The sequence below is a fragment of the Chenopodium quinoa genome, unplaced genomic scaffold, assembly GCF_001683475.1.
Source record: "Chenopodium quinoa cultivar QQ74 unplaced genomic scaffold, ASM168347v1, whole genome shotgun sequence".
NCBI classification, from domain to species: domain Eukaryota; kingdom Viridiplantae; phylum Streptophyta; class Magnoliopsida; order Caryophyllales; family Amaranthaceae; genus Chenopodium; species Chenopodium quinoa.
The window spans coordinates 753,547-825,635 of record NW_018742211.1 but is presented as its reverse complement, the minus strand read 5'-3'; the positions used below and the strand labels follow the sequence as shown (position 1 = coordinate 825,635).

At 39.6% G+C, this 72,089-nt stretch overlaps 1 protein-coding gene and 2 long non-coding RNA genes across 6 annotated transcripts; 2 read left to right on the top strand and 1 right to left on the bottom strand.

Annotated features, from left to right (window-relative positions):
- Positions 1 to 28,012: 28,012 nt before the first annotated feature.
- On the top strand, positions 28,013 to 41,756 carry LOC110733906 (bifunctional D-cysteine desulfhydrase/1-aminocyclopropane-1-carboxylate deaminase, mitochondrial-like). The gene is made up of 10 exons (XM_021913985.1): positions 28,013 to 28,263; positions 28,382 to 28,447; positions 30,479 to 30,673; positions 30,761 to 30,871; positions 33,224 to 33,315; positions 35,480 to 35,572; positions 39,522 to 39,579; positions 39,669 to 39,782; positions 40,509 to 40,606; positions 41,406 to 41,756. Exons 1-10 carry the CDS (start codon positions 28,045 to 28,047, stop codon positions 41,608 to 41,610), a joined length of 1,251 nt encoding a protein of 416 aa, XP_021769677.1. The 5' UTR covers positions 28,013 to 28,044; the 3' UTR covers positions 41,611 to 41,756.
- A 2,636-nt stretch (positions 41,757 to 44,392) lies between these two features.
- Positions 44,393 to 45,048, top strand: LOC110733900. The gene is made up of 2 exons (XR_002513708.1): positions 44,393 to 44,475; positions 44,554 to 45,048. It is a non-coding gene; the product is annotated as an uncharacterized LOC110733900 (long non-coding RNA).
- Positions 45,049 to 45,643: 595 nt separating this feature from the next.
- Positions 45,644 to 56,733, bottom strand: LOC110733883. 4 transcript variants are annotated; one of them, XR_002513705.1, is made up of 9 exons: positions 56,303 to 56,730; positions 55,597 to 55,665; positions 48,511 to 53,764; positions 48,010 to 48,403; positions 47,327 to 47,568; positions 47,089 to 47,208; positions 46,827 to 46,919; positions 46,447 to 46,565; positions 45,644 to 46,365 (listed from the first exon to the last, which is right to left on the bottom strand). It is a non-coding gene; the product is annotated as an uncharacterized LOC110733883 (long non-coding RNA). The 4 variants fall into 4 exon arrangements; XR_002513707.1 differs by having other exon boundaries at positions 48,511 to 48,754; positions 56,303 to 56,711; XR_002513704.1 differs by having other exon boundaries at positions 48,511 to 55,665; positions 56,303 to 56,732.
- Positions 56,734 to 72,089: the final 15,356 nt, after the last annotated feature.

Here is a 72,089-nt window from a genome sequence, read left to right as displayed (position 1 = left end):
AGTCTATTAGGACTAACACATCATCTTTCTGACATGATGTCCATTCTAGATTTTATGGCCTCAAGCCATTTTCTAAGTTAGTGCTTGCCAAAGCTTGCTTGTAGGCTGTGGGTTCCACACATTCCAATAAGAAAATTTTTGGAATCCTCAGTTATCAGAATTTTAACTAACTGTTTGTTTTTATTCTGAAATTTCTACGACTGGTATGAGCAACGATAGAAATTATACCCTTCAACCCTTTGAAGTTTTTCATTCTGGTGGGACGATAGGAGCTTCGCTAGTTGAATTAGCTTGCTTCGACACATGTTTTGTCAAATTAATTAACTCATGCACCCTCGTCTCTGATGTAGTGTTATCCACATCCATTTGTTGCTCGTCTCGAATCTCTTCGTGAGCCACTTTACTCCCACTTGGCTTTGTAGAAAGAGATTTTCTTTCTATAAAGACACCATCGCGAGCAACAAACACATTGTTATCTGCACGATTGTAGAAGTGATACTCTCTTGTTTCTATGGGATAACCCATGAAGAAACATTTATCTTATTTTAGACCTAATGTGTCACTTTGTAAACATTTTACATAGATTTCATAACCTTAAATCCTGAGAAAAGACAACTTTGGAGCATTTCCAGTCCATAACTCATATGGCGTCTTCTCAACTGCTTTGGACGGATTTCTTGTTTAGTATATTCGCAATTGTTATTCTAATGCATATCCTCAAAACTATGTGTGTAAATCATTAAAGCTAATCTTGGATCAAACCATGGCAAGCAAGGTTTGATTCCTCCTTTCTAACACATTTTAATTGTTGTGTTCCTTTGATTGTGAAATCATTAAAGCTAATCTTGGATCAACACTTGTCCATGCCAAGTAAAACCCAATCAGTATTTCAGCAAAAACTGAAATATTGTTTCATCAAAACTGGAAATAAGTCTAAAATCATTATAAACTGATTAGAAATTAAAACTATGAAGCTTTTTCTGGCTAATTGAACACTTCTCGTGCACCCTTAAGCTCCATTTCCACGCTAGCCTCACTTCTTTGCAGTTTGTGCACAACATGAATAATGTTAGCACTGCAACTTGGTATCACATACCTAAGTGAAAGTTAAAATGTTTATAACAAGAATATTAGGTAACTCTTACCTCACACTTCATCATAGTGGGGACATCCTTGTTGAACCACTAGCTCATTCTCCTTTCATGTAATTCTCTGCATGATTTTTGAGTAAATTAATCAACTTGATAGCTGAATCATCATCATCATCATGTGATAGTTTTTCAAGGTCAAAACCATCATGCAGTGAAAGAAGAATTATATCATGAACCTCATGATCCTTGAATGGTTTCCCTAACATACTCATGTAGTTAAATAGTTGAACCATCATATTCACATGAATTTGTACTAACTGTCCTGGCATGAGCTTTAGGGTAATTATTTCACTAGTAGTCTTGAAAGTTTCATGCCTAATATTTGCAGTCCAGGAGTCAACATTTCTAGGAATCATGTTAATGATTTCCTCGACGTTTCCATCCATTTTCCCATCATCATGGGATTCTATTATTCCATTGCAAACATTACGTAACAATTTAATAAGAGATAAGGTTCATATTCCATAAATCTTATAGCCCAATCTTCCAGAATAGAAGATAATATAACAGACACGACTCTCTTAGATTCTGAAATAATTCTTAAATATTTCTCTAGAGTCATGCCTGGACTGAATCTGCCCTCGATTGGTAAGTCTAAACGAAATTAAAACCTTTCGTTCCTTAGAACATTTCTAAGTTCGCTTTCCCAATCATTGAAGTTGAGAAAATTGAGCCTCGTTTTCAATGTTGGTGGTAAAGTAGTGTTATCATTGTTGTTATGGCTACCCATCTATGACAGAATAAGGCAAAGTTTAGTAATTATGTTTAATACAATAAAAGTACCATAAACGAATTAAATAGGTTACTTTAAAGCACTTTATTCAATATTAAATGATCCCAATTGAATTAAGTGATTCCAAGATCCTTTATTTGTGTAATAGTTGACCAGACTGAGGCCCTACCATCAAGCATTACATTTTCAAGGTGAGTAAACTCTTTAATGATTACAACTCTTGTAACTCTTGGTTGAATAATTAACCATCACATATTTAATTATTACCCTTTGCTTCAAGGTTCTAATTAAATGCTTTAGCTAACCTTGTTGAGCATAACCAAGTAAATGCGTAGAACGTGATCTACCCCAAATTAGCTAAGATAACAAGTGACACCCTGCGGAGGCAGTCCCATCACTTACGATCAAAGGGTTGCTGGGTATCTAATTGGAAAAGCAATCTCAATATTACTGGGACCTAGATTAAATATGTTGTGATTATTTAGTGAACTCTAGCGCATCATCACAAAAATCAATAAAATCTAACATGCATGATCTACTAATGCATAAATAAAACATGACATAGTATGGCCCCTTAGTCCTAAGAAAACTAGAATTGAAAAGCTCCCACTTAAACCTTCATGGATCTCCATCCACCTTGCTCCTTTGGGCCTTCACTTCATGGCTTCTTTGGACTAAACTATTTAAATAACTAATCTATTTACTTTAAATAAAAGTTACAAAATTACTTAACGGTACACAGACCGTATTTAGATTACAAAAATACGTCACGATGCGCAGATCGTATTTAGAATCTATGGGTCATACTAGTCTATATATAGCAACACAATATCATATATTATATAAACGTGCCATATAATAAATCAGTAAATATGCTTGTCTAAACTACAACATTAAATGTTCATAATTAAGGCAACGCATTTCCTATCATAATTAGATAATATCATATATTATTCATGACCAATTATAAAATACCATATATTTTAACTTAGGTATGAGATAGAATCAAATCATATTTTAATCTTGGAAGATAAATCAAATTTATTTTCCATGATTATCCTAACTAATTTAGGAGGTTCTATCCGAATTACTAGCCAATCAAATAATTTTAAACACAAATTCTTGAAAAAGGCCGGCTTACACTAACTTAGTGTAAAACCGGCCCACTTCTCTCTTCTGGACTGGACTCACACGTGCCAGTCCAACGGTTATTTTTTTCCCTTTGTTTTTTGTTTTTCATTTTAGCGCGTATACTCTTCTACTCTATTCTTCAATTTATTTCTCTGTTACTGCTCTGCAATTTCTCTCTCCTCTGTTCATATTTCTCTGCAATTTCTCTGTAACTTTCCTTTGTTTTGTTGATTTTTTTTAGTTGACGAATTGAATTTTGGATTCTCATCGGTTTTTGAGGTTAGTTTTTAAATTATATTTGGTTTAAATTGCATAATTTTGATCATTAGTTGTTGTAATTGTTGATTTGTTATGGTTTTTCATTTTGCATGTGTATTATTAACTTGTAATTCTCTACTTTATTTCAATTTTTTAGTAGAATTCTTTGTTTTTGTTGTAATTTGTTGTATTCGTAAGTATATTAGTTTGATTTTTTGGTTTTTTTTGTTTTTTATCGTAGTTTTGTTCATATTTTATGGTTTCCTGGCCTGGTTCATTGTGTTCATATTAGATTGAATGTTTTAAGTGTTACTAGTTTTTTTTTAAGTTTTTTCATGCATTTTCATTCAATTTGTTGTTGATGTCAGTATTTGATTAATTAATCGTTCTTTTTTAAATTTTAGGGTTTAATTTCTTAAATTTGCGATGGTTAAGTTTAGAAGTGGTCTTTCGAATATTCGAAGGAGACGTGGTTTGCAAAGCTCTATTGGTGGATCTGATGATGCTCAAGGATTTACCAATTTCTCTATTAACAGTTACAATTTCTTGATTTTTGTACATTTGTTAAAGTTACAAAATTAGTTGTTATAGTTATATAAATAATTGCTTAAGTTATGCTTTATGTTTTATTATATGTCAGATTATTTTATAAAAATTATTTTTATTATAGTTATAGTTATAATATTTTTAGTTCAGCAATGTCAACTTGTTATAGTTGTTTCGGGGTTTGTTTTGATGTCCTGCGGGAGAGTTAAAATTCCGAGACTGAAACCGGACGCCTGTACCTGCAAAACAAACGGAGACTCCGAGTGATTGGAGTTCTGCGGGAGAGTTACAATTCCGCCTCCAAGAGTGATTAATCAGCGTAATCCCCTTTTAATGAGGATTAATGAAGGTATTTATAACCTTGGGATGCGTGCCAATCCTAGGTTTTCGGTTAACCTAGGGCTGATTGGGCTTCCCTTGAAAGTTGGGCCTAGGTGGCCGATTTTTCCATTAGGCATGGAAGATGGCACGTGTCGTGACATAATAGGTCCTTGATGGAAAAATAGGCGCATGCCACGTGGCAGGCTCTGACAAGTCCAATTAGAGGACACTTGGCAGGACCTGATTGGCCCACATGGCGCATTCTGATTGGTGGGAGCAAAATCACTTAATCAAAGGCCGGGAGTTTTTCCCGCTCATTTTTCGAATTTGAAGAGTGTCCCTTCAACTTCTTCTATTGCCTATATAAGGGCATGTTGACTTCACATTTGTTAACACTTGAGAACTTTTTAAGAGAACACTCGGACCCCTGAACTTGCTCTGACATTTTAGACATTTCCAGCCTATCGCCTGTTCTGACAAGTCGGCTGATATTCAGATTACTTTCCAGATCTTCGTCAACTTCTCAATCGTTCAGGTAACCGTCCGTTCTCTTATTCTTTTACATTTCTTTATTTATTTTTTTTTTTTTTTGAAATGGCACCTCGGAAGCACACGACACGACCTAGGTTAGTGATCAACCGGTCACCGGGGACAGCTGAGTCTAGGACTAGGAGTGTCGCCTGCCCCTTTTTGAACCAATCTTTGCCCTTTATACAAAGTCCGACTGTCTCTGTGTCTATGCAGAACATAATGGCCAGAACAAAAAGAACAGCTAGGATCACCAATTCGGACGGCTCCTCCTTCCAGGTGCAGATTAGTGAAACATCTGACCAAACGCCAGATGTTGAAGTGAACCAAGGCGGCTCGACTGCCGACAGCTCTGAGGGAGGGATCAAGGTGGTCCCTTCCCATTTTACAGTAGACATGTCTACGTATTCTCCCGCTCCTGCTGAAGGAGATGAGGTGGGCCTCTCAGGAAGAGGGGACTCTTCGGACTCTTCGGAAGACGAGTCCGACTCCAGCTCTTCTGGTCACCTTTCTCTCGACTTAGAGGAGGGGCACAACCGCCTACAAGAGGCAAGACTTTCCCATTCAGTAGAGAAGGGGGACAATTGGGCGGAGCCATCCGCCACTCAAAGAGAGCAAAACACCCCTTACTACTGCACCGTTCCAAAAGGCCGAATCAAGGCCATGCAAGAGAAAGTGGGCAGCTTTGTAGCGGACCATGTAATGGGCCCTGGCTTTCTGGTTTTTGTTCCAGATCCGGAAGACACATTCGTCTGGCCGGCTGGGACCAGTTATGATAGCGCCTGCTTTGGCTGCTATGAGGCGGCCATTAGGGCTGGGCTGCGTTTTCCCTTACATCCGGCTGTTCAACGAATCCTTGATGGGTATGAGTTGGGGTTATGGCAGTTAGCCCCAAATTCCTAGTTCAATGTTCTCGGCTATGTAGCCGGTGTGAAATGTATGGGGTGGAGCCAAATTTCGAGGCATTCGCCCATATGAACTATCTCAGCCGGACCCCTAAGGCAGGCGGTACCGGCTGGTACTAATTGACGAGCCACAGAGGCTACCTCATGACAAGAGGTAAGGAGAACAAATGGAAGGATTGGAGAAGCACGTTCCTCATTATTGAGAGTTCAGACAAAGACCTGAACAAACGCTTTAATAGGTGGAACAGAGACCCGCCTCTTCTTGCAGGCGGTCGCAGCATGCCGCCTGTCCCTCTCAAAGCTAAAAAAGAGATCCTGGACCGAGGACTCTTTAAAGTAGAGTCCAGGGTCGACTCTACTACAGGGGTACAAGAGCAAGTGCCCCTGCACTGCGTCCCGAGTTACAAATGGCTCTATGACGAGTACTTCCTGGCCGCTTGTGGCCTTAATAGTCGGTGCTCTAGAGGTAGCCGACTTGTCGAATACGTACCCTTGTAGAAATCATTTTCTGAATTTTTCTAACTTTCGCCTTCCTCTTTGCAGCGGAAGCCATGAGCAAAATACCGCCTCCAAGACGCCGGCTGCTATGCTGCGAGCATCCGTTATGCAGCAACACACATCAGCTGACTCTCCCACCAAGGAGATGCCCTTAGTGAGTTCCCAGCTTTCACCCCCCCCCCTTTTTCTGTTAAAAGGTTGGGTTTATACACATACTAACCATTTTTTTTTTTGCAGGCGGGCACACCAAGAACTTCCTCCTCCCAACAGCCGGACTCCAAAGCCCGGAAGACGACTGTGGCGAGTTCGCCTGGTTCTGCCAGGAAACAAGCGGCTGCTGACAAACAGTCGGCCACTCCTTCTCAAACTCCCAGCAGGCCGCCTAGAAGTATGAAACTGCTCTTCTAGACTTTGACCTACTTTTCTTTCGCCTTGTCTAAAATTCTTGTTCACTCTTGATGCAGTCGGCCCTCAAGAATCGGACCTGGTCAAAGTGGCCAAGTCCATGATCAAAGCCGTCCCTCCAGCAGAGAGAGACGCGGTTCGGGGTGTCGGCACCCTGGACCTAGATGGAATTGCAGGGCTCCTTGCTGAGGTATACTTAGCGTATTTTTGTTGTTTAATTCCAGGACGCCTGTTTTCGTTTGAAATCTGGCGCCTGTTTTCTTTTATTCAGTCCCTGCTCCGAGTAAACGGCCTTCGCAAACCCATTAGTGCGAAGAACAAAGAGGTAAGGGCTGCTAAAGCCATGGCCGCCTCTGACTGTGTTAAGGCAATGTTTCAAATTGCCTAAAATGAAATTTTGACAACTGATATTCTTTATTATCAGGCGCAGGCCACTTCTGCTATTAGGGTTGAGTTGGAGGCGGCCAAGAAGAGAAACAATGAGTTGGAGGCGACCATCTAGAACCTTAAAGCCGAGCTGAAGCCTCTTAGGAAAAAGATGCTCCACTACGACACCTTGGAGAAATCCTTGGAGCGTGTCAAGGAACGCCTTGTAAACCAGGATAAGAGCCTCACTGAAGAGCTCTCGGCCAAGGCTGAGCAAGAGAAGAAGGATTTGGTTTGAGACATGATGGAGGACTCGGCCCAAATCCAGCGTATGACCTGGACTCGCCTCTTTCCAAACGCCGACTTTGCTACTTGGGAAAAACAATTTTGCTAATGCTCTGAAACGTATAACCAAGAAGTCCTGCTGGCGGCTGCTGAGAATGATGCGCTGGAGGAGGAGGAGGAGCCGGTAGTGGCCCTGGTGCCGAAAAAGGGTGCAGCTAATGCCGAGACAAGCAAGCCGACTGCTTCTCAGAAGCAAGCGGGCTCTTGCTGATCAGGCGGCTGTTGTTGTTGAAGATCTGCCCCCATCTTGAAGCTTATGTTTCTTTTTCTCTTCTCTTCGGCCTGCGTGCCGTCTGTTTCTGTATCTCTTTTACCCAGCCAAGGGGTCGGGGTCTTTGAATACTTTGCAGGTCTTTATGGCCGGTTTCATTTTGTCTTTACCCGGCCAGGGGTCTTGAATATTTGTGCCGGTCTTTATGGCCGGCTGTTGATAGAATTTTGGCGACCATCTTTTTAGGTCGCCTTAGCTGCCAAATTTCGAATTGTGCTCTTCTCTTTTATTTTTGCTAAGTGTCGAAACTCTGATATCCGCTTGCATGTCATACCGACTGTTTTGTGTGGCCGATAATTGCGGACAGGTACAATGTAGGAGCTGCCTATGCCCCTGGACGACTGGTTGGCTATTTCCAGGCTAGGTGATCAGTCGGCCATTCATCCAACCGGTTTCTAACGTATTTTGATGACTGGTTCACCTTTAGACAGGCGGTCCCGTCATATCTTTTGAAATCGGCCAAGTATGAGGGAGATTATTTGCTGGTCATGGTTAGTTTGAGTAGGAGAGGCACTAAGCGGCATAGGCCGGTTAGTCCCCCTGACTTACCAAACCTTGCTTGGATTTTTACTCAAGGTGTGATAACTTAGTAAGGACAGGCGGTATGTGAAAACCTTTTTTAATTTCAAACCAAGTTTTAAGGAGTGACTAAGTAAACATGAACGTTACTTAGTCGCCGTCACTATTGTTTGAGTAGTAGAGGTACCAGGAGGCGGAAGCCGATAGGACCCCTTTATTCGCCAATGTTTGTTGGATATTAACTCAAAAGGTACCGGCTGTACTTATCCCAAGTAGTACAGTCGGTTATCTGACGCGGATGCTAACTGCAAACACTTGTTGGGCCTGTGAGAGTTATCCTAGTCTCAGAAACGACTACGTGGTTGTCTTAGTAGACATTCGTATAGGTGCCGTGTAATTAATTTATAGAACAATGTTCCACCCAAAAGGGAGCTGCTCTCTGCGACGAATTTCATCCGGATGGATGCCGCCGGACGCCTGCTATGATGTTGGGACAGGTCGTATTGGCTTTAAAGTTGGATCAACTGGCTTGGCGCCTGGTCTGATCATTTCGGCCATAGGCCTTGGATAGTTCTTGGTGAACTATGTATGGGAGAGTAGCCGGTTGTATAGAACAAGCGGCATGCCCCTCTTAATTAAACGCGTAGATAAAGAGCATGGAGAGTAGCCGATTGTTTTACCTGTAGGCATGCCCCTCTTAGTATAAAATAAATGAAGTGAAATAGTGAACTTTTATTAGGTAGCTCTCGGCTATTTACATTATTCAAAAATAATATTTTTTGAGATTATCTACATTCTAGGTTCGAGGCAAGGGTTGGCCGTCTGGTGTTTCCAGGCGGTAGGTGCCATCCCGGACCTCTTCATAAATTCGGTAGGGTCCTTCCCAGTTGGGAGTTAATTTGCCGGACTCATTAACCCTACCGACTGCTTCCATCTTTCTTAGGACAAAGTCCCCCACTTTGAGTGGACGCTTGTGCACTTTTTTGTTATATGATCTGGTCATTCTCAGGCGGTAAATTTCATGGCGCAAGGCTGCATTGCACTCCTTTCTGGGAGTGAGTCCAAAGCCAGACGCATGGACTCCCAGTTCGCCTCTTCGTCATATAACATTACTCAAAGAGTCGCCTCGTAGCGTTTAATTGGAAGAACAGCTTCCGCACCATAGGTTAGGAGGAATGGAGTCTCTCCAGTCGACCCTTTTTCAGTCGTCCTAATGGCCTAGAGAACATGTGGTAGTTCATCTGCCCATAGGTCGCCTGCTCGTTCAATCTTTTTCTTGAGCCCATCTAAGATGATCTTATTAAAAGCTTCTACTTGGCCGTTTGCTTGTGGACGGCCGACTGATGCAAAGTAATGTGAAATACCTTGGTCTCTCAGCCAGTTTTTGAGAACAGGCGTCTCAAATTGGGGACCATTGTCAAAAACCATAGACATGGGCACCCCAAACCGAGTGATGATGTTTTTCCAAATGAATGAAATCACATCCTTTGTTTTGATTCCTTTGACAGCCTCTGCCTCTACCCATTTAGTAAAGTAGTCGACTGCAACAAGTATGTACTTCCTGCCGCCTGTAGCAGGCGTATAGGGACCTAGAATATCCATGCCCCACTAAGCAAACGGTAGTGGGCTATGGATAGCAGTGAGATCAGTAGCCGGACGGTGAATTAGCTTGCCAAACTTTTGACACTTGTCACATTTTTTCACCATCTCCATTGCATCTACTTCTAAAGTAGGCCAAAAGTAACCCTGCCGCCTTGCCCGTTGGGCAAGCGACCTGCCGCCTACATGGGAGGCGCAGTAACCAGAGTGAAGATCCTCTAGGATCTCTCGTCCTTTTTCTGGAGTAACACACTTCAAGAAGAGTTGGAGGTACCCTCTCTTTTGAAGTTCTCCCTTTATCATTTCAAAACTGGACGCTCGTTTTTTTAGTGTGGCCGCCTGGTGATGGTCATCCGGAAAGGTGACGACAGTCAGATATGCCCTGATTGGATCCATCCAGGTTGAACTTCTATCTGAAATTCCAATAAGGTCTTCCTCAATGCTTCTTTTCTCCATAACCTCCCAGAAAACGGTTCGTGGAATATCACAGGAGGCCGAGGATGCTAACTTTGAAAGAGCATCCGCCTGGTTGTTTTCAGATCTTGGTACTTGAGTTAGATGAAAATCTTTAAGGGATCCGACTGCTTGTCGTGCCGCTTGTAAATACTTGATCATTGCCGTATGGGTTGCTTTGTATTCGCCATTGTACTGACTCACTATCAATTGTGAATCAGAACAGGCGTCTATCTTTCTTGCCACAGCCGCCTTTCACATGCGGATTCCGGCTAGTAAAGTTTCATATTCTGCCTCGTTGTTTGAGGCTTGAAAATTGAAACGTAAAGCATACTCATACCTGTCGCCCTCTGGCGACTGACATATGACGCCTGCTCCGCAACCATTTGAGGTAGAGCTCCCGTCCATATATACCTTCCAGACTTGGTCTGGATCTTGAGAATCAGGGGGCCGAGTCATCTCTACAATAAAATCAGCAAAAGCTTGCCCCTTTACTGATTTCCTAGGCTCGAATGTGATTTCGAGACTCTGAGTTTCTATTGCCCATTTGATCATCCGGCCTGACGACTCCATAGTTGTCAGTAGCCACTTGATTGGTTGATCTGTATACACAACGACTGCATGTGCCAAAAAATAGGGCTTCAATTTTTAATTGCCATGAAGAGAGCAAGACCGAACTTTTCCACTAATGGATACCTCAACTCGACATTTTTCAGCACGTGGCTGACAAAGTAGACCGGGAGCTGGCAGCCGTCTCTTTCAGCAAGGAGGATAGCGCTTAGAGCATGATCAGAAACGGCCAGGTACATGTAAAGCACTTCTTTGGGCAAAGGACTGACCAGCCTCGGCAAGGAATATAAGTGAACTTTTAATTTTTGGAAGGTCGCCTCAGCATCCGGCCCCCATTCAAACCTTGCCTTCTTCTTTATAGCCTGGAAAAAGTAAAGGCACTTGTCGCCTGACCGGCTGAGAAATCTTCCTAGAGCTGCCAGACAGCCTGTTAATTTCTGAACCTCTCGGACGGTGCGAGGCGACTGCATGTCAATGGCCGCCTGCACTTTCTCAGGGTTCGCCTCTATTCCTCTCTGATTGATGAGGAATCCGAGAAATTTCCCAGACTCAACCCCAAATACACATTTCTTGGGATTGAGCATGACATGGTGCCGCCTGAGTGTGGTGAAAGTTTCTCAGAGGTCCGACAGATGGTCCTTCTGAAGCTTGGACTTAACAATCATATCATCAATGTATGCCTCAACGTTTCTCCCAATTAGGTCAAAGAAGACCGTATTTATCATTCTTTGGAAGGTGGCCGGGGCATTCTTCAAACCAAACGGCATGACCGTGTAGCAATATAGCCCTTGATCAGTGACGAAGGTCGTCTTCTCCTGATCTTTCTACCACAATGGAATCTGATGGAAGCCAGAGTAGGCGTCCATGAAGCTCATCAAAGCATGGCCGGCTGTTGAGTCAACCAGACTTTCAATTTTGGGCAGAGGGTAACTATCCTTGGGGCACGCCTTGTTTAGGTTCGTGTAGTCCACACACATTCGCCAGGTACCATTCGGCTTTTTGACAAGCACAACATTTGCGACCCAGTCTGGGAAGTAACATTGCCGAATGAACCCTGCGTCAAGCAGCTTTTTAACTTCGGCGGCTGCCGCCTGACTCCTTTCTTCGCCATGGTTTCGCTTCTTCTACCTTACCGGCTTCATTTTCGGATCCACGACCAGTTTATGTACCGCCAGGTTAGGATTGATGCCTGGCATTTCATGAACTTTGAATGCAAAGATGTCTTTGTATTCTTTCAAAAGTTGGTGAAAATCTTCACCCAGAACTCTAAGAGCAGTCGTCCCAACCTTGACTGTTCGGTCAGGGCGCGAGTCGTCCAGGACTAGGTCCGTATGCTCACCAGCTGGCTGAGGGCGGAATTTGTCTGACCGCTCCTCTGCCAGTGATTGCTATCTTTTTTCTTTTTTTTGGCCCCCAACTGGGCAGCCTTTCTTTTCTTGCCGCTTGCTTCTTGAGCAGGCGCATCCTCCTTGACAATGTCAAGATCTGCTTTTTCACCACTTGGCCCAGCGGTTGCCACAGTGGGTTTGATATCCGAGAGGTAGCACTCCCGGGCCATCTTCTGATCTCCCCTTAGGGAGCCGACTGTTCCATCATCCTTCTCAAATTTGAGCAGCATAAGAGATGGGATAATGACAGCTTTTGAATTATTTAGGGTAGGTCGTCCCAGGATCATGTTGTAGGCCGAGAGTTCCTCAACTACCAGGAACCGGACCACCATGTGACGACCCTTCCCTTTCTCACCCAGGCGGATGGGTTAATCCACTCACCCCACTGGGTGTACGACTCCTCCTCCAAACCCTACTAGAGGGTGGGATACCGGATGTATGCAATCAGTCTTGTATTTAAGCTTTGACAGACACTTGCTACTGATAAGATCGGAGGAACTACCAGTATCTATGAGGATTCGGCCAACTCTTTGGTTGGCCACTTTGCATTCAATAACAATGGGGTCATCATGCGGCCCCTTTACCCCTCCTAGATCTTCTTCTGTGATGACAATCTCTGGGAATGAACTTTTGGAAGGCCGTTCTTGGTGAACGAAATTGACATCTAGCCGCCTGATATTGTCTTTATTGCCCCTGATAGTGGGGCCGCCTCCTGAGAAGCCGCCTGCAATTGTATAGACGACTGCATCATCTGTGTCAGAACTATCGGCCTGTTAGTTCTTTTTGGCCGACTGCTTATTCTTCAAGGAAGTATTCCCCTTAGACTGCATCATCTGTGTCAGAACTATCGGCCTGTTGGTTCTTTTTGGCCGACTGCTTATTCTTCGAGGAAGTATTCCCCTTAGACTTCTTGACATAGGAGTCAAGGTCGCCTTGTTCAGCCAGGCGGTCTAGGTAGCACATGAGACTGATGCATTCGTTGGTTTCATGACCAACGTCTTCATGATAATGGCAGAATTTATCTTAGTTTCGATTGCTCGCGGAACCCTTCATGGGGGCCGGCTTCTCGATTGAGATTCGACCCTTGATTTCTTTGAGGATAGCTTGACTATCCTTACTGAACGCATACTTCGGAGAGTATGGTTTGAATTCTTTCTTCTTTTTCTAGGCCAGCTGTTTAGAGGAATCGGTCGCCCAGACCTCTTTTCTCTTTTTATCATCCTTATTGACCGACTACTTTGGTCGGCCTTCTTTTTTGTTGGACCTCCTTCCGTCCGACGGCTTTCCAGTACTACAAAGATCAGTTGCCTGTATATAGGCTTCTGCTTCAATCAAGGCTTCTTGAAGATTCGCAACCCTCTTTCGAACTAGGTCAAACTTGAAGGTCGACCCATCCTTGAGACCTCTGAAAAAGTCAGTGTAGGCCACCTCATCCGGTAGCCCTTGAGACCTCTGAACCGCCTGATGTATGAACGAAGCCCCTCCTTCTCACCCTGCTGAATCGTCCCTAAATCAAGGGTCGTCTTCTTTGCAGGTATGTTCATGGCAAAGTTGGAGGTGAATAAGTAAGCAAGCGTCCTGAAGTTGTTCACACAACCAGTTGGCAGGTTGCCGAACCATTGCTGTGCGATTCCTTTGAGAGTCGCTGGGAAACACTTGCACCAAGTGGGATCATCCAAACCTTGGAGATACATTAGGTTGGTGAACGCCATCAAATGGTCTTCAGGGTTAGTAGTGCCGTCATAGGCGCCTACTAGCACATTCTTAACTTTGGCCAGCTGGGCGGCCTCTGTAATTTCCTTGGAGAAAGCGGACGGCTGTTCCCCAAGTCTTAGCAACCGTAGTTGCCAGTCTAAAGGCTGGACATTTTTTGCCGCCTATCCTCCAAACAAAGGTGGCTGCAAAAAATATTGTTGTTGAGGTACAAATGTAAATTTGGTACCGCCTGATCGTTATGAAATCCAGACCGACGGGAGGTACCGCCTGTCTGACTCTCATGATTTGATTGAGTATATCTCATAAAATTATTGTGTAGACTATCTTGGAAATCTGAAGTAGAGGCCGACTCTGACAGTCGGTCGTTCTTCTTCAGCTCTAGCAGTAGCCGAGCGTCTGAGTATGTTTTTTTTTAACCCGTCCGCCTGTATATGACGAACGGGCTTCCTCTTCCCTGGTGTGGGAAAACGGTACTTTGTGAAGTCAAGCACAGGCGGCTCCCACTTCCTAGAGTTAGGATGAGGGGTCGCCTCTCGTCCTTGAACAGGCTTCCTTCTTCCTTAATAGGAAGGCCTTTTAGCCGACTGCTCCTTAGACAGAGCAGGCGTCTTCTTGTTGATCAGTTCTTGGATCTCCCCCTTGAAGCCCCTCATGAAGGTCATGAGTTCGTTTCTTGTAATGGGAGCAGACCCTTCAGCCGCCTGCTGCTGATCACGCGGTGTGCCGACTGGATTACTGGGTCCAGTTTTGTGATCTAACCGTTCTTTCCTTTCGGTGTGACGGGTACGTCGGGCCCTTAGGGTCCCGTCTGAGGCTGTGTGTGCTTCAACTTCAACCTCATTTTCAGTATCATGATCTGAGTGAACTTGAGGGTCGTCCAGGGGACGCCTCTCTTCTAGAGTCAGTACAGACGTTGATGCCATCTCAAAAGTACTCTCCCCATAGACGGCGCCAAGATGTTTCGGGGTTTTTTTTTGATGTCCTGCGGGAGAGTTACAATTCCGAGACTGGAACCGGACGCCTGTACCTGCAAAACAAACGAAGACTCCGAGTGATAGGAGTTCCGCCTCCAACGGTCAAGTTAGAACTTGTTTAAGGAGTAATTAATGCGGAAAGGTAAAATGTGTTTCTCTGGGTGAGAGTGATTAATCAGCGTAATCCCCTTTTAATGAGGATTAATGAAGGTATTTATAACCTTGGGATGCGTGCCAATCCTAGGTTTTCGGTTAACCTAGGGCTGATTGGGCTTCCCTTGAAAGTTGGGCCTAGGTGGCCGGTTTTTCCATTAGGCATGGAGGATGCCACGTGTCGTGACATAATAGGTCCTTGATGGACACATAGGCGCGTGCCACGTGGCAGGCTCTGACAAGTCCAATTAGAGGACACTTGGCAGGCCTGATTGGCCCACATGGCGCATTCTGATTGGTGGGAGCAAAATCCCTTAATCAATAGTTATATGAATGTTTGCTTAAGTTATGCTTTATGTTTTATTATATGTCCGAGTGTTTAATAAAAGTTATGTTAATTATAGTTGTATTTATACTTTTTTAGTTAAAGTTATAATTTACAGTTTAATACTATTATTTTCTATAGGTGCTAATGATGTAAGCAATGAAGTTAATGTTAATGTGGAGAAGGATGGAAATAAAGGAGGTAGGGTAGAGGAGGCTGCAGTAAAGGAGGTTGTAGTAAAGAAGGGTGTTGTGAAGGAAGCTGCAGTAAAGGAGGATGCAGTAAAGAAGGGTGCAGTGAAGGAGGCTGTAGTAAAGAAGGGTGCAGTGAAGGAGGCTGCATTAAAGAAGGGTGCAGAAGGAGGTTGCATTAAAGAAGGGTGCAGTGAAGGAGGATAAAAGTGAGAATGAGGGTTATGATGGAGGTGATGAGTATGAGGGTTCTGAGCAGGATGGAGGTGATGAGGATGAGGGTTATGAACAAGATGGAGGTGATGATGAGGAGGGTTCAGAAGAGGGTGGAGGTGATGAGGAGGAGGGTTCAGAAGAGGATGAGGGTGATGATAAGGAGGGAAGTGAGGAGGATTCTGAACAAGAAGTAAGTGAGGAAGAATCTGTTGAGAGAAATAAGAAAAAAAAAAAGAAAATTGAGTGTGAAAGCAAAGAAGCCAGTAAAGATGATCGACGTCCAGCTGAGAAAAATCCAGCAAAGGATTATCGTTGTCCTGAGAAAAAGCTATCTAAGGCATCCAATAATGCTCCTGTTGAGAAAAAATCAAAAAAAAAAGATTATCGTTTGGCCGAGAAGAAGCGAAAAATGGTGAAGGATAATATATGTCCTGCTGAGAAGGAGCCAATAAAGGATGATCGTTGTTCGGCTGAGAAGAAGCAGAGAGTGGTTGATAAGGCTGTCACAATTGAAAATAGAAACAGACCGGATTCTGATGCTGAAGAAGATGAAGCTGTTGCAAGTATATCAGAGAGAGATGATTTTGATTCTGATGTTGAAATGTAAGTACCCTTTTCTGATAGTTATTGTTATTATTTCTAAAGTTATGGACTATGCTCTTAAAGTTATGGATAATGCCCTTAAAGTTATGGACATTGTGTTAGTAAGATAGATGTGATAAGTAACTTATATGCTGATACAATATTTATGATAATTTTATGTAAAGTTATGGATAATGATATTAAAGCTATATTTTAGTACTTATTTATAGTTATAATTTTGTGTTTGCTAAAGTTGCATTTATTATTTCTAAAGTTGTATTTATTCTCTTTAAAGTTATAGTAGTTCATTTTATTTTTCCTTTCTTCTTTTTTTGATTCAGATTAGATAGGTTTTTCAGTACCCATTGCAGACCACACACATTAGTAGATCCCATGAAAGATTTTTCTGATGAGCAAGTTAAATTTGTTGTTGAAATAGGATTTAGTGGTTTGTTGGATTTAAAGTTGACTGTTACAACTTTACTTCCTTGGTTGGTTGATCATTTTGATCCTGTTAGTTGGATGTTTTCTATAAGTCCTGGGAGGGAATTTGTTATTTCTCCCCATGATGTTTATGATGCATTTGAGTTACCTTTGAATTATGGGATGGATGTTGTAGAGAGTACTAGAAGTACTGATCTTCAATTGAAACAAGAATGGAGGAGTTTGTTTGATGTTGTTGGTAGTGCAGGCATACCTTAAATTACAGGCTATGATTGTTCAGTTAAAGGATGGTGGGGAGTTGTTTAAGAGACTATTTGTGATGGTTGCTTTTGCTACCGTTTTCGCACTTATTGCAAATAAAACTGCTGATTTGAGTTTTGTTAAAGCTCTTGAAAATGTTGATGGAATTAAGAATTTCAATTGGTGTAAATATGTTCATGAAAGGTTGTGTAGGGTTATTTTGCAGTATAAGAAAAGTAAGAGTCAAGACAGTGTTGGTGGTTGTATTTTGTTGTCGAAGGTTGTGTATTTTTAGCGTCTGAAGTTCAGGAATGAGGCACAAGATTGTAGTTTGTCTTTTATCAAATACTAAACTGATAAAAAAAATTAGTGATAGGGTGAAAAAAGTAGGTGAAGCTAAGTCCTTTGGTTGTGGTATTTTGGATACTACTACATACCCTATGTCTAAGAATTTTTTGCTCGGAGATCAGCTGCCTCTTCGAATTGCACCTGAAGAAGCTAAGCAAACTGAAGTTTCTCAAGTTGACAATGCTGATGATGCATCACTAGAAAAAAGGATCATTAAGTTTGATGTTCCCGATAGTATAACACCTGATGAAGAAATTCACTCTATTGCTACTAATGTAAGTTAAAAGTTGCACTTATTAATGCTAAAGTTATACTTTTTATGTTAAAAGTTATATTTATTGTAGCTTAAGTTATCTTTCTAATTATTCACTTATTAATGCAAAACTTATACTTTTTATGTTAAAAGTTATACTTATTGTAGCTAAAGTTATCTTTCTAATTATTCACTTATTATTTTTCAAGCTATTCATGAGCAACTTTTGTTGATGAAGAGGAATATGGAAGTTGTTACAAACTATCATTTGAAGAAGGTTGAAAGTTTAAAGAAGCATGATGTGGCTCGTGCTTCTAGTAATTCAACTCCTGTCTTACAAAGTCAGGATTATTATCCAAGAATGTTTAAGATTGTTGATGAAATTGTTGATATTGGGTTATCAGTGAAGAAATTGCTTGGAGGTATTTCAAATATTGCTTGTGATGTGAATGTCGGGGTGGGGAGAATGGTGGAAGGGTGGAAAATGTTCCTAGGAGTGATTTTGTTAATAATATTGTTCATAATGTGATGGAAAAGATTAACCTGGAGTATGGTGAAAGTTCTTTCTCATCTATAATCATGAATGCTTTGGGTAATGGTAAGGCAAAAATATCTGTTGGATGTGGGCAATGTGATGTTGATGTTGAGTTTGTTGGACATGTGATGAAAAGCAATAAGAAGTCTTTGAAAAAATTACCAAAAATGTATCAGGAGATTGCTGATTATTGTTTCTTAGATGATATTCAAGTGCTGAATCAGTAAGTTATTTATATTTTAGTTAAAGTTATATATTTTTGGCTTAAAGTTATGTTTTTATTTCTTAAAGTTATTGTTTTTTTTTTAAATTTTTAACTGGTTTTTGTTTATTTAGGGAGTGTTTGGTGTGGTAATTTGATCATACTCATAGTGTTCCAAGAGAAGATATGGTGTCTTTAGCTGCTAATTTGGAGATTTTCCAATCTATTATTGAGTGTTGGGCAATGTTGTTGAATGAGAATGAAAGAATGCGCGACAGAGGTCCTAAAAAATTTTGTTTTGGTGTTGAATGCAGTGTAAGTTTTATGTAAAGCTATATGTATTTTTCTTTTAATTGATGTTTGTATAGTTAATTCTTATGGATTTCTTTTTGTCTTATTGTTATTTAGGCTAACTTGGTAAAGCGTTGGAATGATGAAAATGATATTAATGTTATGGATCAACTTCAAGTTTGTTGGAAGGAATGGATTCAATTCACAAACAACAATTTTGATATCAGTGTTGTTGATTTGGTAATAATTATTTCTACTGTTGTGTATTTTAATTCACATGTGTCATCATTTTTTTTTATTTCTAATTCTCTGTATTTTAAATTACAAATGATAGGTTTTTGTTCCTATTTATGCGTATCACCACTTCTGGGTTTTTGCGTTGAATATGAAGAAAAAAACCATGCAATTATTGGACAATTTTGTTTATGAAGAAGCTACTATGGAAACAATTAAGCATTTGTCTGTAATATTGATAATTGTTTAAATTTTTGTTAAAGTTATACTTGTTTTTGTAAAAGTTACACTTATTTTGGTTAAAGTTACATTTTTTTATTATATGTTTAATTATTGTACTTTGTTCTTCCTTTTGTAGTGTGATCATTTGAGCACATTATTCAATAGTCTTAGTCATCCTGAATTTAGTGAAGTTGGAGATTATGTAATGGAGGAGGTGATGTTTAGTTGGAAGAATAATAAAGGATATGAACAAGATCGTGGAATATATTCTATGAAGTGTATGTTGTTGTTTGAAGGTGCTGCTTTTAGTTGTGATGCGTTGATGCGGATTAGTTGAAATTTTTTTAGTTAATTTGTTTTTGGTTTTAGGTTTTTTACTGTGACTACATGATACTAATATACATAGTTCTTAAATACAGGCAAGCTCAAGAGTTGTACTTCGAGCAGAGATATGTGTAACACTAGTACTGTCTTATATGAATGATGGCAGACAATTGGTGTTGTATTCTTTATGCAATTTTAATCCGCGTCGATTGGAGCTAGCACCTAAATTTGCTAAAAGGAGAAAGATGATGATGAAACAAAAAAGGAAAGAGGAAAATGCGGCAAAAAAATTAAGTAAAGAAGTCTCAAAGAAAGAAGGCAATAAGAAAGAAAAATCTGCCAAGGGGAAGTAAATATTGTATTAGCAACACTAGAATTTGTTAAGGGGAAGCTAATGTAGTTAGAACTTACAGTAATTTATGCTTTTGTAAGTATATACTGATGCTTTTTTTATGTCTATTTTCTAATTGGAAGTCTTGGTTTGGTTAATACCATACTATTATAACTACATACTTAATATTTTGTCTATGAAATGGATGGATATTATGGTAATTCTGTTAAATTTAATGTAATTCCATTAAAAGTTATGGCTAATTCCCTTAAAGTTTTAGAAATTGTTTTAGAAATTATTTTTGTAAACAGGAAGGAATCAAGATTAGTAAAGTGTTAATATAATAGTTATGGATATTTCATAAAAAGTTATGGCTAATGCCATTAAAGTTGTGGAAACTTTTTTTTATAAAAAGAAGTTAGAATCAAAATTATTATAACAGTTATGCTATTTTTTATTAAAATTTATGGATAATGCAAATTAAAGTTAAGGATACTATTATAATAGTTATAATAACTCTACTAAAAGTTATAGTTTTTTAGCAAAAGTCATCATTACTTATACAGTAAAAAAAAGATCAATATATTGTATTTAAAAGTTCAAGAATAATACAATAGTCTCAAATAGTCTAAGATCAATGAATATAGTTCAAAATTAAAGAACAATGTATCTAAGATCAATCAAAATGGTCTCAAATTAGGGGTTATAGCTCCAAACTCAAGTGGTGGTACTGCAGTCTTCTTTCTTTTCTTCTCCAGTGGTCCTCGTGGCCTTTTATTCCTTCATTTTGTTGTTGTACGTTCAGGATCTAATATAAGAGGTGCCTTAGTTGTTGTACTTGATGATGCAGCTTGATTAGTCTCTGCTTCAGTAGCTTGGTTAGACTTTGCTTCGGTATCTTGGTTGGTCTCTGCTTCAGTAGTTAGGTTAGTCTCTGCTTCAGCAACTTGGTTGGTCTCTGCTTCAGCAACTTGGTTGGTCTCTGCTTCAGTAGCTTGGTTAGTCTCTACTTCAGTAGTGTCGTTGATGGTTGTTAGTAGTTCTTCAATAAGAGAAAGGCTAGTAGCATAACTGTCCTCGATAAGGGTTCTCGCCTCTTCATTCAATTGACTTTTCAATATTAGATTATAGAATTTTCTAGCTATGATTTGACGCCAAGGTGTGTATTAATGTTGTTCAGGTTCTTCATTGTCACGTCTTTCCCAAATTGATGATTTTGCAAACTTTGTCCATCTCTTCTTTATATATTGATCTGGTATTCTCATCACTGAACGTAAGTGTAATATTCTAATGTAGTGGTAGCATAACCATCCAGAAGCTTCAAAGTTCTTGAAAGTGCATTTAACTTGGTTGCTGTCAGATTCAAAAGTGACTTTTTGTCGCGACCAAGGTTCACTTTCAATTGCCACTAAATAGAACAAGGTACTACCATTTTGCCAAAGCAATTTTGTGGTAGTTGCAATGGAATACCCAAATTCTTCTTCAAAATCTGTGAATAAAGACAAAGTGTAGATTTCTGATGCATGTTTCAGCATACCAGATAATGGTATTGCTGATGATGTAGTTGATTTACTACACGAGAACTCATCATGTTTTTTCGTGCTTCACCAACGCTGTATACAAGCTTTGAAAATGCTATAGAATTCAGTCAAGCTTGTTGATCTATTTGCTCTAAACCCAATTGCATGATTGGTACTTTCACTTCGTTGGGAAGAGAGGATACCAATTGAGAAGAAGTCTTTGCTTAGAGATGGACACCACTTTTCTTTTAGATCATAGATTCTTTAGAACCAACTATCTTCTTGTAAATTATACTTCACAATCATTGAGTTCCATACAGTTTCAAACTCAACTTCAGTTACACATCGTTTCAAACAGTAGGAGAATGTTCTCTTAAAATCCTTGTCTCGTTTCAATGATCCAAATCTTATAATAGCATTTTGTTCCAAATGCCATATACATAATCTATGTCAAACCTCTGGAAAGACCTGAATTATAATCAGATACATTTTTAGAAAAAAAAGGTAACTACGCAATAGAAACAAGGTAACTTTAGTACATTTATGTATAACTTTTAATGTTACCTTCTGTAATGCAAAGCACATTGCTTGATCTTGGTTTGTGAAGATTGAGATTGGGCATTTCCCTCCCATTGACTTTTTGAATGTCTCAAGAAGCCATACAAATGATTAAATTTTCTCTTCTCTAATAAAAGCACACCCAAACATGCAATTTTTCCAATGGTTATTAATTCCAACAATAGGAGCACATATCAAATTGTATCTATTTGTCCTATATGTAGTGTCAAACACTACAACATCTCCATAAATACTATAATCTTCTCTCGTCATCGAGTCTCTCCAAAATTGTGCTCTCAATTTGCCTTCTTTATTCAATCTAAATCTAAAGAAAAATTCAGGATCATTAGCAAGTTCCTGGTACATTATTTCAGAGACTGCTTGTGCATCACCACCTTCAATATTTTTCATTTTCAACCTTGTCAAATAATTCAGATGGTCTTTTTTTGTGTGTCCTAATTTTTCTTCACCTCCAGCTTTATTGCACATAGCTCGATATGAGTCTATAGTTGAAAGTCCTAACTTTTGCAAGTTTTCTATTACTTTTCCTTTTTCTTCTGTAATCTCCCTTTCAGATCGATGAAGATAGTGCCATTGTTTTCTTGTGAGTTCATGATTATGTACCAAAACATGTTGTACTACTTCAAACAATCCATCCTCATTCATCTTGACTCTTGTACAAGCTCTACAATCTGTTCTTGTGATAGGAACTTGCCTTGGTTTTCTTTTCTTTTTCTTTTCTACATTCTCCACAATTGCTTCTATTTTTTTCTTTTTTCTTTCCCCAGTGTTTGTTTTACCTTGTGCAGAACAAACATAGTCTTTCTCTATAATAACTTTTCTAGTTTTATCCCTAGTCCTACCTTTATGTTTCCTTACTGAAAATCCTGCAATTGATGCATGTTTTTTGTAAATCTCATGCATTTCTTCTAAGGTTTTTGTTCTGATGCCTAATAGTGTTCTCCCAACATCAATATTGGTTTCAATGACTAAAATTCAAATAGTATAGTAGATTTAAGTTTTATGAATAAAGTGTAACTATAATTCAGCAATACAATAACTTTTAAGCCATATCAGGTAACTTTGATAGTGTTATCACTAACTTCACTATTTTATTAAATTATATAATATAACTTCTAAGCCATATTATGTAACTTTAACAATAATAACTATAACTTTTAAGCCATAAACAAAACAACACTTATATTTCTTAAAGTTACACTTATGTTTCTTAAAGTAACACTTCTATTTCTTAAAGTTACACTATAAATTAACAAGTATGCAATTTTAATTTTACTTTACTTTTCAATATTAAATAGAAACTTCAATTTAAACAATTCTGCAACTGTTCAAAGCTTAATGTGTACCTTCAGAAGTTGAATCTTCATCCGCTGAGATTTGCTCTTCATCCGCCGAGATTTGCACTTCATCAGCTGAGATTTGTTCTTCATCGAGATGAACTCTACTCTCATATGAATCTGCATTGATCGTAATTCATTCAATCACCAGTTTACCAATTTTTGATAAATTTGTACAAATTCATATACAAAATTACGTACTCGAATTGAGGTTTTGATGCATTGCATTGTCATCGATTTTGCAATTTAGGTCAATATTATTTCCACATTGCCTGCATTTTAGGGTTTGTTGCATAGAATCGTTGTTTAAATCAACATCAATTGCATAATCAACTTTAATTTCTTCTGAAGTTTGCAAATCGTTTGAAATTGGAGCTTGAATTTGTTTTTGAGATTGTAATAATTTGTGAATTAGGGAATCCATCGATGTTTTACAAAGAATTTGTAGAGAATTTGAGAGAATATTTCGAAGAAGACGATGTTTTACATGCGGCTCTGATTTAGCGCTATTTATACTCTAATTGGCATGTGTGAATCAAGCCTTACATTAAAGTTAGTGTAAGTCGGCTGTACACAAGAATTTTGAGTTTTAAAATCAATTATTTCCTAATCTAATTATGGGATTATTTAAATCAATTATTATCCTTTTGGAATATGCTCAAAATATCCTAACTGCTTTTATCTAAAATTAACCACTTTAATTATGGATAATCACCAAATTTAACAACTTTTGAAAATTTGATTTTATCCCAAAATAAAATCTGATTTTATTTTTGAAAATATTTTTAAAAACAGAATTTTTTATTTTTTTTTAAAAAAATCGTGATGCAGTTGCTGGCCACGGTAGTTGGCTAGCCGAAGCTAGCCACTACCGCCAAGGCAATAGCATGCAACGCTTGCACAGCTGCTGCCGAGCCACTCTCGGACTGCCTGCCCTCCCCTCCCCTCCTTCTTGGACCAGCAAGCGACGGTAGCCATCGTGGCAGCGCCACCCAATCGCGGTTGCCGCCCTAAAAACCTTTTTTTTTGAATTTAAAACAACATTTGTAAAAATGAATTAAATTGGTCTAATAAATAAAATTAAATCCCTATTCAATTTAAAATTAGGGTTCTTCATAAAATTAATCCCAATTTAATTCTAACTCTTAAGATTAAATTGATGATCATACACAAAATATTTTTATGCATGAAACAATTTGAATTAATCCAAAAACAAGCACAAAATCAAAATTTAGGGCTATGAATTTTCGAAAAAGTCGAAAATAGGGTTAGGGTATTTGAAATTTTCGAACAATCTAGGGCAACAATTCGGTCCTTCTATGGCTATTTTGAGCATTATCAAATCACATTTAATCAATTCCAAGAGTTAAATCACATTTAATATAATAATTGAACCATAATTAAATTAATTTATCCCTCTTAATTGAAAAATTATGAACATGGACTTCAAATAATCGTATTATTATAATCAAGCATGTTCATGCAAGAGGCTAACTAATACCACTGTTTGCTAATTAGGGTTTCAACTTAATGATCACTGAATGTTGTTTTCAACCTTAGGCACCAAGTTTATTTATAGTCATATTAAAACTAGACTAGGAAGCAAGCCCAATCCACCTAAAATCCTCCATACGGCCGGCCACCTAGAGGGAGAAGGCCCATCATGGGCCTCTTCCTCTTATGCTCAATCTAGGCCATTTGTGTGACCTTATAGGATCTGTCCAATTGAGATTTGGCCTATTTTACTAGCCCAAAGATCGTTAGTACCTCTAGCTATGTTATAATGACGACCCAAATAGACGAACTTAATTATTTCCATAATTTGACCCATTTATATATCTAGTAATTGCACTTAACGAAGACATAAATCCTTCAATTATACCATTACACTAATAATGGCACAATGCCACAGCCTAGAAGTACATATATTAGCTTTAAAAGTAAATCGTTATAACAATAATATTTATTACCATTATAACCATTTATAGTACTATTCCACTATTAGAAGTTCATTACACATCTCAATGGTACCAATATTATTTATAAAATATTCATGAATTTGCCATGTTATGTAACCACATATATATAACAACACTACATTACTACTTATTCTATACTTCTATACACTTTTTGTTTGTATTTACACACCAAATATTTATTTTAACCCTAATTACTCACATTTGATATTTACTCTTTTAACTTCACTTTTACTCACTTTCCTTGGTTTGTAGTCACATGTTTATTTTTGTTAATTTATTCCTTTGTTAAACTTTTGCCCAATTAAAATGGTACAATTAAAAACACGGAGGAAGTAACATATCCATTAAAAAAAAAGTAATAACGTAAACTATATATAGGCACCATATCACCAGTTACATTTTTTTCACTCAACTCCTTAAATATTGGATCCAATGCTATAGCTCGATTACATGAAATACAATCTTAAGTCTTACACCTAAATAGGCGCAGTTTACTTTCAAATTCAATAAACATTTGACAAATTCAAAATACACTTGCCAACTCAAACTTAACTTTACTTTATCAATTCTCTAGAACTAAGCGACAAATATTTATAAAACCTTTTTCTTTAAGAAAGTAAAATTAATTCATTGATAGAAAAGTCATACGACGTCTACTATATATAACAAAGCTAGCAAATACAATAAAAATTGGATCAAATAATATTCTAATCGGGTCTGACATTGATTAATACCCTATTTCACATCGCGATTTGATACAACCTTCTACGAGGGGGTCTTTCGACTATCATAGTTTTGAGATCAACAATTTTTGATACAATTGATTGTAGATGTAGAATTAACCTCCATCGCGACATTGCACAAATCTTCATCAATTTTCCCTGAAGTTTAAAAAAAGCATAGCCCCAAACTTTGGCAAGATATACAAGTGGAAATAACCCACAATTGAGTAGCCCCAAAGAAATCTAGAAGGAAAACAAGAGATCCAGGGGCATACCATCAAACAAAATGTTGGTGACAGCCCCTTGAACAACAAATTTTTATCATTTGGTTTTTGAGGAAGAAGAGAGAAATCATAATAGAGAAAAAAGGAGGGGAGACGACAAAATATAGTTCAAATTAAAATGAGAAAAATCTCAATAGTATATTTATAAAACCTTAATTTACATAGTATCTTTTTTAATACAACTATTATTCTTTCTTCCTTTATACTAAATGCTTCTACATAACCTTATTAAAGCCTTACTTGAAATTAAACTAGTAATTTCTCTATCTCTAGATACTAAGATTGCCTCATAATTTAAAAATGGATACCTCCACAAATATTTTCTTTGCATATTAAACCTGGTCCAACTTGCCCTTTATATCTCTCAACTTATAGCATCTCCAAGAATGGTTGTAGCTAAAGTCTTGTTCATAATTCTCAAAGACTCTATGTTAGGTTCCTTAGATTTTGAAATGATGACAAACAACCCATCTGGTTGCTACTTCCTTTGTATTATCAATTATTTCCCATGTGCAATAATAGTTATCTAGATTTTTAAAATGTTTCAATGCAACCCTCTTGACAATGTTCAAGAAGGAATTGTATCGAAGTGTTTTGAACAAAGAAAGTTTCAAGAATTGAATAGTGTGAACATCTCTAAGATAGATGTAATACCCCGTATTTTTATATGCTTTATTTAAATTGAATAATTTTGTAAGGTATTTTTGGAGTATTTTAATCAAAAAAATAATTATTGGCAATTATAGTTTAGATACAGACTTTTAAGTCAAGTTAACTTTCTTATTTTAATTTCAAAGTCAACAATTCCTAGTTTGAGTGGGAGAGTAAAAGCTTTGCTAATTTAATTTCATTAAGGGAAAAAACCATTAATGAACATAATTCGGCACGAAATCGAAGAATTTTTTATTATTTAATTTAACTCAATGGTTATTTTGACGGCGTGTAGTGAAATTTTTTTTTTAGATATTTATTTGGTCGTATAATAAAACTTTAAGGGCATGCCTGGATCCTTAATAATAGGGGAATAAAAGTTAATGTAGCAAAAAATCAGACATTTTTTTTGAAATGCGTGGATTGGAGATAGAATTGTCAAGGGGTAATATGTATTCCCCACAAAATAGGTGTAATAGTTACCCTAACCCCCTAGCGTAATTCCCCCCCCCCTAATATATTATCCAGCTCCCTTCTCCTACTTCACGTCATTCCATGATTTCATCTCATTCTTCCTTGCCTTTCTCTTCCTCCACCACTACCCTTGACATAATTAATTATCCCCTTAATTGATCCACCAGTAAAATTCAACCTATAAAAATTACCCCCTTACTTATTTAAGAGAATCTAAGCAAGTTATAAGAAGTTTTGGTGGTAAAAATAATTTCGCGATTCGAAAAAACTCCTGACTTACTCTCTGTTTTTCCTCTCCTCTTGTCTCATCCTCTCATTCTCTATTTTAGCGTTTTCTAATTTTTTGGTCATTTAAGCCGGAAATAGTCTAATTTCTTCGGAAATTAGACTATTTTCGACCCTTTTCCCTTAAATTGCTTTGTTTTTATTTTCAGGTTTCAATAAATCTACACGAGTAGTGTAGATGTTCGTTTGTTTCCCTATGGCGGAGTCGTTAGTTTTTGTTAGTTTAATTGTTTATTTTTGTTTAGGGTTCTTTTGTGTGTTAGGGTTTATTAAAAAGGTAATTATCTTTTGTCTTATTATCAATTCGTTGGTAAAGATTTGTTCGGGATCGCAACAGTTGTCGAATTTTCAGATAAGTTTAAGTGGACCAGATGAAAATCATCCTTACAGCTACAACAAATCGTTAAACCGTCTATCCGAAATGGCTATATATTCCAGCGATGTGTGCGAGAGATGTATCACATAATTCATACTTCTTTGATAGATGCAGCTTTTTATTAATGAATTGATTGTTTTAAAAAAAAATGGATATATACCTTGTTAAGATGCGTCTTAGAGACCGTGAAAAATCAAATGAAACAAAACACAATATTAACCTTGTAAATGCTCATCAAGTCATCAGTTTTTCTTTAGTGCACATCACAAATGTTAGTAGTACCTGCACCATCAACTCCAATTCAGCTCGGAGTCCTCAAAGCCACTCGCAACAACCTTCATACTCAGCAGCACCGCATCTTCTGCTCTAATTCCATGGCTTGCGACACCGGTTTCGGCTTCGGCTTCCTCGCTAAGCAACCTTACGATCCTCCTACTTGGGCCACTCATCTTTCCCCCCTTCCTTCTCATACTTTCTCTCTTGCCCATGTACTCACTTTCTTCTCTTTTCTTTCTCCCTTTTATTGATTGTATTGTGTAATTGGCTTTACATTGATCACATGATTGTATTGTGTAATTGGGTTTACCTTGAGCATATATTTTGCAGCTTCCTACCCCAATTCACAAGTGGAATCTCCCTAATCTACCCCCCAATATCGAAGTTTGGTTGAAGGTATTGTCTTTTTTCCTAATTTTATTGTTTCTTTGCTTTTAATTTTAGTTTATGTGATTGTTTTGGTGAATTTTATGATTAATTTGGTTGATTGGCATCTGGGGTTGTTTCGTTTGGATTCATGGGTTATAAGAATTTGTAAATTGTTTGATGAAATTTACTTGGATTGCTTGGTGAAGCAAAAGAGAATTAAATCTTTTTTTCGTCGATTAGAAAACCGGAACTACAACCTAATATTATCCCAGTGTCTGTAAAGAGGTGATTGTCCATGCCGTTGAAGGGGGTTGGATGTATGCAACCTTACTCATTCAATTACTCGTTGTTTCATATTGAATATGACATGTAATCACTGCCTGGTACTGCATGATGAATAGGGAATGCACATAATTTATATAGCCATCTTTATTTAGTCCTTTGTAATTATGAAAAAGCCAATCCAATGGCATACTATTTTATATTTGTGGCAACGATGGCTTTGGTTCTTCAGTGCCCATTTTTTATAGGAGTCTTATAATCATTTATATGCTGCCTTTGCCACCATGATTGTCGATTTTCCTATATTGATTAGTTATCATGCTTCTTTGCTAAAAGATCATGGGGAAAAGTGGCCTTCGGATCAACTATTACCATTTATCTAAACTAACTCAGCTAGCTGGCTAAAAGGTGTCTATTTTAAGATATATCATAGTACTCGAATTTTTGTTAAGATTGGAACGTTGACAAATATTCCTAATCATTTTCTACCCTATTTCTCTAGATATAAATAAAATTATATAAATCACGTGATAAGTGTGTTAAGTTTTAATTATAGCTTCTAATAAGGTGGACCAATCTAAGAATTACCATTTTGTTATGATCTAATTTGCGTCATGTGCTCTTTTGACTATGTATAAAAGTAATTCTAATGTGAGGCTATCATTTATAGTGGCTATATTGGCGTCATTAATCTCTTTGGTACAGTACACACACACATATGTACATATCATTAATTTTGGTGAGTGATCTCTTCACCATGGCAGTGGTAAAAGTGATGAGGCTTGGATTGATGTGACCTTAATCCAATCTATCATTATATATTTAAGTCTTGCAGATCAAATTTCACATAGTATAAATTCCATTGGTGGTTAGCTAACGGCAGCTCTTGCTATCAGTGGTTTTGATATTATGGTCCTTATCCACAAAAGATAGGTTCTTCCAATGGTATACTGTAATATAGATAAAGGAACTCTCTATTTTTCCTTCAATCTCATTGACTATTTTAGGAAAATATGAATCTCACCTATGGTTTTACATATGCTCACCTCTACCTTAAAACATTAAACAAATCCTTTGCATGAATATGAATGTCACCTATGGTTTTATATAACCTCTACCTTATAGGCAATGACTTGATCTACAAATAGTCATTAATCTTTCACTTTATACACTCACTTGTCCTGTATCGTAGTCATTCTGGAAGCTAAATACAGGGATTTTTTTTCTTAGTTAATTGTACTGCGGAATGTGAAACATAGGATGTATGGGATAATAAGCTAGTAAGAAATTATCTAACTTTAAAACATCCAGCCTATAAAGTTTGGTTTTTCTTTCTCTATGAAGTCCTGTAATTCTTCTAAGATGGGTATTTACCTGCGTGGTGAACACAGTTATTGAGCTTTAATGCCCTTACTAAGATGACGTTATCCCCTTGCAGATGTTAAACTTTATTTATAGTGATTGAGTAGGACTACCAATGCCAAAGTAATGATATTGTAACGTATGTCTTGCAAATTTGGTTGTGTTCCTGGCTTCCTGCTACTTAAGGCAGTTAATGATTCAATTCTTTCTTCAGGGCAGGCTTAGTCTGTTTTCTTTGTCAACCCTAGCATCAATATATAGTGGATGCAATTTACTCTTTTGTAATTCCTAAACTTCAACCGCCAAAGTTCAGTTGATATTCTCCTATTCCCATTTTCTTCGTCTGTAAAACTCTGTTCTGTTTTGGAATCACACATACCATTTGATCTGACAATAACATCTATTTGTTTACAGCGTGATGATCTCTCAGGTATGCAGTTGAGTGGTAACAAGGTAAGAAAGCTGGAGTTTTTGATGGCAGATGCAGTTGCACAGGGTGCTGATTGTATTATAACAATTGGCGGCATCCAGAGTAACCACTGTCGTGCAACTGCAGTGGCTGCGAAGTATCTGAATCTTGACTGTTTTCTTATACTACGTACCTCCAAGGTTCGCCAATTTCATTGAAATCTATGCTTTAATCTTGGTAATTTTTTGTAATTATTGTTATTTTTAACTCAAAGCTTATGGTCCCAGGCGCTTTTGGATAAGGATCCAGGATTAACTGGCAATCTGTTGGTTGAACGCTTAGTTGGAGCTCATGTTGAACTTGTCTCAAAAGAAGAATACGCAAAAATTGGAAGTGTGGTATATTGGAGTCTTCACAGTTTTTGGCTTTGTTATCTCTTTTATTTGTTCTGGCTTCTTATTCTATTTGTTTTTTTTGAGTAATTTGAACTCTAGTCAAACTTAAAGTTTAGTTAATCAAAGATTTATATCTTGCTGAGTGACAGTTTGACTTGTTTATGATTGAAAGTAGATTTATTATCTTTGAGCAACATCATTCAGTAACGGCCTTATATGTTTCACAATAGTGATGCACTCATCTACTGCCCTTTTCTCTTTTTTCTTGGAAAAGTGTTATCAACCTTTTGGCTTAGAAATATAGATCATACATGTTAGGCTCTTTGGAGACTAAAATTTAGTGTCTTTGATGCGTGAATTTTCTTTTTTTGACCTAGAATTATATGGAAGGCCACTCAACCTTATTCATCACCTAAACTTCTAACGACCAAATGAAATAGTTGCTTGCCATAAATGCCACTCATCAACTTCCCCTACACTCTTGCTTGTCCTCAAGCAAGTAAACTAAAACTTTGAGAGAAAGAAGGTAAAACCTAACAATATTTATGTCCGCTTTTGTGGGAATCATGATTGTTTTTAGCATAAACCTTAGATCACTCTAAAGGATGGGTGTGCTTTCGTGAGGGTTTCTAAAGAGGCTAACCCACTACTCTTCTCAAAATGCTAAAGATGTGACAATTTGCACAGCTATTTTTGGTTTTTTCATTTTAGAAGCTCTTATTCAATGTTAGGGTCTTCCCTCATGTATGTTTCATGGAACCGTAAGTCATACAAGTAACTTCCAAGACAACTACCAACATCCTAGACATGGCACCAGTCAAGGGGTCAAATTAGTCAAAGATGCTATCGGAATCACCTTATTAGAGTCCTCCGGTTTCACATGGGTCATCTCAAGCATTTAAAATTAACACAACCTTAAAGTTGTCTGGTCTTATATTCACATCTAATCTAAAGGTACCCCCCTACTCATCACTCAAATGCATAGAGTTTAGGGAACCCGCATGTTCTATCATATAGGGAGTCTTTTGTCAGACAAAGGAGCATTTATTTAAGTAATGTTCAACATTATTAAAGATTAAAATCACATAAATTTTTATTTTATTTTATGTTTTTTTTAAAGATTTTTAAGAAGGAAAACTAATTAACACAAGAATGGCTCAAGCGATGCAAGTAAATGAATATATAATTGCAAATATTTGGAAGTTATAGCTCTAAGAATCAAGGAAAATCAATTAATTCTCAATCGACATAAAATAAAGGATCCTGACAACATCACCAATGATCAACTTAGATCCTCAAACATATTTTGCGTTCAACCTCGAACCATTCAACTTCTTTTCTTAACTATTCTAAAATTATGTAACCAAACAAAAGTAAAGGATTAAATAGAAAGATCTCACCGCATAACCCGGAAGCTTTGGATGCATGCTAACTCTTGGTTTTCTCCATCGCCATTACAAAGCTTCAAACTCAAGCTACAAGGAAAGGTTAAACCAAGAGAAAACAAGGAGAAAAACTATACACAACAAGTTATTTAAAACAAATAAAAGCAGTGAAAAATAAGGAAAGATTAACTTGACAAAGACACTAAATTCTATAAACTACACCAATTTTGAAATGAGGGGATTTAGATATGAGGGATTCATATTTTCAAATGGGAGCACAAAAAAATGAGAGACTTCTTAAAACACAAATATTCATTAATTATTTAATCAACCATTATGAGAACTCAACGATGATTTGAACAATGAATGGTTAAAACTATGCAACTCGTGAGTTGTGGTGGTGGGGGGGGGGGGGAGGGAAAGGGGATGGTGAGGAAGTTAGAAGTAAATATGTAGTAATAAGGATTGGGCGGTATGGTTTATCAGTGTAAAGGCTATTATTGCAAATTTACAAAAATAAAAGTACAATTGTGATGCTTCTTTTCATTGTCTCCAACACCTTCTTTCTTCATATGATAAGCAGACAAGGTAAATTAAGAATGTGAGATGACATAGTTCTCTCGTATTTGAAAACTAACAGTATGTGCTGCTATAATTTTTCACATTCTGTTATTGCTATAGGTGTACATTGTCCAATTACCTGAAAGGCTGTGAGGCTGGAATGTACAGTTTTATGTTCTCTCTGTAGAACCTTATTAAGTATGATTTGAAGTGCAACTACTGAATTTTCTGTGTACAGCTCATGCTTGTGATTTTATTCAGTATCCTTTCTCCTGCATACAAGCTTATGTGAAAATTGGATTTTATTCAGTATCCTTTCTCCTGCATACAAGCTTATGGGAAAATTGGAAAGCATAGATCAATAGCCTAAATAAACATGATATGGGGGCCATCTTTGTCATTCATGCAGGCTTTGACGAATTTGCTGAAAGAAAGGCTGATAAGTGAAGGAAGAAAACCATATGTTATTCCTGTTGGAGGTTCAAACTCTCTGGGAACTTGGTGAGATACTATTGGTTCCTTTGAGTTAGATGTTATGCCTAAGAATAAGTGATCAACTATAAGCCCTATAAAAATACTACAGTCCTCTTCTCTATTGTAGGTTCCTGTGGAAGAAAATGACACATGTCTACAGTGGTAACATTCTGTTCATGAATTTTCACTTGACATAGTCCTTCAAGAAAAGGAGAAAATATAACCTGATATCCTTGGCTAAGGCAACATTCATTTATTACTCTTTTCAGGGTGAAGGGAGTGGACAAATATGTAATTTTATCTCAAAATAACTTTCAAGTATTCATTGCACATATGTCAGAAATAGAAGTACTAGGTTAGTTTGTAATACAAATAATATATTTCCTCCATTTTTTAATACTTGCAACAAACACTTTTTCACGGTATTTAAAATTGGGGTTCACGAGATTTAATACACTTTAAAATGAGGTGAGAGGTTGTTAGGAGTATAATTTAGTGGGTCATGAGGTTTAAATAAAGAAAATAGTACAACTTTTCCCCAAAATAACTTTCCAATCACAGTGTGTTGCAAGTATTGTGACATTTTCATTTTAGGGAAGTGTTACAAGTATTAAAAAAATGGATGAAGTATTTATTTTGCTCCAATGTATCAAATTTAAATAGGATTTTTCTTAAGAAATTTATGGTCTTTTTAATATACTCCCTCCATTGTATAAAAAGAATAAAGGCAGAGTGATGCGATAGGGATTGTTTTGTGCCTTTTTTCACCTCAGTGTGCCTCATTGAAGTCTCATTGAAGCGAGGCACATTTTATAATACTACCTCCGTTAAGTATTAGTTGCAACTTTGAAGTATTATATATCTCACAAATAATACCCCAAAGTTGCAATTAATACTTAACGGAGGTAGTAATTAACTAATTTTGGTAAAAAGAAAAAAAAAAAAAAAAAAAAAAAAGCTTGCGCCTAGTCTTGGTGCACCTTCCCTAGACAAAGAAAAGGTGATGAACCCTCAGTGCCTCATCGCATTCTCCAAAAGAAAGTAACTGCAACATGTTGACTTGGCACCGTTATAAAAAGGATTAAAAGTAGTGTGAACACTTTAAGTTGTGTCAACATATAAATGAAGACAAGTTAAAGTTTACCAAAAAAATGGTGTGTTTCTCTTGTTTTGACTAAATTTATAGCTAAAAATTTTAAAGGAAAGAGGAAAAGGAAGAGTGAAAAAAGCATGATCAGCAGCAAGAATTCTTTTTGAGTTGTCTCATATAGTACCTTATACACTCATCCTCCAATCTGTCTCCTCTCTTTTTCTTAAGTCTTGTGTGTTTTCTTATTATGGAGCAAGTCTATTGGTAGTAGGAAAATAAAATTTATCTTCCACTCTATCAATGTTATATAAATTCTCGAATTGTATTCTTCATGTTATGTATAAAACTACTACTCCTTTCGTATTTTTAAGTGCCCTAGTTTGACTTTGGTACTATTCACGTACACCACTTTGACCTATGTTTATGCTTTATACATAAGATCAGACATAGAATCATCTCAATGTATAGTTAATTAGTTATAAAGTATCAAAGTTATTATTGGTCAAAGTGTCGTGTTGGCAAATGTGCCGGTCAAATAAAAAAGTATATAGAGGGAATACATAGCTATTTCTCATAAATTCGTTATTATATTCAATCTGTCATAATTTTCTTTGGAAATATTTTTTATCATACGTAAGCTCTTTCTGAAATCAACTTAATCTTTCCAAGAAATGAAGTTCTATTGCAAATATGATTTTACTTTAAGAATACATATGAATATCAATCCTGTCTCAAATGATTATTTAAATAAAAATGTGGGGTTTTACTTACAATGGAACTATATTTGTTCAAGTGGTTGAGTTCAATGGGTGATCCTATGTTCTGCCATTGCTTCCTGTCACAGAACATAGCACTTGAACACAGCGAGATTGTATATAATCTCTTTAGTTACTGTCCATTATTAATTCTTGTCTCTCACTTCGAGTATAACCAGAAGAATGTATCCTAAATTTGATTTTTCAAACAGTTACTGTTTAAATGTTCATATTGTTTCTGCCATCCTTGTTTTGTATGTCTATTCGCATAAAAAGGATGCATGTTTTGTTTGTCCTTTAATGTTGTGACATTGGAATCAGCTCTTGTGCTTCTGTTGACTTTCAGGGGTTATATCGAGGCGATCAGGGAAATAGAGCAGCAGCTTCAAAATGTTGCAGAATCGAGAAGTTTTGATGACATTGTTGTAGCATGTGGCAGGTCTGTACAATACTACAATCTTCTACAAATCTTGAGACTTGATTCAGTCCAGATTTCCGATTCATGTTTAGTGATTTATGTCTTCTAGATTAGATCCAGACAGAGATAGAGTTATAAAATGAACTAGCCTGGGGGGAGGGGGTATTGTAGGCAATGCGATTATTGGTAAAATAAACTTGAAGAAGAAAGTAAGCTCGTAAACATAGAAGTGCTATATAAAGAAGAAATCAGCGAGAGAGAAGGCAATTATGATTATTATTGAGCATTTTAGTTAGCTTTTAGATTGTTCATGGGGAGAGTATCATTCCTCTCAAAAGACTGGCTAAGCTGTAATTGGTGATGAGTTACCTTATCAAAACATATCTTGCTTGTTCTTTCCTAATCCCTCCTCTCCTAGTCTCAGTTTTGTGTCCTTAATCTCTCTGTTTTGGTAGCTACTATATTCTACTTCATAACAGAGTGTTGATTAAATAGAAACCATAATTTAACTCAAAAGTATAGGAGCTTCCTTTGGCTTCATTCTTATCACCTGAAAACTCATTCACTGGACTTACTTAAAATTTTGTAGCTTATATTGGAACTTATTTGAACTTATATTGTTGTAAATTGACCTTTTATGATGCCCTTGTTAAAACACAATTTTCTTGATGCTTATTTTCTTAAGGTAAAGATAGTCTTGCATATTTCTACAAAAGGAAATAAATGCTTGCGCATAAGTTCACTAGGAAGCTTAGAAAGCCACCCGATCTTGATGAATCAAGTCACTTCCAAATTCCAAAATAATAGGATACTCTTGATAGTATACATATCTGATATTAAAATAATTAATTATGCATTTTTGTATAAGTTTGAGATTGACAATTTGATATTTTTAAATTCACCATTATCTAGTCCACTCATATCCACAAAGAAACTAATAAAAATTCTCTTTTTCCTAGTAACGCATTTGCAAAAGTATGTGGAGAAGACTTCCAAGTGCACAAAAATACAACTAAAATTCAGGCCATAATCATATCTTCTGTCATTCACAGCATATTCACCAGTTCTCTCCATGTTTCTGTATGTACATATTTGTTGACCTTTCTATTTCTCATTGTCTCTTCTTAGTCTTATCCTTAGTTTCTTTCTTCACTTACCATTCAGTAATCTGTGACAAATTATTTTAGATATTCTGCAGGGAATAACCTTTAGCTTTGCTTGAGGAGTTAGGAGTCAGCACAGCAGCAAATCAACTTTTTTATAACCAAACACCATTTGCAAAATTGCTACTGTGAAGCACTAGTCAAAAATGTTATTGCAATCTACTTCCTTTGGTCTCTTTAGTTGCAATACTTCCCTAAAATGGATGTTTATTTAGTTGCAAAGTTACTAATTTTAATAATTTTTCCCTAGCAAAATACCAAAGGTAATCCATGTGTGGATCAAAAACTGCTAGATCCCCTTTCATTATGCAAGGCTTCTTTGTCTACTCTCATACCCCATGTGGGGACCAAAACCCATTAACTCCCTTTTTCTTAATCTCTGTGCCCACTGTCATGTTACAATTAATGTTAAACCGAGGAAATATTAGATTTTACTTCTTATTGCCTTTATTTGTGATTGGTGTGCGACCTTTCTCCTTTAATATGAGTGTGGCACAACTTGCACTGCTTAAGGACTGTGATAGTGATATCCTTGTTTCCAAGCAAAAGATCCTCAATGTGAGCACTATGGGTTTTGGGGAGGCATTGGTTTACCATACTGCTGCATAGATAGAATCCAACCTCCTTTGAATGTATTAAATGCTTTGTAGGTCTTTTGCTTATGTTTTCTAGGCCTTAGAATATATCATTATGAATTTTTCAATCTGATGAGCTACACTGGGAACATCATGTAAATCCAAAACGAAGCTCTTTAGGTAGCAGTGATCAATGAAAACCCAAGCTTCCTCTCAGTGTTGCCTTTGCTATAATGCTTGTGTTGTTGTTAGACCTTTATAGATATTGTGTCAATGCATGTAGAAACTCCAAACTCACCTAAAGCTGTAGAAACTCAGTGATTGGCAGTTGTGTCCACCTCACTCACTCTTTTCTCCAATTGGCTAGAATGCATTTAGAATAATCTGATGCTCGCTTGTGTTTCTTCTTGATCACCTTGTCCATTTCTGTGCAAGGCTTGCACCACTGCTAAGGTAGCGCAGCACAATCAAATCAAAACATCCGGACCGTGAAACTAAGCCACCATGACTTAGTTTCCACGAGTGACCTTTCTTAGAGGCTACATATATTTTCTTGTTGATATCATTTGTGCCTTGGCAAGTTGGCATCATCCTTTGCTAAAGATAGTCATTTGACAATGCTTATCACAACGGTCCAAAAAGAGCAAAAACTGAGACTCACTAAAAAACTGGTACTCTTTATTTCATATTGTGGGCCCACCAGGCACCCAACAGCTTTTCTATTCCAAAATTTTTATTTTTACTTTTATATCCCCCTCTATCTACAAAAAGAGTGCCACCCTACTAAACCCCTTAATATACTTGCCCAAATCTAATAAGAAGTTGTAGTGAGCAAAGGGAGTACTTTGTTTTTTAACCATTCAAATTGCTTTCTTGACAAATCGTGCTTGCAGCCAAATATGGTATGGACTTTTTAAAGCAAAACCTGGGTGCAAATTGCTAGTATGGGTAATGCCTATCGAGTCCTTAAACTCTCCAAAATAACTGCTAATCATATTGGTTGCATACGTGAGGCATTTTGAATTTTAAACAAACTCATGCATTGTGTAACGCCTGACAAAGTTTTCTCCGCATGTGTGTACTTTTGGGGCAATTAGCATAAGGGATAGAGATAAGAAGGATAAGAGTGTGGGATCAAGATAGGGAATTGTTGATTGAAATAAGAATAAAATATGTATTATACCATCTTTGGTATGAATAGGAATAGGAATGAGATAAGTAGAAAAGTTATCAATATACCCTACTAATTCTTTCCTCCTCCTTGATTACTTTTAATTAAGGGCATACAGGTCTTGTTATTCCCAATACTTGTCCCTCTTCCTTATACCACCCCTCCCTAGGCATAGGATTTGTGGGATAAGGGATTTTATCCCTATCCCCATCCCTCTAAACAAACATCACAACTATGATATCCCATCCCCTTAATCCTATCCCTTTCCTTTTATCCCCCTAAACAAACACTGCCTTTATGTCTTTCAGTGAGAACTGAGGAGACAGGGAATCATATGTTTATGTCATTCTATCTTTGAAAATAGTCATTGGCATTGTCAGATTTCATTGGAGTGCTTTTTTTCATTGGGGTCATCTCCAGATACATATTTGGAGTTCAGAAGGCAAAAGGAGAAGTTTTTGTGGCAGAATACTTTTTTCCTAATATGTGGCGCTTGGAGCCTACTGCGGTTCTTTATGAAAGCTGCGATAAATTTAGCTTCAATTTGGCTCATGTACTTGGGGGCCTGGAGTATTCTCTAACACGTCCCATTCTTATACTTCCTCCATTTTTATTTGGTAGCTACACACCACTTTGGCACGCACTTTAAGGAAGATATTATACTAGGTAAATGGACAAAGTAAACGGAATGATTTTACCATCGATAAGAAGAAAATGTTGAGTTGTTAGGATTTAAATTTTATACGTTAATATGTCCCTTTACTTTTTCTCTTCACTTCCTCAAATAACGTGACAATAAGGTGTTGCAAGTATAGGATACAAAGTATATTGCAAGAGGGAGTGCTTTGTTTTTTTTTTTTTTTTTTTTTTTGCCTTGATTTTTGGTTGACTTCTGCCCCTCTTCTTTTGTGGCTTTTTTTTTTTTTACTGTCCATTGAAATTTTTTTTCTTATCAAAAAATATGAGACATTCCAAAATCTGAATAAAGCTCAAGTAATATGCCATTGTGAATTTGATTGATAATAATTTATTAATATCGTTCAAATTTACATTATGGTCAGTGGGGGTACAATTGCTGGTCTGTCATTGGGAGCATGGCTCAGTAATTTGAAGGCAAAGGTAGGTCTCTCTTGTCAAGCTGTCTGTCATTCATGATTTTGAGGTTACCAAATTTGGACTTGATAATCTTAGGTAGCTTGGCTCTGCAGGTTCATGCATTTTCAGTTTGTGACGATCCAGATTACTTCTATAACTTTGTTCAAGGTCTCCTCGATGGACTTAAGGCCGGCATTAGCTCTCGTGACATCGTAAACATTTATAATGTATATCTGCTTTTTTGGCCTAAACAATTTTATTTCTCTCTTTTTATTTATTTGTTTCAATGTTTGATTGATGTAAAATTTCTGTGAACACAGAATAAAGTTACTTTTTCTTACTAAAACTATGGACTAGTTTCTCTACTTAACTGATAGGAGGATTATGTGCCTTTTTTTTTTAAAAAGGATGGATAATCCTTGCAAAAGTACTAGAACTACATTTCCAATTCAATTTCCATTTAATTAACATTTTGTTGGATATAAAAATGCACACTTGAGATCCAGGTTATTTATCTGCCTCTCTGATTATAATTCTTGATAGAGATTCTGATGACTATTTGTAAGCTGACTGAAGTATTGCATTTCTATTACTTTACATATACGTGGATATTTGTATGTGCGTTTCCAGACAGGAAAGCTGGCTTTTGTTGCTGATGATTGAAAGTAATAAAAATATTTTTCCTATCTGCCATGTTTGGATATACCTTTTTAGAGGGAAAGTCAATTAAGGAGCATGTGATGAATGATGCAATTTCTCAATTTGGTGTAGTTCCGTTCTTTTGGGGGTATGTAGTTGAGGATTATGTTTGTTAAGCTCTTTGTGGGGGCTAAATGTGGTTTTTAAATGTGAATTCCGGTCATTAATGATGTATCAAGAAACCTCTAAACATAATGTATGTGATCCTCTTGATACTTCATATAATTGATTGCTGATGTTGTACAAATCCCCAGGTAAAAGGTCTGGGTTATGCAATCAACACACAGGAGGAGCTTAATTTTGTCAAAGAAATTGCATCTGCTACTGGTGTTGTTCTTGATCCAGTTTACAGGTATGTACAGACATTAGAAAAGTATTATCTTTGCATATTGCCATTTCCTTTGTTTCTTTTTGTTACTCTTGTCACGCTTTTCACAGTTTCCAGTGCAAACAAATAAGCAAATTTTCAAATACGTATATAAAAAATCTTAAAAAGGTTGATGCTACGAAATTACATATCGTGACCAATCAAATATAACTCCATATGAGTTTTTCCCCGTGTATTTATTGGGAGAGTATTAGATTTCCTTTGTACTGGGATCTATAGAGATAGTAAACAGAATTAACAAAGTCAAATGTAGGGAGTAGTTTTCTTTTTTTAAATATTCAAATGCAAAAGGTAATGCTATGTGCTTTGATCATACTCTTAGTTCTTCATGCTCGTAATATAATTATGAATTAGCGTTGTTTGATTTTGTGAAAGCCAATTTGTAAAGTGTTTCTATGTTTTCTCTGAAAAGCTATAGTACATCAGATGGTTAAAATTCACAATTTAACAACCATTGTGAGTAAAACGTTTATTAACAGAAGCAGCTGTTAAGAGCCATCATTTCAGTTTGTTAAAAGTTCTATTTATTTTGAAAGTGTGTTAAAATTAGTTATAGATGGACGTAGGATTGAAATTATGACACTCTTCTTTCTATTTGTTGTGCATCTGTATGAGTTTTATCCTTCGTATCTTCTTGAGTTAGTGTTCTACTTTGAGTTGCGAAATTGACAATAAATTCCTATCTAAAATTCATGTAGATATGTCAAGTGCATTAAGTATAGTTATGAAAGTGTAAATTAAGCTGCTTGACTATCACTTGCAGTGGAAAAGCTGCTTTTGGATTGATGAAAGATATGACTGAAAATCCTGAGAAGTGGCAAGGAAGAAGGATCCTGTTTATACATACGGGTGGCCTGCTTGGCCTGTTTGATAAGACTAGCGAGTTGGCAGCAATGGTTGGAAATTGGCAGCAAATGGAGCTCCATGAGTCTGTACCCCGGCAAGATGGTGTTGGGAAAATGTTTTGAAGCAAATAATTTCAATTATATGAAGTATATCATTTTTCATATTGGCGAACTAGCTCTTTGTATGATTGGTGTACTATGTTTAGAACATTTGGATTAAGCTTACCATCGTATCAATAAAGATGTTTGGTTCGCCCGAACCATGTCAATTTCCTGCTTTCCTCTGCTTTTTGCAGCGTTTGGTTGTTGTGGAGGCATGAGGTTTCATGGTAATATTTCGAGATTCCTCGAAGGAACCGGAAGAAATAAATATGAAAAACATTTAATTTATTTGCCGTCTTGGCTTCACTAGCTCGCTCAATAGGCTTGATTTGATCTCCTTCTACCGGTAATGACTCAACCGCCACTAAGGTCGGAAGGTCTTCTTTAAAAGGGTTCAAGAGTTTTGGCTAGGGATAGGGGTATGGAAATAAATTTGGAAATTGGAAGTGGACTTAAAAGTGAGGCAAGGTTGATCATTTGTGAATTCAAACTCAATAAACTACCACCTTCAAATCAAACAACAATTGATTAGGAAACGATTTCTCCCCCAAGCTTATTTATTTTCAACCATACAACAAATATATTTGAATATTTCTCATTTTTCCACTTTTTTATGCCAAAACAATATGTTTTGTATTATTATTTATTTAGCAAGTGTAATAACATTTTATCACTATCATATTTGACATGTTTTTCCTCTAATTTGGTCTGATTTACTTTGCAAAAAGCTCATGAGAAGTGTAAATTGTGACAGGGAGGGAGGTTTAGCTTCGGTCTACAGGTTCGGAATTTCGGAATCACTAAGAGACATATGCAGAATCATATGAATGAGACGGAGTAGCAACAATACCTTACAAAGGCTTTGGCAGTGGTTATACTGGGAAGCAATGACTATATAAACAATTACCTCAATCCAACTTACCCAAGTCAGTCAAAATTCAAGCCCCAAATTTATGCTGCTATTGTCATCAATTAATAAACAAAGCAAATTCAGGTACGATTTATATACTCCGTACTTTATCTCTTTCTTCCGAACTACCCTTATACCCATGAGGGGACAAATAGTAAGATATCCTTTATACACTCGAGGTACTATCATAACCATCCATGCCTTCTAAGGTTACACCAAACTTACGTATCAACACAAATTCCTTAAATATCACAAAGATATGAACGAATTAGGGTGTTTATTGATCCTCGAGATCAACTATGAGTTACTCGTTGTAGTAGTGGAAGTATTAACATGTTTGTTTTGCATACAGTAGTCTTCTTAATAATTTGACATGATTGTCTAAAGCAACTAAACCTTTCTTGGACAGTAGGACTTGATTTACTTAACAATGTTATTCTAAGAAATAAGAGTACATGTGAACGGTGCCATTAACACTGTCTCACCTTCTATATAGGCATTATATGATCAAGGGCTAAGGTTGTTCTTCTTGGCTGGAGTAAGGCAAATTGGTTGCAACCCCTTCTCAGAAAACGGCAGCAATGATGTGGCTCAAATCTATATTTATAACTATTAAAAGTGAGAACTTATTGGATGTTTTCCTTTAGTAATAGTGTGCTGACCATTTTAACCTTAAAAAAAATGCAAGTACTATGCGGCCCTTGATTAAATCATCTGCCTCTGCTCTTGGCATAATCGTTAACTTCCGATTGTACAGTGTTATACCATGGATTTGTTTGTGGGGCTGGATTAAGTTTATTAATCTTTTTGTTTGTGGGGCTGGATTGTGCTGATTAATCTTTATCTTTATTTGTTGTGTACACGTGTTTGCTGGATGGCGTTACACATGTGCAAGGGGATGTGACTGTTGCTGACTTCTTAGGATTAGTTGCTTTGCTACTCTCTTATGTATTGGTTCTATGTAATAGGTTATCTTTGTTGGTTTTAGGATTAGGAAGTGAGCAATTGTTGTAGGCTAAACATTTGTTTGTGAATATTGTAATATGTAGTGTTGTAAGAAATGTTTTGCTATTGTAATTTACTTTTGAGTGTTTAGTGTAAGAGATTTACTAGAGATTATTTGATTTGATCATGTGAATTCTCAATTTGGTATTGTAAATCAGCTAAAAATGCTTATTGTACTTGCATTTCAGCTTAGAATGCTTAATGCCATTTATTTTAGTGGATTAAAATTTGTTAAAGATGAAGTGACTATGTTAGGCCACAGTTTGTTATTCTAAATTAGCTTGGGATGCTTACTGTCCATTAATATAAGTGGATGTAGATTAAATGAAAATCATTTTATTATGCTTTGGTTTTGTTTTCTGTCAATTATGTTCATAGAAATAAGCTACTTACTTAGCTGTCACAATAGTGATCTATTAGGCATGCTAGCAAAGTAGCTAATTTATAATACTTTGTTATTTTTAATGGGCTATGTTATTGGATTTGACAGTTAACAGCTTTGGCTACGGTGCATCTCTTGAGTCAGTAGTAAAATTTAGGTAATTTATTGTGAAATGCAGTTTTTTAAAAGGCTTAATGTTATTGAGTTTGGCAGTCAACAGCTGGGAGTGTTCCCTGGCTACATGAGTCAGCCTAAAACCCAGCGGTTTCTGTGTTTATCCATGGGAAATTTAGGTTAGTTGTTGTAGAATCCTGTAGTTGTTATTGGTATTGATGAGTTTAGGTGTATGAGCCTCTTCTTTGATGTTAAAGACTTTTACTTTTTCAGATTTAACTTTTGCTTTATTTGGATAGGATACATGTAATGATATACAAAGGCTTTTAGGTATAGAAAAAAAAAGGTTTATTTAACTAAATTTACAAATTACATATTTGCACTCACTTATAATTTGGAGTTTATAAATAGGGACTAAGTTCAGTGAGCCTGAGTAGGAAGCAAAGAAGAAAGGACACTTATCTTTGAGGCAGAGGTTTGATCCTAATTCTGGTGACTATTTTGTTGATTTCGTATATTTTGTTTGGTAATAGAAAACTTCTTCATTGTCCAGTTTGATTATACTCCCTTTCATTACGTCACTTGGAATGCATAGATGAAGATGCAAAATATGGTTCCTGCTACGTTGGTGTGCACATTTATGTTGCCTGGACTTGCTGGTGCAGTTTTAAGGCTTCTTTCTATTCTACTGTTGGGTAAAATGCAAATTTCTTTGAATGTGCTGATATTGTTGTGCATGTGTGGTTTGTGCTGTTTGGGTTTAGGTTTTTAAGGTCCATGTTGTTTGGTTTTATTCAAGCATATGTAGTGTTGAAGATTGATTTTCTGTTTTCCTGTTTTTGGTGGTCTTGCAGCTTTGGTGGCTGTTTAATCCCATCAGAAAGAAGTGTTCTTTTAAGTGATGTTCTTTCTCTTTGTCTTTAAAGATTTCATTTTCATTATGCTTAGATGGTTAGATATATAGTTTTCATAAGGTTGTGATTGTGTTAAATTAGTATGAAGTATGCCATTGTTTTTTATTTAATTGTAAAAGATTGAATTCCTGTCACTTATGCAGTATTGGTGCTCTATCTCTTTGTCTTTAACGATTTCATTCTCATTATGCTTGGATTGTTAGATGTATAGTTTTCATAGGATTGTGATTGTGTTAAATTAGTATGAAGTCTGCAATTGTTTTTTTCACAGGGTTGTGATTGCTTTGGCTATGTTTATCCTTCTATATTTGTAGTTGTGTTCTTGTAGACAGTTGGGGTTTGTCCTTGCTGAAATTGTTTATTGGTTTGTAGGATGGTGTATGGGTGAGAATAGACTACTTATTAGATGGTGTTCTGATGTAGGCAAAAGCTTGAATGTATTTTGTTGTAATTGAGGGTTTAGTTTGATTGTTTGGCCTGATGATTAGTTATCACTGTAGAATAGCCTTTATAGGTCCGCCATATTCGTTATGGTCCTTATTTATGCGCACAGGTGATCGCCAGCCGGGATATTTGTATTTCATACAATGTTTGCTGAACCAAGTTGTAGTAAATGAGTATAGACGACTAAACACGAAACCCCCCTCTTAAGAAAGTAACGCAACTGAAAAGCAAATAGTTTAGAAAAATATGAATAATGAATTAAAGCAAGCACAATAGAACGATATCTAATTTTAATCTTAACGATATTTAATAATGAATTATTGTTTGGGATGGGCAGGAAACAAAGCTATGATAGGGGACATCCATTTAAGAGCAAGTAGTACGAAAGTCCTAATTTTATCAGTTACCATACTAGTATGAGTTGTAGCTACTTTAGGTTTTTGTGACAACCTAATTTTAGTGAAATTTACTCATCATTTCGTAAATTATTTGACTACTAGACTTAGTATTTTACTATCCATGATATAAGCAATCTACAATGGTGATAATTGGAATGACAAAGATTGATATATCAAGTCTAAGATTTAACACAATGGCAACAAGATAATGCATTGATAACCTGATTCACATTCCCAACAACAGTCACACCAGAAGATTGCCCATTATGCAGTGTAGAAGATGCATCCCTTGGAATTATTTGACTCAAAAATTCAGGAATGACAAGATTTACTTCGGGATTAGCTTCTTGAAGTTGGGACATAATGACAGATCCAATGCTTGGTGCAAGTTGTTGACCAACTCTGATTTTATACTCTGTAAGAACTCATTTGGAATAATACAACTTGCATTTTCATCCCTTTTTTTTTTTTTAAATCAGTCTTCGTCACACCTTTTCTTAAAAGTCGAATCCTACTTTTGCTTTTAGGATCTTTTACTAATTCAGAGTAAGGATCTTTGGAGTTGCTACCTTCTTCATCTTAGGTGCACTCTAATGCATCCATCTTTTCCTAATTAGAGAAAAAAAAAGGATTATTTATGTATAATATCAAAAGAACGCTAAGCTGTTATAATGTTTCGATTTAACTTACAATATTTTGTTCAGGCTTTTCATTGTTGGTAAGGTATGTCCTTCCTGGAACCCTTCTCTCCTTGATTCTTTGTAAACCTTTGCTTGGGAAGGTTCTTGTTTGTTTGGATCCAGTTGTTGCTATTGACAATGAAATTTTTTTTTAAAGCATATCATATAAAAAGAATGGACATATTTACCATTTAAGTTTCAACATCACCAGCAAACACTATTCTTAAATGGATTGCAATGAACGAATAACTTAGATAACATTCTGTTTTTACAAGAAATGATTAGAGATGAGGTAGTAATTCCCAATTGATGATGTAATACAGCCATCAAAGAATACAATAAAGAAGAAGAAACAAAGATAAAATTCACTAAAAATGAGGAAGTACTTACCAATTCATGACGTAATATTGCAAATGACTTACGGCCCATCGTGTGTATATCATTTAACTTAAGACGGTTCTCTCTATTGATTTTATTTTATTCCTACGTAAAAAAAAACAATAAACTATAATTAGACAAACTTTAAAGAACATAAATTACGAAGAGTAAAGGAAATTCCATCATATACCTCAATCGCTTCATAATGCTAATAATTTATGAGGTCTTAAAACCGAGGTACTGAAATAGTGTCTGGTTTGTGCACCCATCTTACCTCATCAGTGTCATACTTAGAAAACTGATTCTTCTTGAATCTGTATTTATAGTTACGCCAACTTGTATTAACAGCCTCCATTACATATCGTCTTCCCGATTTAGGAACCATATACTTTTCCTATAACCATAAAAACAAGGACACATTAGTAAGAAATGGAAGTCTGAAACCAATGGACTAACTCATAATATTTCAAGATATATAACCTAATTTATGCAAATTAAATACTTTAACATACCAAAACAAACTCCCATATCTTACTAAGAGTGGGCAGATTTCGAAAATCAGTGTAGTTAAGTGGCGCAAGTTCAAACTTCTTCCCCAAAGTTCCCAAGAAGAACATAAATTTTTCAACAATTTCCTTTGTAGGTCCAATTGGTTGGCCAAATGAGTTCAAAATAATAACTTGGTGCTCCTCTCTTGTACGAGCATGAACCTTTGTAAGCTTTATTGGCCCTCGATGCTTCTTCTTTTTAAACTCTATATTATTTTAGTTTATGTATTAGTTCAAATAATGTATTTAATATATATGCTTTAACACATGACTAAAAAAAGAGTAATTTCGGAATGTAAATAACAACATATATCCCTTCCCATACCTTCCTTTCTCCAATTCCAATTCATAACCAACACCATTGTCATTGTCATTCATCTGTAGATCATTTTCATCCCCTCTTATTGGTATTGTATTTGTTTTATCATGATCTGTTGCAACCATTTCATTACTTTGTAATTGTTTTTTTTAGAAGCATTTTAGTTATTATCATGAACTTGTTGTAGTTGATGATGCTTCTTCTTTTTAGCCTCTATATTCGTTCAAGTATTACTCAAAGTATCTATTTACTATAATAATAAGTTGAAATATTCATAACTGAAAAAAAAAAAAACAAGAGTACCTTCATAATATAAATATTGACTTACCCTCCTTTCCATATTCAGCTAGTACCTCCATTTCCAATTGATAATTAACATAGTTAAAGTCGTCATTGAACTTGTTGCAGATCATTGCAATTTTCATCTCTTAATATGGTTGTATGAGTTTTATCTGTTGCAACCATGTCATTATTTTCTAATTGCTTCTTTGGAGCTCAAGATACGCTGACATGGACCCTAAAGAACAGAGTGGCCTCTTTTTCTGCCTTTTTTGTGATATTAAACTTTGTTGCTCTTTCTCAGGATGATTCAATGTTGGTTGCTTCTTCTAGTTACATTGTTCTTGAACCTTCTAAACACAATTTTGCTGGACTTGATGATGCTTTCGTGTAGGATTATTTTTCCTCAAAAATTCACCCATCGTTTGCGCCCGAGCTAAAACCTATATATATGTGGAGTACACATTAAAAGGCAAAAATATTAAATTAGGAAAAAAAAAAAACTATATGTGTAGTATTAAGTCAGATTTTTTTTTTTTATAAGTTTTACCTTTCATTTCGACAAGTGATATTTTCAGTTTCCATATCACCAGGGGTTTCATCCTCATCAGCATGCCAATGATATTCAGACGTTGACTCATTATCCTTGTCTTTCACTAGTTCATTGCACTTTCCATTTTGAACATCGAGACTGTTTTGGGGCTTTTTGTGTCCCTCGGGAGAGTTACGTCACCAAGACTAATTTCCCGCCGGCTATACCTGCAAAACAACGAAAGCTCCGGGTGTTCGGAATTCTGCCTCTGACAATCAAGTTAGAAAGTGTTCGGAGTGATGTAAAAAGTGCGGAAAGTAAAAGTAGATCTTCTCGGATCCCGAGATCAGGTGTTTTCTCTGATGTGAGAGAATTGATTGTGTGTAATAAAAGAACGTGTCCTCAAAATGGGGGATATCTCCTATTTATAGGGTCGTTGGTAAATGTGCCTCTACCTAGGTTATTCTGACCTAGATTTGGGGGGATGCGCCGTTTTGCGGCTTTTCTCGGGAATTGGGCCCTAAAGGCTGTCTTTTTCCCTACTGATTAGGAGTGCCACAGGATTGGTTCATTTTGAACCTCTCCTAAGGTGACATGTGTCACCCTCTTATTGGGCCACAATGGCTGGAACCATGAGGACGACACCTGATCTAGACTATAGAGAGGAAGATACAGACGGTGTTCCGCCTGATGAGGTAGAACCGGCTAGCGAGGAAAGATAGTCTCCTCTGGGTGCACCTAACACTCCTAGTGATAGTATCCCGGAGGAATCTGATGAAGTTGAGTTTGAACAAAGAGACGGTGAAGAGACCGGCTCTGTACCAGCTTAGAGTGAGACGGTGGAGAGACCGCCTCTAGGTCTAGCACTGAGGAGAGTAGTGGCTCATTATCCCCGCTTGAGGATACTGAGGAAGAGGAGCAAAAGAAGTGGAATAAAGAGACGGACCCCTTAACATGCCAGGGATAGGGCCAACATGGAACAAGGTTTGGAGAACTTCAGGAAGAAGCGTCCTCTTGGAGAGGGCTATGCCATACGGGTGCCGCCTGAGCTTGGCACCATTGCATGGAAAGATAACCAACCAAACGCCAATGAGTACTTTAGCTAATATGAGGCGGTGTTCCTAGCCGGTCTCTGCTTCGCCCTCCATGATGCAATAAAGGCAATCCTTCGAGGATACGGCCTTGGTGTGTGGCAGTTGACCCCAAACTCCTAGGTCAACATTCTAGGCTACATTGCCGCCTGTGAGATGCAGAACCTCCATCTCAACTGAGAGGCTTTTGCTCATATGCATTACTTGAGCCGTAACCCAGGCAGCTGGAGTGCTTGGTACACCTTGACAACCCATCCGAAATACTTCATGACCTTAGACAAACCGTCTAAGTGGTCTGATTGGAGAAACAAGTTTTATCTTGTTTATGCCCCCAAACGACGAGAAAACTTCGAGTATCGCTGCTACAATAAGAAGCCGGATCTTTTGGGCCAAAAGTGTGCCAAACCTAAGGTTCCAGACGCCGACTGGGAGGCAATAATAGAGCCTGATTTCTTCGGGGTGACTACCATGCCCCTAGCAACCACCAAGTTATAAGCGTACCCAAAAACTGAGTACCCAAGCATGAGTGGTTGAGAGACGAGGCGTTCTTGTCCGCCTGCTCTACAGCTCAAATAAGAAAGGAGAATGCAGAGAAAAAGAACGTCTAGCTGGCGGCCAAGGGTCAGGTATGAACCGCCTGCAATAGTCTTCTCTCTCTTTGCATATAGAGACGGTTATGACCGATTATATACTTATTGTTTGAATTTTCCTATCCAGGATGGAGACAAGGGGGCTCCTAGATCCCTTACCAAGCTAATCAAACGGAAGCTGGATCACAAGCTCGGCCAAGTCTAGAAAGGTTTCTTTTATTCAGACGGCTCCGGAGTTTCTGCTTGGGAAGGGTCGTCTAACCATCGGCGGGAAGAGTATCAAGAACCTTGGTCTTAGGATAGACCTATCCAACAAGCCGGGTGCCTTTGAGGTGGCGAAGGGTGGCGAGCCACCCAAAGCTGTAAGCGGTTCTGCAGCGGATGTGGGCGATCTAAGCCTTCAGCAACATCCCCAAGGTACGGATGACCCCTTCGACTCCCCCTTTGAGCTTGGTTGGCCTATGCGGGTCAAGTCACGTTCTTAGCTACAGTCGAAGGGTTCCTCAGGCAGCCGACAGACTATTGGTGGCGCCTATGTAGCTTTCTCACCAAATCTACCTTATCGATCCCTCCGGTGGCCGAATGTGCAACAATTATCTTAGACCATGCTGAGGTCTATACCCAAGGAGGATAAGGAGGCCATCCCTGGGATTCATTCGTTCAATGTCGAACGCATTCTCACCCTGCTTTCTGAGGTATAATAACTTAATTCAGATTCTTTCAAGTATAATGCCGATTGTGTTTCTAACATACCGTTCGCATTTATACAGATGATGCTGAGAATAGATGGGCTGAAGAAGTCGTATGCTCGCAATCAAGAAGAGGTAAGGAGGGCCGATAAACGGGCGAATGAGGCCGCTAACGTTTCCCAGTATCAGAAGACCATAAATGATCTGAGATTAAAGCTAAGCTAATGACACAAGCGGAATCCATCAGGCGGCTGACGACTGCTCTTGATGAGGCTAACTTGAAAGCCACCAATTTTTAGGCGGCGCTCAAGAATGCCCAGGCGGACCTCAAAGCTCTGGAGGGCGCCGACAAGGAAAACACCACCCATCGAGCAGACGTCAACCGTCTGAAGGATGAGATGGCTGCTTCCCAGGAAATCTTCAGGGTTACTCAAGCTGCCTCATTGAGGAGAATGAACAAGACTGTGAGGACCGGATGAGGATGGCATGGGACCTTGGCGTCTAGGCTTTGGCCTACCAGTACGTAGATCTTGTTCTTTCTACAAGGGCTAAAGGGAAGCCGGAGCCTGATTTGAGGAATGGGCAAACAAGGAGGCCTCAAACGATGAGGAGCCAGCTCAGGTTGCAGGGGAGGGAGAGGATTAAGAGCAACAGGAAGAGGATGCACAGGTGAACTCTGCTTTACCTCCGCCTGGGAAGGATGCGTCGGTGGCCCCGCCTCAGCAAAATTAGCTTTCCTTATTTCTATTTGGCCTTTGGCCGTTTGTATTTCTGGCTGGCGTGCCGAGTATCTCTGATGTATTTCCAACATTTCTTTTTATTTTCCCAGATGTAAATTCAGTATGACAATCACTCTCCCAACCTTTTGGTTGGATTTTATTTAAAATGACTGACTGAGTCGATTTTGTTAAAATTTTCAATTCTTGCAATTTATGACTTTTTCCATATATATGCTTCAATCTTTCCTAACTTATTAATTGCATGCGGCAACTAACAAACAGGCTGGCCTCTTGCCCCAGGCGGCAGTGTGGTTGGTTTCAAAATAGATCGATTGACTTGAGAAACTTTTGATACTTTAAAGAGTATGAGAGGTTCCTAGGTCAATCAATCACTACCACGATTTCCCCAAGCCAAGTACACAACTGTCCAAGATTCAGGCGGTAATATCTTAAACACCCAGACGTTCACCGTTTGGGTCATCTGTGAAATTGGACTTGATTATCCATGAATATACTCAAGCGTCCTTTTTCCCCATTGAGGGATTTCTCGAGTTACAAAATTATTATGAGCTTTTAATCTAAGTTGGATACAGCCGGATACCGCGTGATGTCAAATAGGACATGTGGTTTTTTTAAGCCGTCTAAGTTCCATTTTAGATTATTCGAGTCAAACGACTGTGAACTAGCCCCTATTAGGTTAGTCAGTCTTTGTCGTTTGTGTTTGAGTTTATAAAGCAATGTGCCACCTAAATGTGAGATGCTCTCTGCGATCAAATCACCCGGATGGGCGTCGCCGGATGTCGTACTCATGTTGGAGCAGACGGCTGGTTTAGATTTGACAGTTTGATTGCACAGGCGGTGTTCCCATTGGGAGACTTATCTAATAAAGCATAAGTAATCAAAATTGAAAACAAAAAGCAATTTTTCATTATAGGCTTTTCATTTACAAAAAATTTTTAAGTCTTAGAAGTAGTACATCTTTAGATTGTCAACATTCCAAGTTCTGGTTAGCTTCCTACCATCTGAAGTTTCCAGGCGGTAGGTGTCGCCTCTTACTTCTTCATAGATCCAGTAGGGACCTTCCCAATTGGGCGTCAACTTGCCTTGCTCATTGGCCCTACCGGTTGCCTCCATTTTCCGTAACACAAAGTCCTCTCCTTTCAAGGGCCGTTTGCGCACTCTTTTGTTGTAGACTCTTTTCATTCTCAGACGGTATATCTCATGAAAAAAGGCGGCATTACCCCTGCGTTCTGGAAGTGAGTCCCATGCTAGCCGCATGGCCTCCTAGTTTGCCTCTTCATCATACAACATGACTCGAAGAGTTGGCTCATAATGTTAAATAGGCAAGACGGCTTTAGCACCGTACACTATAAGAAATGGGGTTTCGACGGTTGCCCCCTTTGTTGTTGTTCTGATGGCCCATAGGACATGAGTTAACTCTTCTGCCCATAGACTGTCAGCCCTTTCAATTTTCTTTTTTATGTCGTCTGAGATTAGCTTGTTGAAGGCTTCAACCTGGCCATTTGCTTGGGGACGGCTGACTGATGCACAACAATGAGAGATCCCTTAGTCTCACAACCAGTTCTTAAAGGTAGGCATCTCAAACTGGGGGCCATTGTTAAAAACCAAAGACATAGGTACCCCGAACCGGGTGATGATGTTCTTCCAGATGAAGGAGATGACATCCTTTGTCTTGATGCCTTTGACCGCCTCTGCCTCTACCCACTTGGTGAAATAGTCAATGACAACTAGAATAAACTGTCGTCCGCCTGGCGTAGGCGTATACAGACCTAGAATGTCCATGCCCCATTTGGCGAATGGTACTGGGCTATGAATGGCCTTCAGATCAGTTGTCGGGTGGTATACGAGTTTGCCAAATCTGACATTTATCACACCTCTTCACCTTTTCCATGGCGTCTGCCTCAAGAGTAGGCTAGAAGTAGCTTTGTTGAATGCATTTGACTTTCAATTAGCTTTGTTGAATAGACCTCAGTCGTAGGCTCCTTGTTCTCAGGAGGCGTAACAGTCTCTTGAGAAACCATCTTAGAGGTACTCTCCCCACTGATGGCGTCAAATGTTTCGGGGATTTTTGTGTCCCCCGAGAGAGTTACATCACCAAGACTTTTTTCCCGCCGGCTGTACCTGCAAAACAACGGATACTCCGGTTGTTCGGAGTTCCGCCTCTGACGATCAAGTTAGAAAGTCTTCGGAGTAAGGTAAAAAGTGCATAAAGCAAAAGTAGACCTTCTCAGATCTCGAGATCAGGTGTTTTCTCTTATGTGAGAGAATTAATTATGTGTAATAAAAGAACGTGTCCCCAAAATAGGGTAAATCTCCGTATTTATAGGGTCGTTAGTAAATGTGCCCCTACTTAGGTCATTTTGACCTATATTTGGGGGGCTGCGCCATTTTACGGCTTTTCTCGGGAATTGGGCCCTAAAGGCCGTCTTTTTCCCTACTGATTGGGAGTGCCACATGTTGAGGATTGGTTCATTTTGAACCTCTCCTAAGGTGACACGTGTCACCCTCTTAGGCCACGTGGCCTTGGTATTTTTACCAAAAACAGAGAACGAGTTTTTTTCTTGCAAAATCTTGTTAGCGAAGAGTTCTGCTCCTGAACTACCTTTAGCCTTCATTCGTTCTACATTCTTTTCTAATTTCTCAAATCGAAGTCATTCATATTCTGAAAGTTGATTTCGTTGTGTTGAAAATATAGACTTATTACCTTTCATCTATAGCAACAAAAGATCAAATACAAGCAAGTACTTTAGCCTAATTGTTATATGAAATTATTAAAAAGGTTTAAAACGGAATTCTCTCCTACTTATTTCTATTAGGGGAAGAGATAAGAGGAATCAACTAAAGTCAAATATATAAACATGTTAGATTTTAGAGATATGAGAAGTAATGCAATAAAATCTTATTTTGGCTACATGATGTAATAGTGAGTTATTTACAGATTTATAATGAGCTTCACCGTTTGTTGTTCGCTTCCCCAGATTGCATAGAAGGATCTAGGCCTAGGGAAAAGACTCGGGTTATTGATATGGTTCATAATGTCTACAAATTTTCTTGAAGATCAGAAAGTAATCTGATTATAAGCACAACAAGACAGCAAAATGTAGATATAATATTTGAAAACATAGGGAGTCCTGACAAATAAGTAGACAAAGATCAGTGTGGAATTGTGGATTCATGTTTTATCTCGTAAAACACTTAAACGATTACAGGAGTTATTCTGAGTGTAGGGACATATCAGTACCAATACACCACAGGGGCATGAGAATACAGAAAATATATATACCCATTCAATGTACCCGAACCAATAAATAATGGTCATTATACAAAGAGTATTGAGTTCATTACATCACTGTGTTCCGGCCCACCTTGAAACTAAGATGATGGTAATAAGGTGAGTTGGAAAAGTAACAATACCCAAGTACTACAATATCATTAAAAAGAATACTTGGAAAAGCTATCATTCAAACTAAATTAGTTGTAGTAGTTCTCATTCAGATTATTTAATTCCAACAAATGAACAACAATTTAAAGTGTCCTAATTTCAGGAATTCATCCCTATATAGGAATTAGAGGTTTGTTGTGAGTTAACACTAGCTGTTAGCTTTTCTTTCTTTTTTCTTTCTTTTCATTCACATGACATTCCAATTTTCCCTTTCTAGCATCTGCTTTTCACACTCTCATACTTGACAAAAAAAAGAATGAAAAGAAGAGACCAAACTACAAATCACATAAACACAATCACCCTGACTGACTATGCTTTCAAGTTTTCATTATGGGCCATTAATAGTTTTAATACCAACAAAGGGACAATGTACAACCAACATGCTCATTGAACAACAAGAATCCCATAAATTAGTCAAATTTAAAGCCCCATACAATTAGATGTAAAACTTTATGATTTTTGTTATAAAAATTTCCCAAAAATTAGCTAGATTGATAAATTCAAACATGCTCATATAATGGTTAAGCAAACTTTCATGACAATATGACATACCTCGAGCTAGCAAGGCCAAGGGGTGCCGCAGCGCCGGTGAACAAGAGCCTCGTCGGAAAGGATAGGATACTGAACAAGCAATAATGATGGGTAAAAATAATCAGGAAAAAAATAGATAAGAAATAAACTAAAGGGTTAAATCGAAAAACTGAAACTAATCAAGGAAAGATTGTTGTAAGCTTGCATGTTGCAACGTCTCTCCGGGAACAACAGGGATAAGGATTAGAAGACCAAAGAATTGAAAGGCTTATAGCACGAGAGATTGAGATTTGACAGGCTAATGACTCTTCTTCAAACTTTCAATTCAAACCCTGAAATCTAACAATACTAATGAACTACCCACTAAAATCTAGCAATGCAAACAGAAAACTCTTTTTCAAAATCTCAATACAAACACTCCAATTTAACGGAATACCCTTTCTAATTTACCTCCCATTTTAACCCAATCAGCCGCATAAACTACCCACTTAAATATAACAATATAATCCAAATCATTAACGCCACAATAAGATACATTAACCCATTCTGATTTACCTCCCATTTCGACCCACCCGTTGCTAAGGATTACTATAACTTAATTTTAACAATTTTTTAAAAAAAAAAAAATTGTACTACTATAACTTTTAAGGAAATTGAAACATTAAATTTTAGAAATTTCAATAACTATTAACTATGTAATGTCAAAAACAAAACTTTATAATTATACCTGTAAGCAAACCGAACAATTAAAATTTTCCACACGCAGATTATCGAGCCACCTCTAACTGAAACAACCACCGCCTCAAGCAACACACCCCCGCTTTAATGGATCGAGCAAATGAACACCACTTTCATCTACTTCTATAGTTTTTTCATGTCGAATTGTCTTAATTTTCCTCTGATTTTTTGTGAAATTTTACTACCCAATTTTGGGTGAAATTATCTACTCTAAGGTTTTTGAGTTTTGTCTGAAAGTATGAATGGAAATATGGAAATGGGGGAATCGAGGAGAGAGAAGACCAGCTTGTTCATTTCCTTTTTTTGAAAAAAAAAAAAAATTCCCCTTGAAATGAAAGCAGTACACTACACGTGTAGGTGTTTTAAAATTTGGTGAAAAAAGTAGAAGGAATTAGTGAAAATTTGAGCGCCTAGTTTATATATCGTTGCATTAGCTACCTGAACATTCGCATTAGCTACGCTAATACAACGGCTCTAAATAGTCGTCACATTAGTTGTACTTCCTAGAATGTTCAAGAAGAGTGCGTCGTTTTAGCCCACATGATGGTCATAGAAAATAGCGTTGTATTAGCCTTTTTCGACTATTGCATTTGTTCAATAATGTAGTAGTGTATGTCTTCAAACTGCATGGCCAAATGTATCACTTTCTACATGACCTTTTACCAGAAAATGAAGGCCCTAAGTGATTAGGGGATTTCTACCCCGCCACGTGGCCAATCAAAGTCCGCCACGTGTCATCCTGAGGAGAGTCCAAAGTGGACTTACCAGGACAGGACACGTGGCAGACAGATATTTGGCGGCCTTCAAGGCCCAAATCCCAAAGCCCGTCAATCCAAGGTTTCTAAACCAAGGGTCGGCACGCTTTTCGAGATCTTATAAAAGGGAGATGTTTCCTTAAAGGAAACACAGGGAATACGACCAGAGCTTTTACTGCAGCATTAATTACCCTCAAGAGTTTACACTCGGATACCGAGGCTGTCTGAGATAGCCGGATGATAATTTCTCGCCAAAAAGGAACCTGATCGAATTTACATTTCGCACTTCTTACATCCGAACACGTTCTAACTTGATCGTGGGAGGCGGAACTCCACCCAACTGGAGTCTCCGTTGTTTTGCAGGTACAGGCGCCCGGAGTCCAGTCTTGGAATTGTAACTCTCCCTTAGGACACTAAAAAACCCCGAAACATTTGGCACCGTCTGTAGGGAGAGTACTTCTAAGATGGCTTCACTGGAACTTGTACCTCTCCTAGTGAGAAACGGCCTATGGCTGACGCTCAAGTCTATACGGACCAAGACACTAATGACGACTTTGAAGTCGAAACATATGTGGCTCCCGAAGGTTCACTCAGGATAAGACGCACTCGTCCCATAGAAAGAAGGGAATGAGGCGATGATCAAGCAGGTCCAAGTCAACCATCTGGATAGCTGTCTGGACAACCCCAGGCGGCCGAAGGCACAAATCCAATCACCCGAGATGAACTCATGAGATTCATGACAAGTTTCAATGGGGAGATAAAGGAATTCATCGATAACAAGTTGGCTGGCTCTAACAAGGAGTAGTCGGCCAAGAAGCCTTCCCATTCTGGGAGGAACAAGTTTGTCAAAGACCGAGAACCCACTTTGCATCCTAAATCAAAGGAGCGGAAGCGGCCCTTAATCGATCTTACAAAGATCTGATTCCCTAAGACAGGGATGAGGAAGGTCATTCGGCACGTCCACCCGGATGGCACAAAGAAGACTTATTCTGATGCCCGGATGTTAATCTAGCAGAAGGAGAGTCAACAGTTGTCTGAGTCAGCTTCAACGTCGAGTTACCCAAACAGCTTTCAGAATACCTCAATGAGGTATTCGCAATCAAACCAAGAGGGTCAATCAGGTGGCCTGTCCGTCCACTCTAGTCCTCAGATAATCCATTCGGCTACATATGTGCCTCAGCAGCCATACAAGCCGTATTGAAAACCTTACATACAGCCGGCCCTCTTTGGGGGGGCAGACGGCACATAACGTCCAACCTTTGGACCGGCAGCTCTGCCTGCTAAAACTTGGGGAACAACCTTCAACGTTCTCCAAGGAAATAACCGAGGCGGCACAGCCGACCGAGGTTAAAAATGTTATGGTAGATACTTATGATGGTACCACCAACCCAGAAGATCACCTCATGGCTTACACCAACCTCATGTATTTACAGGGGTTGGATGATGCCGCATGGTGTCGATGCTTCCCGACCACATTGAAGGGCGTCGCCCAATGATGGTTCGGCAACCTGCCGGCCAGATGCATCAACAACTTCAAGACGCTTGCGTACTTGGTTTATCCAACTTCTCTATGAACATCCCTACTAAGAAAACAAGTCTTGACTTGGGTGCAAATTAGCAGGGAAATAGAGATGGGCTACGGTCATATATCAGGCGGTTCAATCTGATGAGAATTTAGATTCAAGGGTTGTCTGATGAAGTGGCCTATACAGACTACTTCAAAAGTCTGAAAGACGGGTCGACCTTTAAATTCGACTTCGTCAAAAAGAGGGTTGCTACTCTCCAAGAAGCTTTGATGGAGGCGGACGCCTATATACAGGCAACTGAACTCTGTAACATCAGTAAGAAGTCGGACTCCAAGAAGTCTGACAAATAAGAGAGTCGATCATCACAGCCAGCTAAAATTGAAGAAAGTAAAAAGAGAAAAGAAATCTAGGCGGCAGACGGCTATGAGCAGCCGTCCCAGAAGAAAAAGAAGGATTCTAAATCGTACATCGCAAAGTATGAGTTTAACAAGGACTGTTACTCCATCCTCATGGAGATCAAAGACCGGGTGACCATTGAGAAGCCGGCTGCTATGAAAGGTTTCGCCAAAAATCGAAACAAAAACAAGTATTGTCACTTCTATGAGGACATTGGCCATGACACCAATGCCTGTTTTAGTCTTAGGCGGTTGTTGGACCGTCTAGCTGGTAAAGGAGTGCTAAAGTCCTATATTTTGAGATCCAAGGTGACCCTGCAGACAAACCATGAATAACCGTCCAACAAGAAGGCCCAACCTGCTAATAGTTCGGACACTAATAAAGAACAGATCTATACCATAGCAAGCGGCTTTGCTGGAGGCGGCCCAACCATCCGGGGTACCAAGGACTACATCAGGCGGCTGGATGTCAGCTCAGTTGATGAGGGGCAGGCATCCAAGGACACTTTCCCGAAAGTTATCATCACTGAGAAAGATAGGGGCAAGGTCAGGAGGCCGCATGATGACCCCATTGTCATCAAATGCAAAGTGGCCAACCAGAAGTTAGGCCAAATCCTCATCGACACGGGCAGTTCGTCTGATCTCATCAGCCGCAAATGCCTGAAAAGGCTCAAGTACAAGCCTGAAAGCATGCACAAGGTATCTCATCCCTTAGTTGGTTTTAGGGGTGGAGTTGTGCATCCGATAGGCCGAATAGACCTACCCATTCGGCTAGGGGAGAAGGGAGGAGGGAGAAGGACGCCACATGGTGGTCCGTTCCTTGGTTATTGAAGAACTGACCGCCTATAACTTGATATTGGGTCACCCTACTCTAAATGAGTCCAAGGCTGTCATCATTCCTTCTCTTATGCTTCTGAAGTTTGAGAGGGATGATGGATCTGTTGGCTCCTTAAGAGGAGACTAGAAAACGGCTAAAGAGTGCTACCTCTCGGACGTCAAGTCTACGGTGGTCACATCTGGCCAGGGCAATGAACCAATAGGCCTTGACGAAATCAAGGATGCTATTGTTTTTATTTTTTAATGACCAGTTGGTGGCCTTTAAAAAAGAAAAACAATAGCAATCACTGACCGAGGAACGGTCAAATGAATTTAGTCCCCAGCCAGCTGGTGAACACATTGATATTGCTCTGGACGACACACGGCCAGAGCGAACTGTTAAGGTTAGGACGGCTGCTTTTGCAAGCTTGGGTGCAAACTTGCACAATTTGTTGAAAGAATTCAAAGACATTTTTTCCTTTGAAGTGGAAGAGATGCCAGGCATAAGTCCGGATCTTGGTGTTCTCAAACTTGATGTGGATACCAAAAAGAAGCCTGTTAGGCTAAAGAAAAGGAACCGTGGCGAGGAAAGAAGTCAAGCGGCATCCGCCAATGTGAAAAGGTTGTTAGATGCTGGATTCATTCGGCAACGTTACATCCCAGATTGGGTAGCAAATGTTATGCTAGTCAAAAATCCGAATGGTACCTGGCACATGTGTGCTGATTACACAGATTTGAACAAGGCATGTCCAAAGGACAATTATCTGCTTCCAAAGATCGACAGTTTGGTCGACTCTACAGCCGGCCACGCCTTGATGAGTTTCATGGAAGCCTACTTAGGATTTCATCAGATACCCTCCTGTGGAAGAAAGATCAAGAGAAGACGGCATTCGTCACTGATAAGGGTTATTCTGCTACATCGTGATGCCGTTTGGTTTGAACAATGCACCTTCTACTTTCCAGCTGATGATTAATACAGTCTTCATTAATCAAATTGGGAGGAATGTAGAGGTGTACATTGATGATATGATAGTCAAATTCAAACTACAGGCTAATCACCTTGCTGACCTCCGAGAAACATTCGCCATACTCAGGCGGCACAAGGTCATGCTCAATCCCAAGAAGTGTGTCTTTGGTGTTGAGTCTGGGAAGTTTCTCGAATTTTTTATTGATCAAAGGGGGATAGAGGCCAACCCAGAAAAAAATACAGGTAGTCATTGATATGAAGTCACCTCGCACTGTAAAAGAAGTTCAAAAGTTAACAGGTTGTCTGGCGGCATCGAGGAGATTCCTCAGTCGTTCAGGCGACAAGTGCCTTTATTTCTTCTAAGCTATAAAAAAGAAGATTATGTTCGAATGGGGGGCGGATGCAGAGGCGGCCTTTCAAAAGCTGAAAGAACACTTGCACTCTTTGCCAAGGCTTGTTAGCCCTTTGCCAAAGGAAGTGTTATCAGTCATATTTTAAGAAATGCAGAACTGAGATACCCAATGGTTGAAAAATTTGGCCTTTCCCTCTTCATGGCAGTCATGAAGTTAAAATCTTACTTCTTGGCATATCCGGTTGTAGTCTACACAGAACAACCTATCAAGCGGCCAATGACAACTTTAGAATCATCCGGCCGAATGATCAAATGGGACATTGAAATTCAAAGCCTTGAAATTTCCTTCGAACCGAGGAAGGCAGTGAAAGGACAGGCATTTGCCAACTTCATTGTCGAAATGACAAGGCCGGCTGATCAGGAAAATCTTAATCAGGTTTGGAAGGTATATGGGGATGGGAGCTCTACAATGAACGGCTGTGGTGTAGGCGTCATATGTCAATCTCCTAAAGGAGATAAGTATGAATATGCATTGCGGTTCAAGTTCCAGGCCTCAAATAACGAGGCAGAATATGAAGCCCTAGTAGCCGGCATCCGCATGTGCAAGGCGGCAGGGGCAAGAAAAGTTGACGCCTACTTAGATTCACAATTGATAGTTAGCCAATACCATGGTGACTATGAGGCCACCCATCCAGCCATGATCAAATATTTGCAGGCAGTCAAATAAGAGGTTGGGACACTTGAGGAATTTCATCTATGTCAAGTGCTCAGGTCAAAGAACAATCAGGCGGATGCTCTCTCTAAGCTGGCATCATCCGCCTCCTGTGATACACCTCGGTTAGTCTTTTGGGAAGTTATGGAAAACAGAAGCATTGAACAAGATTCCATTGGAATTTTGGACTGAAGCTCAACCTGGAGGGATGGCATCTGGGCTTACTTAGAAAACTCCACCTTGCTGGATACTTATCCAGAGAAGGTTGCAATGAAAAAAAGTGAGGCCAATTTGAAATCCATAATGGAGTACTTTTCAAAAAGGGTTATCTACAACCATTTTTGAAATGCGTCACCTCAGAAAAAGGGTTATCTAGAAGACCTACATTCGGGCTTTTGCGCCTCCAACATAGGCGGCAGGTCCCTAGTAAAGAGGGCCAGGCGACAAGGTTACTTTTGGCCTACCCTAGAAGCAGTTACCATTGAAATGGTGAAAAAATGTGATAAGTGTCAATGATTTAGAAAACTTATACACCGTCCGGCCACTTATTTAACGACCATTCATAGCCCAGTACCATTCGCCAAATGGGACATGGACATTCTAGGTTTATATACGCCTACTATAAGCAGACAAAGGTATATCCTGGTTGCTGTTGAGTACTTCACCAAATAGGTAGAGGTAGAGGCGGTCAAAGGCATCAAAGCAAAAGATGTTATCTCCTTCATCTGGAGAAATGTTATCACCCGGTTTGGGGTGCCCATATCTATGGTCTTTGACAATGGCCCTCAATTTGAAACGCCTACCCTCAAGAATTGGTTAGGGGACCAAGGGATCTCTCATTGCTTTGCATCAGTCGGTCGTCCCTAAGCAAATGGCCAGGTTAAAGCTTTCAATAAATTAATCTCAAATGGCATTAAAAAGAAAATTGAACGAGCTGGCGGTCTATGGGCAGATGAATTGCCGCATGTTCTATGGGCCATCAGAACGACTGAAAAAGGGGCGACTGGTGAAACCCCATCCTCATGGTTTATGGTGCAGAAGCTGTTTTTTTGCCTATTGAGCATTATGAGCCGACTCTCCGGGTCATGCTATATGACGAGGAGGCAAATTGGGAGGCCATGCAGCTAGCATTGGACTCACTCTCGGAACGCAGGGGCAATGCCGCCTTGCGACATGAGATTTACCGCCTGAGAATGACGAGAGGTTACAATAAAAGAGTACACAAACGACCCTTGAAAGTAGGGGACTTTATGTTACGAAAAATGGAGGCAACCGGTAGGGCCAATGAGTAGGGAAAGCTGACTCTCAATTGAGAAGGCCCCTACCGAATCTATGAAGAAGTAAGAGGCGGCACCAACCGCCTGGAAACACTAGACGGCAGACAACTAGCCAGAACTTGGAACGTAGACAACTTGAAAAAGTACTACTTCTAAGACTTGTAAAATTTTTGTAAATAAAGGCATATCAATAAAAAGTTGCTATTTGTTTTCAATACTTTTTATTTTATGCATCCTCCCAACAGGAATGCCGTCTGCGCAATGTGTAGATGGCTCTATTTAACTTTATCATCTACTGCACACGAGTAGATATAAGCTAGGTTCAATACTTAGCAGCTATTTATGAGGCCAATGGCCGGATGATATTTATGAGGCCAATGGCCGGATGATCTTTATGAGGCCAATGGTCGGATGATCTTTTAAAAAGAAATACGTCTGCTCCAATATGAGAAGGCGTTCGGCGACGCCCATCTGGGTGAATTCGTCTTAGAGAGCATCTCCTCTTTGGGTAGCACATTGCTCTATAAACTTAAAGCAAATGGCCCAATCGACTGTCTAGAATAAGATAAGTCCGCAGCCGTTTGAATTGATCAATGAGACTAAGTTAATGAAACTGCCGCTTGCTATTGCTCAGGGAAAATACAGACGGCTAAATTTGAGGATATAAGCTAAGTCTAATACTTAGCAGCTATTTGAAAAAATAAGCTAAGTCCAAAACTTAGCAGCTAAATTTTAAAAGCAACTAGATGCGGCCACAGGCCGTCTGCTTCTTGAATAAAACCCAAATCCGTCTGCTCCAACATGAGTGGGCATCCGGTGGCAAAGACTGATTAACCTAACAAAGGCTAACTCACAGCCGTTTGACTTGAACAACCTAAAATGGAACCTAAACGGTACAAACAAAACCGCATGTCTCATTGACACCAGTCGGTATTTGGCCACTATTCCTGTTTGGGGTAAAATTACCCAGCCACGTGGCCCAATGGCAGCGCGACACGTGGCATCTTGCTATGGGTCAGCAGGGCTCCAATCCCCTGCTGACACGTGTCCTAAGAACCCTAAATGGGGAACCAATGCTCCCCACTATAAATAGTGGGAGAATCCTCATTAATGGGGGACTGACTTACATTTAAGTGGCATTCAATACAATCATAAATACGTCTTACACCAAACCCGAGAAATTTAATTGCGGAATTCTCCCATTACGCGAGAAGTAATTACTCTTTTACGCACTTTCTTCCTCCCGTGCATCACTGACTTGATCGTCGGAGGCGGAGCTCCACCCAACCAGAGTCTTCGTGGTTTTGCAGGTACAGGCAATCGAAGGGCATTCTTGGAATTGTAACTCTCCCGCAGAACACATCAGAAAACCCCGAAACATTTGGCGCCGTCTGTGGGGAGAGTACTTCTGAGATGGCTTCTAACGCTGTACCACCGGATCAGGACAGGCGGCCATCGGCTGAGCCTGAGGTCCAGATGGACCATGAAAGCGGTGATGAGTACGACCTCAACACCTATGTGGCCCCAGACGGGTCCTTTAGAACAAAGCACACCCGTTCCAGGGATAAGAAGGAACGGGAAAACATCCAAGCTGCTCCAAGCAACCCAGCCGGCAACACGGTTGGGGCTGCCCAGGCGGCAGAGGGCTCTGCCCCCGTCACAAGGAACGAACTCATGACTTTCATGAATAGTTTCAAAGGCGAAATCCAGAGCCTTATCGGTCAGCTACTCCCAAGAAGAGTCAGCCGGCCAAGAAGCCTTCTTCTAGCAAGAAGGCTATTAAAGACCGGGTCCCTACCCCTCATCCAAAGCCAAAGGAGGGGGAGGGCCTCAAGTTCGATCAAAACCGGCTCCGCTTCCCGCAAGCGGAACCCAGAAAACCCATCCGGCACTTGCATCCGGATGGTTTAAAAAAAATATTCTCTGACGCCCGGACGTTTCTCCAAGAAAAGAGAAGTCTGGCGTCTGCGTCGGCTTCAACGTCGACCTTTCCAGACAGTTTCCGCGACACCTCTAACAGGCGTACGGGAACAAGTCTAGGGAGTCAGACGGGCGAACCATCCGCCCGGTCTGGAGCCAAAGTGATCCAACCTGTCTGTTCGGTTCGCCGAATGGGCTGGGTGGATCCCCTTTTACCCAAACGGGTCCATTTGGCAGAAATGTGCAGCAGTCGTTCCAACTCATGGATTGGCAGCAGCGCCTGCTAAATCTGGGAGAACAGCCCTCGGCGTTCTCCCCTGAGATAACCCAGGCGGCACCGCCGGCCAAGATGAAAAACGTGTTGGTAGGTGCCTATGATGGTACCTCCAACCCAGAAGATCATTTAATGGCTTATTCCAACCTCATGTACCTACAGGGGTTGGATGATGCCGTCTGGTGCCGATGCTTCCCGGCTACCCTGAAGGGCATTGCCCAACGGTGGTTTGGTAACCTACCAGCCGGCTGCATCAACAGCTTCAAGACCTTGGCGTACTTGTTTACGTCAAACTTCTCAATGAACATCCCGGCTAAAAAGACAAGCCTCGATCTGGGGGCAATATAGCAGGGTGACAGAGAAGGACTCCAGTCGTATGTCAGGCGGTTCAATGATGAGAATTCATATTCAAGGGCTGTCTGATGAAGTTGCTTACACAGACTTCTTTAAGGGTCTGAAGGATGGGTCGACTTTCAAGTTTGACCTCGTCTGGAAAAGGGTAGCCACCCTCTAAGAGGCGTTAATGGAAGCTGAAGCCTACATCAGGCGACAGAGCTTTGTGCTGTAAAGCAGCCGTCGGATTTCAAAAAATCTGACAGAAGAGACAGCCGGCAACAACAACAACAGCCGGCTAAAAAGGAAGAAAAGAAGAGAAAGGAGGTCTGGGCGGCAGACCGATCTGGTCAGCCGGCTCAGAAGCTCAGACGGAAATCTGAACCGTACGTCCCCAAGTACGAGTTCACAAAGGACTGCTCCTCCATCCTCATGGAGATCAAGGACCGGATGTCTCTCGACAAGCCGGCTTTATGAAAAGCCCCGTAGGCAGCCGGGACAAAAGCAAATACTGCTAGTACCATGAGGATGTTGGCCATGACACTAATGGTTGCTATAGCCTCAGGCGGCTATTAGACCGTCTGGCTGATGAAGGGGCTCTAAAGTCTTATCTGCCCAAAGCCAAGGGCAACACCCTGGCCAAGAAAGGGCAGGCGGCAAAAGCTGTTCTTGCAAATTCAGAAACGGATGAAGAGACTATCTTCACAATAGCAGGCGGCTTTGCCGGAGGGGGTCCCACTATCCGGGGCACCAAAGATAACATCAGGAAGCTGGTTAACTCAGTTGAGGAGACCCAGGCGTCGAAAGGCATATTTCCTGAGGTCCTTATTTCTGAAAAGGACCGGGGCAAGGTCAGACGGCCTCACGATGACCCCATAGTCATTGAATGCAAGGTTGCCAATCAGAGAGTTGGCCGGATCCTAATAGATACCGGGAGCTCGTCTGACCTAATCAGCTATTAGTGCTTGACCAAGCTCAAGTACAAATCCAGTAGCATGCACCAGGCGCCCCACCCGCTTGTTGGTTTTGGGGGAGGTGTAGTGCATCCGGTTGGGAGCATAGATCTTCCCATCCGGCTGGGTGAAAGGGGGAAGAACGCCACATGGTGATCAAATTCCTGGTTGTAGAAGAGCTTGCCGCCTACAACATGATTTTTGGCCGTCCGACCCTCAATGAGTCAAAGGCTGTCATTGTTCCCTCCCTCATGCTTGTCAAATTTGAAAAGGACGATGGTACAGTCGGTTCCCTTAAGGGGGACCAGAGGACGGCTAGGGAGTGCTATCTCTCTGACGTCAGACCTACTATGGGGGCAGCCGGTAACGGCAACCCCATAGACCTTGATAACTGCGATGCAGCAGTCCCGGCTCCAAGGGCAGCCGGTAAGAAAAGAAAGGCAGGCCAGACGGACCCCGTCAAGCCAGAAAAATAGCAATCACTAGCCGGGGAAAGGTCAGATGATCAATGACCTCAGCCGGCTGGTGACTGCATTGATGTCGTCCTCGACGACAGCCGTCCTGACAGAACTGTCAAGGTTGGGACGGTTGCTTATGAACGGTTGGGAGCAGACTTGCTCCAACTTCTAAGAGAATTCAAAGACATCTTTGCCTTTGAAGTGGAGGAGATGTCAGGCGTCAGCCCGGATCTAGCTGTCCACAAGCTTGTCGTGGATCCTAGAAAGAAACCGGTCAGGCAGAAAAAGAGGGATCACGGTGAAGAGAGATCTCAGGCGGCAGCGGCTAGGTCAAAAAATTGTTAGATGCTGGGTTCATCCGGCAATGCTACTACCCGGATTGGGTAGCAAACGTTGTCCTCGTGAAAAAGCCGAATGGTACCTGGCGGATGTGTGTAGACTACAAAGATCTGAACAGAGCATGCCCAAAGGACAGTTACCCGCTTCCAAAGATTGACAATCTGGTCGAATCTACAGCCGGTCATGCTCTGATGAGTTTCATGGATGCCTACTCAGGTTTCCATCAAATACCCCTATGGAAAAAAGATCAAGAGAAGACGGCCTTCGTCACTGATCAGGGGTTATTTTGTTACAAGGTGATGCCGTTTGGGTTAAAGAATGCACCTGCTACATTCCAGCGCACGATAAACACCGTTTTCATCAATCAGATTGGTAGGAATGTAGAGGCGTATATTGATGACATGATAGTCAAATCCAAGCTACAGACGGATCACCTACTGGACCTCCGAGAAACATTCACCACACTCAGGCGGCACCGGGTAATGCTTAACCCAAAGAAGTGTGTATTTGGTGTTGAGTCTGAGAAGTTTCTCGGATTTTTGATCGATCAGAGGGGCATAGAGGCTAATCCGGAAAAAGTGCAGGCGGTCATTGACATGCGTTCTCCCTGCACTGTGAAAGAAGCCCAGAAATTGACCGGATGCCTGGCGGCGTTGGGAAGATTTCTCAGCCGGTCAGGTGACAAGTGCCTCTACTTCTTCCAGGCCATCCGGAAGAGGTCTAGATTTGAGTGGGGTGAAGAGGCGGAAATGGCATTCCAAAAGCTAAAGCAACATCTGCATTCGTTGCCAAGGCTAGTGAGCCCCCTGCCCCGGGAGGTCCTTTACATGTACCTCGCCGTCTCTGATCATGCCCTTAGTGCCGTTCTCCTCGCTGAGAGAGACGGTAATCAGCTACCAGTGTATTTCATCAGCCATGTGCTTAAGAATGCTGAAATCTGGTACCCCACGATCGAAAATTTTGGGTTGGCCCTGTTCGTCGCAGTCAAACGGTTGAAGCCCTACTTTTTGGCTCACCCGGTGATTGTATATACAGACCAGCCGCTCAAGCGCCCAATGACCACCATCGAGTCATCCAGCAGAATGATCAAGTGGGCTGTTGAAATACAGAGCCTTGAGATAACTTTTGAGCCCAGGCGGGCAGTGAAAGGTCAGGCGTTTGCCGACTTCATTGTCGAGATGACTAGGCCGGTGCAACCGAAAAATCCTGATCAGGTTTGGAAGTTATTCGTAGACGGCGGTTCTACGGTGAACGGCTGTGGTGGAGGTGTCATATGTCATTCTCCGGAAGGGGATAAGTTTGAGTATGCACTACGGTTCCGGTTCCAAGCCTCTAATAATGAGGCGGAGTATGAAGCCCTGCTAGCCGGTATACGCATATGTAAGGCAGCAGGGGCAACAAAGATTGCCGCCGGCTCAGACTCTCAATTGATTGTTAGCCAGTACAATGGTGACTACGAGGCCACCCATCCGGCTATGATCAAATATCTGCAGGCGGTCAGAGAGGAGGTCGTGTCACTTGACGAATTTCATCTAAGTCAGGTGCCCCGGTCCCAGAATAATCAGGCGGATGCCCTTTCCAAGTTGGCATCATCCGCCTCCTGTGATGCACCTAGAACGATTTTTTGGGAAGAAGTTGAGAAAAGAAGCACTCGTCTTTGAAAAATTCGTGTTTGGGCACCCAGTTCTTGGGTACCCTTATTATCTCTCCGGTTGATAGAGAGGTAGAGGTCAACTCAAAAAATCCGGAGTCCAAAATGGCCCTCCTATCATTATCGGGAACTGGGGGTAGCCGGCACTTCTGCCCCATAAGCTCTTGCTTCCGGTTGTAAGTCCGGTACTCCCTATTTTCCTCCTCAGACGGGGCCTTGACCAGGTAGAACCGGTTCTTCCAGTCCGACCATTTGGACGGCTTGTCCAAGGTCATCATGTACTGGGGGTGAGTGGTTAGGGTGTACCAGGCCTTCTAGCCGCCTGGGCTCCGGCTCAGGTAGTGCATATGGGCAAACGCCTCCCAGCCGGGGTTGAGACCCTGCATCTCGTAGGCGGCAACGTACCCTAAAATATTCACCCAAGAATTTGGGGTGAGCTGCCAAACGCCAAGGCCATACCCCCTAAGTATGGCCCTGATTGTGTTGTGAAGGGGGAAGCGGACGCCGGCTAGGAAAGCCGCCTCGTAGCATCCAAACCAACATTTAGCGTTGGGTTGGTCATCTTCCCATACAACCGTCCCGAACTCCCCCGGTACGGTCATCTTGTATCCTTCACCAAGCGGCCGATTGGTTATAAAGTCTTGTAGAGAAGACCGCATGAGGGCGCGGTCCTTCAAGGAGACGGCGATCATGAGAGGGTCGTTTTGGCTCTGCCACGAAGGCCTCTCCGCCTCCTCGCTATCTTCTGAAACGGTTAAGTAGCTGGAGCTACTGCTTTCAACCCGATCGTCATCGGAGCCGGCAGGGGAGTTGGGAGCATCATTGGCAGCCTCTAGCTGCTCAGCCTCCTCATCCGGAGAGGTCTCCCTGTTGTAGGAGCCTAGAATGCTATCGCTTGGGGTGGCGGGGGTACCTTCGGATGGTTCTCTAACCTCCCCGTCTGGGCCTCGAGTTTCGGGCGATAACTCGTTCGAGTCCCCGCCTCTATAATTGGGGTCCATAGCTGTTCCCCTAATTCTGGCCATGGTGTCCTGCACAGACACGGAGTCGGTCAATACAGGCGTTGAAAAGGGGAAATTCCAAAGATCAGAGGCGGCAGATCCAATTCTAGACTCAGCCGTACTAATTGACCGGCTGAGTTCACAACTATGGTCCGGGTATGGGTATAAAGGGTCCATCTACCTAGGGGACTTATAAACAAAAATGCAAGCAAAAGACGCAAACGAAAATACATGGAAAAGCAAGAAAGAATAGAGACGGTACCTAGAGTAAAGTGTTGAAAACGAAATTTATTGGGGATGCTTGGGAAGACACAGGCGGTTTGAATACCGGCTGGGTTCTCTGAGATACCCTCTCAAAAATCTTTTGCTTGCTTGCTACTGCACAGGCGGTTAAAAACCGGCTGCTCTTAAAACTATGAAGTCTCCGTGTGCTCTGAATTTCAAGTACCGGATGCTCTGAAATGCCGGATGCTCTCAAAATTCAAGAAATTTGTAAATGAGGCTTCGTGTGCTTCCTCCCCTATTTATAGGGTTTGTCCCGGAAGGCGAAGGGGCGCGACCCTTCTCCTTCTGCTTTTCCCTCTACCTTCAGTTAGAATTTGAAGGGGTTTCAAAAAAAAAAAAATATTTTCTCCGTCAGCTCTCTTCTCAGGTGCCACGTGGCACCTAGCCACGTCAGCACCTGACAGGGGCTAATGTTTGGGGTAAAATTACCCAGCCACGTGGCCCAATGGCAGCGCAACACGTGGCATCTTGCTATTGGTCAGCAGGGCTCCAATCCCCTGCTGACACGTGTCCTAGGAACCCTAAATGGGGAACCAATGCTCCCCACTATAAATAGTGGGAGAATCCTCATTAATGGGGGACTGACTTACATTCAAGTGGCATTCAATACAATCATAAATACGTCTTACACCAAACCCGAGCAATTTAATTGCGGAATTCTCCCATTACGCGAGAAGTAATTACTCTTTTACGCACTTTCTTCCTCCCGTACATCACTGACTTGATCGTCGGAGGCGGAGCTCCACCCAACCGGAGTCTTCGTGGTTTTGCAGGTACAGGCGGTCGAAGGGCATTCATGGAATTGTAACTCTCCCGCATGACACATCAGAAAACCCTGAAACAATTCCCATTTAGGTTAACGAAACCAAGATAACTAAAACAACCACCTGTAATATAACAAGCGGCTATTCCGTTGGATATTCCGTTTGACGCCTACTATTGATCTAGTACATAACAAACGACCAATTTACAAATAACAAAATAAGTTAAGTATAAAAAACTTAGCAGCTAGGCATAGTTCGTCGTATAACTTTAACGAGGCCTAAGGCCGGATAATGTTGAATTCTTACTCGCCTGTGCGATGGTCGACTGTCCGCCTGGTTTGGGAAATCACCATAGTGATTGATTGACTTGGAAATCAGTCATACTCCCTAAAGTATCATAAATTTCCAAGTCAATCAATTTACCTTTGAAAACCAGACGCACAACCGCCTAGGGGCAAGAACAGCCGGTATAGTGAAAAAATTAAAATTTCGTAGAAGAAAGCAAGTTATACTTGGCTAAAACCTATGCAAATTGAGAATTCACAAACAAGTGCAAAATGGAAGAACCGGCCCAATTGCCGAATAATTCATAAATTAAAATTAGTCGACCTTATGGTCAACTAAAATGAGTTAAGCGGTACAACCGGCGAAGATTGTCAAATAACTCGACCCCTCGGTCGGTAAAGATACAAAAAAATACGGCACGCAGGCCGAAGAAAGTAATACATGGCCATCTGGCCGTAGGAAAACAACTCAAGGCTTAAGCTTCTAGAGAGGGGCTTCTCAGTATCAACAGCCGCATCCTTCTCTTCACCAACCGACTCCTGGTCCTTTTCAGCATCCTGCTCCTCCCCCTGGTCGGACCCCCTGGATATCCCTCTGTCGAATCAGACGATTCCTCCTCCTCTTCTTCCTCTTGAGCTTGATTCAAGAGTTTATCATTGTACTCTTGTGAGGACGCGGCGAATTGATTCTTCTAGCCGTCATAGCTCGCATCC

Excerpts from the sequence above, each read along its gene's own strand:
- LOC110733906 (XM_021913985.1), top strand. The coding sequence starts at position 28,045 with ATGTTAGTAGTACCTGCACCATCAACTCCAATTCAGCTCGGAGTCCTC. Across the intron at positions 28,448-30,478 it reads ATATCGAAGTTTGGTTGAAG|CGTGATGATCTCTCAGGTAT; the intron begins GTATTGTCTTTT and ends ATTTGTTTACAG. Across the intron at positions 30,674-30,760 it reads TTATACTACGTACCTCCAAG|GCGCTTTTGGATAAGGATCC; the intron begins GTTCGCCAATTT and ends TTATGGTCCCAG.